Source organism: Ascaphus truei, chromosome 9, assembly GCF_040206685.1.
Source record: "Ascaphus truei isolate aAscTru1 chromosome 9, aAscTru1.hap1, whole genome shotgun sequence".
NCBI classification, from domain to species: domain Eukaryota; kingdom Metazoa; phylum Chordata; class Amphibia; order Anura; family Ascaphidae; genus Ascaphus; species Ascaphus truei.
Genome location: NC_134491.1, coordinates 56,563,384 through 56,635,472, shown reverse-complemented (window position 1 = coordinate 56,635,472; position 72,089 = coordinate 56,563,384). Strand labels below are relative to the sequence as shown.

The 72,089-nt window shown below is 44.0% G+C and overlaps 1 protein-coding gene and 1 long non-coding RNA gene across 2 annotated transcripts; one reads left to right on the top strand and one right to left on the bottom strand.

Moving 5' to 3' along the window:
- Nucleotides 1-23,463: 23,463 nt before the first annotated feature.
- On the bottom strand, nucleotides 23,464-28,764 carry LOC142502298 (uncharacterized). The gene is made up of 3 exons (XR_012803725.1): nucleotides 28,725-28,764; nucleotides 24,198-24,281; nucleotides 23,464-23,740 (listed from the first exon to the last, which is right to left on the bottom strand). It is a non-coding gene; the product is annotated as an uncharacterized LOC142502298 (long non-coding RNA).
- A 6,966-nt stretch (nucleotides 28,765-35,730) lies between these two features.
- On the top strand, nucleotides 35,731-70,284 carry EXOC3L4 (exocyst complex component 3 like 4). The gene is made up of 12 exons (XM_075615013.1): nucleotides 35,731-35,893; nucleotides 37,553-38,111; nucleotides 39,226-39,880; nucleotides 45,172-45,289; nucleotides 46,990-47,118; nucleotides 50,675-50,775; nucleotides 53,284-53,379; nucleotides 60,564-60,660; nucleotides 62,601-62,723; nucleotides 64,847-64,999; nucleotides 66,690-66,811; nucleotides 68,782-70,284. The coding sequence occupies exons 2-12, from the start codon at nucleotides 37,580-37,582 to the stop codon at nucleotides 68,963-68,965; spliced, it is 2,310 nt and encodes a 769-aa protein (XP_075471128.1). The 5' UTR covers nucleotides 35,731-35,893; nucleotides 37,553-37,579; the 3' UTR covers nucleotides 68,966-70,284.
- The last annotated feature ends 1,805 nt before the right edge of the window (nucleotides 70,285-72,089 follow it).

Below are 72,089 nucleotides of genomic sequence, written 5' to 3'. Positions count from 1 at the left end.
ATTTACAGTTGCTTTATGCTTTACTGTGGAGGGTTTTTGTCACTTTTTTTTTACCCACCATAACCTTAATGACAGTATATATATATATATATATATATATATATATATATATATATATATATATATATATATATAAATGTATTTATTTCTAAAATGTTTTACCAGGAAGTAATACATTGAAAGTTACCTCTCGTTTTCAAGTATGTCCTGGGCATAGAGTTATGATGACAAATACATAGTTGCATAAGTGATCATGGCATACATTACTATATATACAAGACATTGCATGCACAGTTAGAGATATTGTAGGTGTATGGAATAGTTACAGACTAGATTAAAACTTGAGACAGCTTTAGTTTTGAAAGAACTTAGACTGGTGATGGCTGTGAGAGTGTCCGGTAGATTGTTCCAGATATAGATATAGACAGTGGTCGACAAATCACCAAAAAATCTACTCGCCGAACAAAAAAATCTACTCGCCACCTAGTACCACACGTGTGCTGCTTGGGCCAATAGGAGCTCGCCCCGATGTTAAATCCACTCGCCCGGGGCGTGCAAATGTATAGGTTTGTCGAACACTGGATATAGATATATTATACATTGTTTGCTTTGTCATATGTACTGTAGGTAAAATATGCAGCTCTACTTTGCACCACATTTGAAGGGCTGTTGTAATGAATGATGAACAATCTCTTCAAAGTGCAGGTCTCCTCTAAGACAGACATACAAAGTAGCGCTCTACTCACAAGTTCATAATGAAGGTCTCCATTTAATGTGGCAGCCAAGAACAGTGGAACAACAATGTTTCAGGTCCCATGTGGACCTTTTATCAGGTCCATATGGGACCTGAAATGTTGTTATTCCACTGTTCTTGGCTGTCACATGAAATGTTTGTCTGTGTTGTGTTGGCTGCACAAGCAGGTTTCTCCTCGCCTGACGCAGTTTCCCCGCATTTTGGTACGGAATGATGGCCTCTTCCGGGTACCATGGAAATACATTGTCGAATGTATACTACTTGGGATGGAACTACGTTTTCTATGTATCAAGGCAAAACTGATGCAAATCTGGAGATAAACTGCAATACTGGTATTAAAAAAATCCCATTGCACTTAGATTGTAAGCTCTTCAGGGCAGGGACTCCTTTTCCTATTGTTTTGTGTCTGAAGCACTTATTCCCATTGGGTATTGTAAAGTGCTATGTACCTGGATGACGCTATATAAATAAAGATATCCATGCATACATAAAAAGTAACCGGCTTGTTTTCTTTCATACCGTACGCACCAAACTTGCACCAGTTTTGCTTTGGAACATGGACACCATTGTGTTAAGAATGGCAGAGAAGGAGTTAATAGAGAGCGGGGATTTTTCACTTTTCTGTTGCTTCAGTGGATGTTTCACAACTAAAAAAAAAGTCAGCATTTCTCAGCACTTCCACAGTATGTAAAAGAACCCCCCCATGCCTCCAGCTGCCCATGAATGACCCTCATACAATTATGCCTGCTAACTGCTGGATTTTTGTTGTGCCTACAACAAAGGAGATGACAAAGCCAATTCTTATCCATGTAAAGACAACAAGCACAGAACACTAATATAGTATGGTTCCTCCAGTAATATCCCTTTATGAATAACGCAGAACAGAGGAACATGTATTAAGTTTGCTATTTTTGACCTATTGGTTGTCTGTTTTATCATTACATAGCAGCAATCCTTCATGGAAAAGTGTAAGATTGATTTCTCCCCATATTAAATTATAATATGATAACTGTGCATAATACATGGTCTGAGCTTGCTAATATATTGGACTCTATTTGTGCATATTGTCTAATAACAGGTGTAAGAGATGTGTGCAGAGGTACACTTAATGGAGACCAATTAGGGTGACATGAAATCCTGGCTTTATTGCGCCTGTTTCTTTAACAAGGCACAACATACAAAAAGAAACAAAATAAAGGCCTACTCCACTTTGGAGAATAACTAAACCTTTACTCCAGCCCTTTCTAACTGGGTGGCTAGCTAGGCTGGTTGCCACCCCAAACATATAGACATATATATACAGCTGAACCCCGTTATGACAAGGTCCTCGGGTCCACAGAATGAGACTGCGTTATAACAGGGATCGCGTTATAAAATGTTGCCGTGGGATGACTTACCGGCATCTGCAGGTCTCTCATCTCTGCAGCTCTCCCTGCTTGGTCAGGCTGCGCAGAGGAAGCGCACACACACTACACAGTTAGCAATAAAGCATTGAATGTTTAAAAAAAAATGGAGATGTTTTTAAATCGGGAGCCACGCTCAGACCGCGTTATAAGTGGATCCGCGTCGTATCGGATCGTGCTATAACGGGGTTGAGATTATATATATATATATATATATATATATATATATATATATATGAAAGACAAAACAGAGAGCGCACGCCCCATAGTGTAACACTGTAACATTTAATGTGGGGAAGGGTGGATGGGGGGATTAAAAACACTCACAATAGAAAGGTAAAATATAAGCAGTATGTGATATATAATCACCACCAAGGCAAGTCCAAACTGCAGCAGAGAGTCCAAAACAGGCTGGAGTAGATCTCACGAACAGCGCAGTCCCTCCGGTTCACTCGGTTCACTCGAAATCATCCAGGTGAGTCTGGCATCAGAGTTGGCCTTCAAATCACTACATGTGCTCCCCGGTCGTAAAGGATGCACACAACGTGATGACGTAGTGTTGTAAAGTACGTCTCTGATGCGTTTCGTCGCAACAAATGCAACTTTATCAAAGGGAATGTCCAGAAAAGGCTCCTGTGTGCTTCCTCCACCACTTTATTTCTTCTTCTTTCCCGGCCGGGGAGCACATGTAGTGATTTGAAGGCCAACTCTGATGCCAGACTCACCTGGATGATTTCGAGTGAACCGAGTGAACCGGAGGGACTGCGCTGTTCGTGAGATCTACTCCAGCCTGTTTTGGACTCTCTGCTGCAATTTGGACATGTCTTGGTGGTGATTATGTATCACATACTGCTTATATTTTACCTTTCTATTGTGAGTGTTTTTAATCCCCCCATCCACCCTTCCCCACATTAAATGTTACAGTGAGCGTGCGCTCTCTGTTTTGTCTTTCTCATAGATTTTGCTGTGGAACTGGTTATTCCATGTGAGAGCTGCCGTGGGCCCCTGGACTCTATACTTTGTTCTGGTGCTACCTGTCAGGACTCATTGTGGGGTTTGGACATTGGACTTTTATTTTGTTATTTTGTGAATTCATATGTTTGCATTTAGTATCTATTGATTTTTGTATATATAATATTAAGGTTTTTTTTACCTTTTAGGCTAATTATTCAACCATTATTAATATCATTTGATATATATTTATTTGCTTGTTGGCGCTACTTTTTGTTCTGTCTCTGTCTCTGTCTCTGTCTCTGTCTCTGTCTCTGTCTCTGTCTCATTTCTTGCTGTCAACACACAGTCCTTTGTGCGTCAAGACTCTCCTCATTGCAGGACCTTGTGTGCTGAGGAAAATCTTTGCAGTCCTCCTTCTCCTTATGTCAGCCCAAATGTGAGCTAAGGAATCTCTCTCCTGTGTCTCACATGAGGCTTTTTACAGAGCTCTCATTAGTCCAGGTGGAGACTAATTGAGTGGTTGCAATTAACTCTCTCTCTCTGCTGGATTATCAGATCTCGGGGGCTGCTTTATTTAAATAGGGATAAATCCCTGTTTCACAGGATATTCTCTTGTTTAAAATGGTTGGATTAGGTTAAACATTTTTTAAAATATATAATTCTCAACATACTGTGAGTGCTCATTTGCATGTCACTACCCAGAATCCCTGGCTGCAGTGGAAGCATTGTATGCTATGAGATAATGGGGAAAGCAGGGTTGTGGACTTGTCTGAGACATGTGAATGTTATTAACTATGTTTAGGGCAAATGGACCTTAAACACATTGGTCTGTATTGAAGGACATAAGGCAGGCCATACAATGTTAGCGTGACCAGACCCAGACATCCCAGTTTAGCCGGGACAGTCCCGCTTTTTGGACTTTGTCCCGTGTCCCATCTTTTTTTTAAAAAAAGTCCCGTTTTTTTTCCTGGTGCTTGACGGCCACTCGTGTGCATGCGCGGCCAGCAAACACAGATCGCGCATGCACACTAGCGACTGGCAAGCGGCCAGTGTGCATGCGTGGCTGGCAAGCTACAATCGCGCATGCGCGGCAGTGAAGTTACCTGCTGCTCGTGTGCGTGAGCGATGGGTGCTCGCCGCCACGCATGTGCGAAATGCGTCCTGGAAATATGGTGACCCTATACAACGTTCTAAATGCAACTTATACACAAAGTTGTATGGCATGGCTATACATTACAATCATTTGTTTCAGTAACTAGCTATATAAATAAATTGTACACTGTATACACGGTTTATTTGCACATGAATAGCATGATTTAGATTAATGTACTGTACATTTGAACTCATCAGCTTTCGGGACTCTGTAGAGCAGCATTCATGTGTCCTGATGGTACAAGTCCCATATCGGTGTCATTTTAACACCGATTTAAGAAGAACAATATCAATCAACAAAGAATCACGTTTTCATTGGCTCACGTCCTTGTGCATCACTACTGTGTGTGTTTTTTTTATCAGAGATTGACAATGTGTTTTCTCTCCACTGCGGATAAAACAAACTTCTTTAAACTAATGTGAAGTGACTGTAATGGCAGAGAGCTCCAGATGGGACCCTGAAACCAAAGGCGGAGACGCTAAAAGCCGCAGTGACCCTGGCCCAGATAATACCTATTTTATAGATTCAAGCTCTACTTTATTATTGGTGATGAACATGTGTGGATGAAAAGCTTTTTGTGCATTTAAATTCTAAATTTCAGACTGAAAAGAAGATCTGCAGTATGAAGGAAACTGCAGTAAAATGTTCATATATACAGAAATATTTTTTATTTATGGAACAAAACACAATGGAGGATATTAGTCTCGGAGGCATGGGAACAAGACACATGAAAGTCTATCAATCCTATCTATGTAATGCTGTTCCCTATTCAATGCTAAGTTTCCAACATTTTCATCTGTATATACTGTAGGGCCGCCGACAGGGGGGAGAGCCGGGACAAGTGGCTGCGGGAGGCTTGGTCGACCGGCGCTGGAAGTCCAACTTCTTTGCCCGGCTACCAGTCCTCGTTGCCGCCGGTCCCGGCTCTCCCCAGCTGCGGGCCTCACTCTCCCTCACTCTCTCTGCCTGCGGGAGACCGGGTCGGCCGGCGTGGGAAGCTGGGCCCGGCTAGAGGTCCTCTTTTTGCTGTGGGGCCCAGGCTCTCCTCTGAATGCGGGTCTCCATCTCCCTCGCTCTCTCTGCCTCCCTCTGATGCTGTTGCACGCCGGGCCTCTCTGATGTCAGCGCGCACCAGGAGCTGGGCCACGCTTCTGGCGTGCACAGACGAGAGAGAGGATCGTCGTGGACAGTGAGAGAGACTCGCAGCTGTGGAGAGCTGGGGTCCGGCGGCAACGACAGGACAGGCAGCCAGGCAAAGAAGTTGGGCCCAACCAGAGGTTGGGCCTAAGGCTGAGGCCCCGCTGCCTCAGTCAGCGCGCCCGCACTGCATGCAGGTGGCATGCTGAGAGGCAATTGACCGCTACCTGCGGTCTGTAGGAAGCGGGAGCTGGAGCGGGGGCGGAGGGCGTGGTTTGAGCAGAGGGCTCTCGTGCTGCCCCTCCCCCCCCCAACCCCCATCAGTCCCTCTCTCACTCCCGGAGCCCCTCGCACTCTCTCACTTCCGGAGCCCCTCGCACTCCCTCACTCCCGGAGCCCCCCCACACCCCATCCCGGAGCAGGGGCAGCCTGCAAAACAGGCACCAGAGGAGGGGGGGGGGGGCTATGCACGGCTGCACAGACTTCCCTCCCGTAGCTCCAGACAGCTCCCCTCCTCATTGGCTCATTGAAAGGCCACGTGGCGCGTCGCCGTTTGGGATCACGATCCTCGTGTATCCCCTGCTGGCTGACGCGTCACAGTGCGCAGCGAGCCTTGAGCGATGAGGGACTGCGGCTGGCTCGGGAGGAACTCGGGTCTGGTGAGTGACGCGCACGCGGCCGAGCGCACCGCCGGATGCAGCGGGACCTAGGCCTAACTGCTTTGTCCAAACAGCGTAGGAGAGGGGGAAGCCCGGCAGGAGGCCTGCAGCAGTGGTGGGAAAGCTGGGGCACCAGAGGCCCGAGACCACCCTGAAGGTGCAGTAAACACTGGGGCCGTGGCCGAATGGTTGATGTGGCTTTCTTGTAAATGTTCTTTATAATATCAATACCCGCTTCTTCAACACTTCATCTTCTTAATGCATCTAGGACCGATGATGTGTAGACACAGATACAAAACCTTTTTCGTAAATAGAAATCTTTTTCGTAAATAGAAATCTTAAACCGATTGGCAGATTGTGCTCATTACTTCGGGAAATCACATGGATGTGGTCCATTGTGTTGTATCCACTGTGAAAACACGCTTGTTCTTTAGGTTGGGCAAAGTCCAGGGCCTGTTGCAGCCAATTAGTGACTATCTTTGTAAAAATCTTGTAAGTGATTGGAAGTCGACTGATTCTTCCTCTCCTCTGTGCCTGCACAGGTCACCACATGATACACGTATCCCAGGCAGCACCCTCCCACACACCCACACCCATGTGTTTGAGCAGGGCTCCCCACATTCTCTGTTTCTGTACAGAATATTCCCCACCATTTTTATTAGAATCACCTTTAATGTAGCTGATAAAACCCAGGGTGTCACATACTTTTGCACATACCGTGACTCTTAATTATTCATTGTTTGTCTAATTCATACATCATTTTGTTTCAAAAGACATGGAATTGGTTAATATAAACCATATTGAATATTTGAGAAAAGACTGGTTTTGATTCAAGAAGGTTATCATGGAAAAACTATGGAATTTTCAAAATTATCATTGGGGCTTACAAAGTTCTCGCCACTGAGTGTGAGTGTGAGTGTGAGTATGTATATATATGTAGCTACCTTGGGGTATGCTATGTTATTTTAGAAGGTTTCTGGTTCCTACAGGGAGTTAAGGAGTTAAATCCTTTTACAGACCCTAGTATTATGTTGCAGGTTTCATTTAACTAAATTCATGTTGCAGTCACATAGGCAGGTGATTGGCCAACCCCTGGTTTCCGGAATGTGCTGGAAGGGTCACCTGATGGAGGGTGGTTCAGCATAGGCTGAGCTTTGCTTTATTCTGCCCAGCTACAGGGTTAGGGAGAAAATCTATAAATATAAGGGACTTGGCTCTCCATCTTCAGATCCCAGAGGGAACCAGAGGAGGGGATCTGACCTGTAAATATGTTTATAGTAAGTAAGTAGGAAAGATACCCTTTGTTATTTTCCAGTGAGAGAAAAGTCCCTGTCAATTACAGAGTCCCTATATGGCCTTTAGCTGCGTCCTACCCACAAGAGGGGATGGCAAGGCACTCCATCATAGGTTCCTGTGTGATAGGTTCCTTAGATGTGCAATCTTTTCTCCCGGTGCCCCCCTGCCTGCTCTCCTTCCCTGCTCCTGAATCCAACCCCCCCCCCCCCCGCACGGCTACGGTGTCAAATGACACCGCAGGGTCATGGGACGTCACTTTGCCATGGCTTTGCTGGAAGCCACGCAAAGTCCCCATGGCATTTAATTTAAATGCCTTGAAGGAGAGCGCTGGACCTCTGTAACAAACCCCCCCCCCCCCAAACAAAAATCTTGTGCCCCCCGGTTTGCACACCCCTGCTTTAGAGTATCACCCCACAGCTGCCAAGGGATGGGTTCTCTGCTGTCCTCAAAAGAGGGGAACAGAAGCTATGTCAGCGGGATAGGGCGTGCATCCTCAAACTTGAGGGCACCCTGCCAACGGGTCCCAGTGGAGGTGGGAGCGGCCACATTCACAAAGGCAAGCGCATTGTTTTAAAGTGACAAGGGAAAGGATTGTGCCTTTTTGGGGAATGCTGCATACGCACCCCTAAAGCAGAAGTTGGATTATTGGACTGTTCAAATAAAGTTTAAGAAAAAGTACTGACGCCCTCTGTCTGTTTGCTGCTCGCCATACCTGTCCCGCATGAAGTCCGGCACCCTGAGAGACAAGGTTAAGGACTGCTGAGCGTCACCTACACATCACCTACTGATTACACATCAGTAATATTACTTTAGGAGACAGTGAGACACTTTGGTGTGGCCCCTCTTCTATTGGCTGGGGGTAGAGGTGTTACATATGTAACATTGCCTCCCAGCAGTTACTTATTTTTCTGGGCTTTTCCTCTGTCAGTCCTGTTAGAACAGGCAATGGAAAGGTAAATTCCTTCAAGAGGTCTGTATGTGCATTTCAGCCTTGAATGTGTAGCAATATTCAAGGGCGGGCCTTGCAACATGAGGTTGTCAAACAAAGGGGTGGATATTGGTTGGAACACCCCCTGCTGTGTGTGGGCCAATCTGTATCCGGCTTTGTCTTGTAATGAGTCAAAGTTAGAGACACTTCCCTGAGATGTACAAATTGGGACATACCTCTAAAGTTAAGAGTCAGTTAGCCAGTTAGTTTGTCAGTTAGTTGGTTGGTGTTGATGAGGAGCTGAGAGAGGAGACAACACAGAAGAAAGCTGTCTCTTCCCTTCCCCCCATGCTGAGGGGAAGGGGGGGGGGGGGAGAAAAGAAGAACATGATGCTAGCCAGGGCTCTGAGCTAGAGAGACAGGAATGATGATGTTACAGACTGTGATGCTGCTGTGCTGATATGCTGCAATAAAACTCCAGAAAGACACTGCTGTGTGGATCCCTGTCTCTGGTATGTGAAGAGTGTCAGTGGGGGTCCCTCCTCTGAAGACCCCAGAGGATCCCTACTGGCTGGAGGCGCTACACCACCCAGAGAAATAGCAGGAAAAACGGCGGTGCATCTGCTGCTGCTGAAGAACAATTGTAACCAACAAAACTGCAAACTGCAAAGAACTAGGTGCAAAAATTTATTAGTGGCATAATAAAAACAGCCAGAAGGACACTCTAACGCGTTTCACGTGGTATCCCACGCTTTATCAAAGACGGATGACCCACCCAGAGATGACCAGAACAAGGTAACCTGCCCCACCCTCTGTCCCTTTCCTGGCTCTCCCCACACCACCGCGGGGCCCTCGGCCCTCCTGTTACCAGCAGGTTGCAGCACCATTACACCTGAGTAACCAGAGAAGCCCCCCACCCCATCTCACTTAGCGGGGGATGGGATAAAAGGGTTACACATATACACACACACGCACACACTCAGAGAACAGGGTAGGCTGTTGCTCCACTTTGCAGTTTCAGGATAGCTGAAACTAATAGGTGAGGAATCCAGGAGATGAGAAATCCAGGCCAGGGGTTGTGCTGCTCTGGTTTCTCTCACCTGCTCTGAACATTAGGCTGAGCTCACTCTGCCTACTTCCCGACGTTGCGTGCGCGCGTACGCGGTTGTGCTTCTCTGTCTGCTGGGCGATGTGTGAACATCCCCAGCAGACTGAATGAACCGACAGCAGGTGGGACGGGGGAAGACGTCATCCTCTATTTAGAAAAAAATGAAGATGGAGCTTTCATTCATTGGCTGGCGAAATACACGTGAGGTAGTCAGTGGGGGACGGGGGGGGGGGTGAGGGGTAGGGAGGGAAGAATCCTGCTCAGCTCAAAATAGACTTTCTAGGGAGGTGCTATCAGGGTGAAACTTAGCGTATAGGAGGAGAGAGAAAGAACCCTATGTGATGCACTCAGCCCTACTAATAAAAATAATAAACTTTTATTTATTGAAAAATGCAAACATAACAAATATATTTAAAACCTAAAAAGTGTACTGTGCAGTTCTGATGTGCGTTCACTCTGAATGACCAGATAGTGTCATAACTCGTGTGATGCACAGTAGATAAGAGAGACTGTAAATTCTCACAATACTAGTGTGTGAATATAGTGGATGCACAATGTATATGACCCTGTGGGGGAAACAACTGATGTGCACTCTACACAGGTGTTATAATACACAGGCACTGGGAGCATTAGTAATGCATTGGTGGTGCAACTCTGTGTTACAAGGCTGCAGGCAGGTGCATAATACTGCTGCATACACAGGGAACCAAATGCAAACCCAGATAGGGAAAAGACCCCCCTGATGACAAATCAATGGGAGCGCTGCTAGGAGGTGGGTGCAGGTAAGTATACCCCGTTATTAACCTCATGAGAGTACTCCAGACTAATAGCCAGGACTCACACTTTTGTCAGCTCCTTCCAGAGGGGGGGGGAGATGTTGTCGCAACCCTGCTGTATATATACTTAGGGCTAGCCAGTGCCAGCAGAGGCTCTCATATGCCTAGTTTCTAGCTAGTGGGATCCACATCTGTGGCCCACATCAAAGTTTAAAGCTAATCTACAGGACATGAACAAACTCCTATGAGTTTGACACTGCAGCAGTACAGCCGGCGTCGCTATGACGTCATCCCGACGCGCGTTTCGTTCCAGCAAGGGAACTTCTTCCGGGGAGGGAGGGCGCCCTGCACAGACCTGCCTTTTATACCCTGCTGTTGCCATGGAGCGCTGGTAACACACTTAGAGGAAAACTCCTCCTTTACCTAATGCTGTCAGCGCGGCCTCTGGTATCAGTTGTGCAAATAAGGTCTGTGACAAGGGTATCCTGTGGTTAAAAATACATGTGGGGGTTAAAAACCTTTAATAAAGCAGATGCACGCAAAATGACTGGTTGCCTTATTGATTGTTATGATACAAATGTACCCTCTTGTAATTGCAGTTTTATTAAGATTAGATACTGATATTGTGATTGTTTTTAACTTTAATGCATACATATGCCCTCTAATAATTATAATGTTATTATTTTATTAAGAGAGCCTGGGCATTTAGATACATGTATACATTAATGTAAGTGTACATAATGGTTCTGAGGTGAGTATTGGTGGTCCTATCCATAGATGTATTAGAGGATGGGGAGGTTAGAATGGGCGCATGGTGAAGAGGATCTCATAGGAATGCACTATAATTAAAATCCTCATTCAAACCATGAGGTGCCTGCGTGCCCAAAATGAAAATCCATCTAGCCTCTTTTCTCAGTAGAGCATTATCAATATCGCCTCCACAGAGGCCGAGTGATACATGTTCGATGCATTGAAAGCCCACTGATGTGGTGTCACCATGATGTAACAGATTGATGTGTCGTGCCAGCGGCGTATCTACTTCATTTCTGATGGTGCTTACATGTTCAAGGATGCGGCGACGTAGTTGGCGTGAAGTTTTGCCCACATACATCAAACCGCATCTACATGTCGCTAGATAAATCACTGCGCTTGTTTTACAGTTGAAGTAGTCCTTGATTGTATATGTGGCTGAACCAGTGGCATTTTTGAATGTTTTTTGTGAGTTAATGTGACCACATGCCTTGCAAGTCCCGCACTTGAAAGTGCCCTATGTGGTGTTGCTGAGCCAAGTTGTTGTGTTTGGTGTTTTATAGTGTCTGTGTACTAGAGTGTCAGACAGGTTTTTGGGTCTCCTGTATGTGATGGATGGAGTATCATTAAGCACTGACTTATATACCTCATCCTCCAAGAGGATGTGCCAGTGTTTATTGAGGACCCTTTTGATCTCTCTCCACTGTCTGCTGTACGTACCAATTATTCTTACTGTACTTGGTTCGTTCACCATTTGCTTTTTACCATACAGTAGCATGTTGCGGTCTGAATATTTGGCTCGTTTATAAGCTCTATTAATGCAGCTCTTACTGTAGCCTCTATCCATAAACTTCTGGCTCATAATTTGACATTGTTTCTCAAAGTCACCACTTGTGGAGCAGTTTCTTTTAGCTCGTAACAACTGTCCCACTGGAATGCCCTCAACCTGCGGTCTGGGATGATGACTGCTGAAAGACAATAGGTTGTTCGTGGCAGTGGCCTTGGTGTGGACTGTGGACTGGAGGACGCCATCCTTGTCCTTGAAAATCACTAGGTCCAAGAATGTAATCTGGTCCTGATTAATTTCACTCGTTAGGCGTAGGTTGTGATTATTACAGTTCAGTGCTGTCACAAAGGCATTAAATTCTGCTACTGTCCCATTCCACAGACACAGCACGTCATCAATGTAGCGTGACCATAATTCGACGTGCTGTGTATGTGTTAGCATCTCCTGAGAGAAGACCGTCATCTCCTCCCACCAGCCCAGGTAGATATTTGCATACGTAGGGGCACACGTGGTGCCCATAGCAGTACCCTGGAGTTGGTGGTAGAAGGTGCCCTTAAACAAGAAATAATTGTGCTTAAGAACATAATCCAAAAGCTCAAGTATGAATTCATTATGATTATCATAATCAGAGCTTCGTGTTTTCAGAAAATGTGACACAGATCTGATTCCCACATCATGTTGGATACTGGTATACAGGGATTCCACATCAAGTGATGCCAAGAATGTATCTTTGGATACCTGTATACCATCTATTCTCCTTAGAATATCTGTGGTGTCAATTGTGTGGGAAGGAAGATTGGTTACATACGGTCTCAAAACCTGATCCAGATAGGTACTGGCAGGTTCATTGAGGGATTCTATGCCGGAGACAATAGGTCTTCCAGGGGGGTTAACGGCATTCTTATGTAACTTAGGAATACTATAGAATGTGGCTATTTTAGGCTTCTCAACCATCATATACTTAAATTCCTGTGGCGAGATTACTTTGTTACCCAGACCCTTCTGTAGAATTTTCCTCAGGCTTTTAGAAAAAGCCAGAGTAGGGTCCTGTTGTAGCGCAGCATAACATTTTTTATCTTTTAGTAGCCTCACATTTTCTAAGACATATTTGTCTTCTTCTAAGATTACAATGTTCCCCCCTTTGTCGGCGGGCTTGATAATAATCCCTTTTAATTCTGAGAGTTCTTTTAATGCACTTTTTTCATCTCTTGTGAGGTTTTCTTGACCCCCTCCTGTGGACATTTTTTGAAGATCTTTGGTGACTAGTTTGAGAAACATATTGATGTTGGTATCAGCACTTAGGGATGGCGAGAACTTGCTTTTGGGTCTGAGTGTGGTAAAGGGGCCGAGACCAGGAGGTCTATTCGTCTCCTCCTCTAAGGATGACAGCATTTTGAGGTATTCACGGTCTTGGTCGTCAGTTAGCTCCATAAACTCCTGGGTTAGAGTCATATTTTCCCGTCTTTTATGGAATTTTTTAAGGGCCAACTTACGTCCAAAAAGATTAATATCTTTCACCCAAGTGAATACATCGAAGTTGCATGCAGGGGTAAATGATAGGCCTTTTCTAAGGACTTGTTCTTGTATTGGGGTAAGGGTGATGTTAGTCAGGTTAATGACTTGTAATTCATTCTGTTTGTTTGTTATTACGGACGATGCCGTCTCCGCCAGTTCCTCCCTCTCCCCCTGTACCCCCATATGTCTCTGTTCCTTAGTTTTTCTCTTGCCTCGTCTTGTTGTTCGCCACTGCCTCTTGGACCCCCACCTCGTCCACCTCTCCCCCGTTGTGATTCTAAAAATGGAACCTGGGGATTGGTGATGTTTGTGTTGTTGGGATTTGTATTGCTCTCCTCCACATCGGAGTTTTCCCATTCCGTGGACGAGTCGTGGTATTCCTTATTTTGGTTTTTATGTGGTTTGTAGATGTTACCAGTTTTGAAGTCATTTGCGTCTCGCAGAAATTTTGTATGTTTGCGTGCCTTTATTTCTTTTGTAAATTTTTCTATATTTTTCTTAAGTTTTAATTCTAATTCCACGTACTCAGGTTCCTCAGACCACTTGCCTGTCTGTGCAAGCTCTAGGTCTAATTCCACTGTGGCTTCTTCAAGTTTAGTGGATTCATACTGTATTAACAGTGTCATTAATTCAGTCGAACAAGTAAAGAGTATACGTTCCCATTTTTTGATGAATGTTTCATCTTGAACTGCAAAAGCAGGGAACGTATTTATTCTGAGACCACGTGGTATAAACCCTTTGGTTATATAGTTTTTTAAACTTGTGGTTTCCCAGAAGAATCTTGTTTCTTTCTTAAATTTCTTTTCTAAATTTTGAAAGTATGTTTTAATGTCATCTGTAACACTCGGTATGTTATCTGCTTGATTAAGAGAAAACAGTTGGTCAGCCTCCAATTGTCTTTCTTTGGAGGTGATTCTGTTTGTGAGAAAACCTGCCATATCATACGTGGTGAGCGGGCTTAGGATAAATTGAAAGAACCTAGGTTCAAATTAATGCAGTCAGTGGGGGACAGGGGGGGGGGGGGGTGAGGGGTAGGGAGGGAAGAATCCTGCTCAGCTCAAAATAGACTTTCTAGGGAGGTGCTATCAGGGTGAAACTTAGCGTATAGGAGGAGAGAGAAAGAACCCTATGTGATGCACTCAGCCCTACTAATAAAAATAATAAACTTTTATTTATTGAAAAATGCAAACATAACAAATATATTTAAAACCTAAAAAGTGTACTGTGCAGTTCTGATGTGCGTTCACTCTGAATGACCAGATAGTGTCATAACTCGTGTGATGCACAGTAGATAAGAGAGACTGTAAATTCTCACAATACTAGTGTGTGAATATAGTGGATGCACAATGTATATGACCCTGTGGGGGAAACAACTGATGTACACTCTACACAGGTGTTATAATACACAGGCACTGGGAGCATTAGTAATGCATTGGTGGTGCAACTCTGTGTTACAAGGCTGCAGGCAGGTGCATAATACTGCTGCATACACAGGGAACCAAATGCAAACCCAGATAGGGAAAAGACCCCCCTGATGACAAATCAATGGGAGCGCTGCTAGGAGGTGGGTGCAGGTAAGTATACCCCGTTATTAACCTCATGAGAGTACTCCAGACTAATAGCCAGGACTCACACTTTTGTCAGCTCCTTCCAGAGGGGGGGGGGAGATGTTGTCGCAACCCTGCTGTATATATACTTAGGGCTAGCCAGTGCCAGCAGAGGCTCTCATATGCCTAGTTTCTAGCTAGTGGGATCCACATCTGTGGCCCACATCAAAGTTTAAAGCTAATCTACAGGACATGAACAAACTCCTATGAGTTTGACACTGCAGCAGTACAGCCGGCGTCGCTATGACGTCATCCCGATGCGCGTTTCGTTCCAGCAAGGGAACTTCTTCCGGGGAGGGAGGGCGCCCTGCACAGACCTGTAAATACAGCAAATACACGTGACGCTGCTGCACGAAATCACAAATTCAGTTGTCTCCCTGAGTTGCAGCAGCGTCAGCGCTGTGCTTCACCGCTGTGAGTAGTTTCAAGTCTGAAAACTCCCATTGCCAAAAATGAAAGCGTGACGAATGTGCGCGCGCGTCGTGTAGCTAGCAGAGTGAGCGGGGCCTTACAGAGGCAGGTATTTAAAGATGCCTGGTGCTGTCTCAGAAGAGCTCTCTCTACCTTAGGCCTCGGCCAGGCTCCCTGCTTGCTCGCTGAGGTGCACTGAGGCCCAGGGAAAGTGGGTGCTTTCCCTGGCCTTGCGGTTGCTTACCGCAAGCGCTGTCAGGGGGCGGGCCGGGGGCGGGCGCGTCACTGGCCGGGGGCGGGCCAGTGACGTCACGGAGCTGGTTCGCCCTCATTGGGCGAACCGCACGCGTGACTGGCCTGTCGCGCCGGCAAGCGGGGGAATTTTAAATTCCCCTAAGACCCACGCTTCCGCGCGCTTGCGGAAGCATAGGTGAGCCCCTACTAAAGCCGCTCTAATTGCGGCTGTAGGGGCTCAGTGCTGAGCGGGAGCGCGCATTAGCGCGCTTCCGCCAGCAAGCAGGGAACATGGCCGAGGCCTTAGGCTGCGTCCCCCGTGCCGCTGATCATGCTCATGCTTGAGTGTGGCTGTCCGGCAACTTTTTTGGTAAGCGCAAGCAAGGGGGGGGAGGGGGCGTGGCCTAACAGTGACTGGCGCTGATTGACTAATGCACGCGACGCGTGAGCATGGCCGGACAGATTTAAATTTATTGTGCTGACCACGCTAAGCGCCAAGCGCTGTCAGCGGCAGCATGGACGCAGCCTAAGTGTGCAGGAAACACTTGATAAAACCAGAAGAAAGCGGTATCATCTTCAGTTGAAAGACATTTCTAAAGGCAACATGCAATCAAATTGATGAGTTGTTTACAAAACTGTATTTGTGCACTATGTCCCAATTAAAATAACAATAGATACCTGGGCTTCACAGCCTCCCTTCCCTCCGACTCATTGTATAGAAATTTAGTGCAGGGCAATCTATTGTGTAGGCTACAGGGTAGCAGCAGAGTCCCACAGAAGGCAAACAAAAGATGGCAGCGTGAAAACCATTGGGGCTTTGGAGGACAACTCTGGAGCGGGCTGAATGGTAATTTATCTATACTCAGTATTATTGTACACTAAAGTGGGTTCATTTTCAGGGAAGAGGACATTTTGTGCTGCCTCTTAATGGGTTATTACAAAAGTGCATAATAACGGAAGGAAACCGATAACCAAAAGGTAAAATCTATTAAGCACCGGGGAGCCAGCTTCCTCCTCCAAAAGCTCTCTCCGAGAAAAGTGCCAGTGAAAAGGCTGATTTTTATTATATCTGATATATTGTATCATGTTGAATAGTATGTGTAATTTACTTTGCAGGGAACTACTTAGGAGGAATCCTGGCTGTGTGGGACAAATGAGTGTGGGGGAAATACTATGACGATGGTTTGCAGAAATCTTTGCAATACTTGTATTATGCATTCAAAGATGCAGGTCTGAGGCAACCTGGGCAGGTAAATGGCAGATGAGGTTTAATACAGAAAATAAATGTAAGATTATGCATTTGAATCAAGAATAAACTGGCGATTTACAACTTAAATGGGGCAAAATGAGGTGAATCCTTAATAGAGAGCGATTTAGGAGAGCTTGCAGACAACAGGCTTAGTAATAGTGCCCTATGTTAGGCAAATACGTTATAATAATAGCATATTCTTGTATAGCGCTGCTAGTTTTTTTACGTACCGCTTTACAGAGACATTTTGCAGGCAATGAAGCATTGAGAGGAGGGAGCTGCATAGAGGAGAGAGCTGCAGAGAGGAGAGAGCTGCAGAGAGGAGAGAGCTGCAGAGAGGAGAGAGCTGCAGAGAGGAGAGAGCTGCAGAGAGAGGAGAGAGCTGCAGAGAGAGGAGAGAGCTGCAGAGAGAGGAGAGAGCTGCAGAGAGAGGAGAGAGCTGCAGAGAGAGGAGAGAGCTGCAGAGAGAGAGCTGCAGAGAGAGGAGAGAGCTGCAGAGAGAGGAGAGAGCTGCAGAGAGAGGAGAGAGCTGCGGAGAGGAGACAGCTTCAGAGAGGAGACAGCTGCAGAGAGGAGAGAGCTGCAGAGAGAGGAGAGAGCTGCAGAGAGAGGAGAGAGCTGCAGAGAGGAGGGAGCTGCAGAGAGGAGAGAGCTGCAGAGAGGAGGGAGCTGCAGAGAGGAGAGAGCTGCAGAGAGGAGAGAGCTGCAGAGAGAGGAGAGAGCTGCAGAGAGAGGAGAGAGCTGCAGAGAGAGCTGCAGAGAGGAGAGAGCTGCAGAGCGAGGAGAGAGCTGCAGAGAGAGGAGAGAGCTGCAGAGAGGAGAGAGCTGCAGAGAGGAGAGAGCTGCAGAGAGGAGGGAGCTGCAGAGAGGAGAGAGCTGCAGAGAGGAGGGAGCTGCAGAGAGGAGAGAGCTGCAGAGAGGAGAGAGCTGCAGAGAGAGGAGGGAGCTGCAGAGAGGAGAGAGCTGCAGAGAGAGGAGGGAGCTGCAGAGAGGAGAGAGCTGCAGAGAGGAGGGAGCTGCAGAGAGGAGGGAGCTGCAGAGAGGAGAGAGCTGCAGAGAGGAGGGAGCTGCAGAGAGGAGGGAGCTGCAGAGAGAGGAGAGAGCTGGCGAGAGGAGAGAGCTGCCGAGAGCAGAGAGCTGCAGAGAGGAGGGAGCTGCAGAGAGGAGGGAGCTGCAGAGAGGAGGGAGCTGCAGAGAGAGGAGAGAGCTGCGGAGATGAGAGAGCTGCAGAGAGGAGAGAGCTGCAGAGAGGAGAGAGCTGCAAAGAGGAGTGAGCTGCAGAGAGAGGAGGGAGCTGCAGAGAGGAGAGAGCTGCAGAGAGGAGGGAGCTGCAGAGAGGAGGGAGCTGCAGAGAGGAGGGAGCTGCAGAGAGAGGAGAGAGCTGCAGAGAGCTGCAGAGAGGAGGGAGCTGCAGAGAGAGGAGAGAGCTGCAGAGAGGCGAGAGCTGCAGAGAGAGGAGAGAGCTGCAGAGAGAGGAGAGAGCTGCAGAGAGGAGAGAGCTGCAGAGAGGAGAGAGCTGCAGAGAGAGGAGAGAGCTGCAGAGAGGAGGGAGCTGCAGAGAAGAGAGAGCTGCAGAGAGGAGGTAGCTGCAGAGAGGAGAGAGCTGCAGAGAGGAGAGAGCTGCAGAGAGAGGAGGGAGCTGCAGAGAGGAGAGAGCTGCAGAGAGAGGAGGGAGCTGCAGAGAGAGGAGGGAGCTGCAGAGAGGAGAGAGCTGCAGAGAGGAGGGAGCTGCAGAGAGGAGGGAGCTGCAGAGAGGAGAGAGCTGCAGAGAGGAGGGAGCTGCAGAGAGGAGGGAGCTGCAGAGAGAGGAGAGAGCTGCGGAGAGGAGAGAGCTGCAGAGAGGAGAGAGCTGCAGAGAGGAGAGAGCTGCAAAGAGGAGTGAGCTGCAGAGAGAGGAGGGAGCTGCAGAGAGGAGAGAGCTGCAGAGAGGAGGGAGCTGCAGAGAGGAGGGAGCTGCAGAGAGAGGAGAGAGCTGCAGAGAGCTGCAGAGAGGAGGGAGCTGCAGAGAGAGGAGAGAGCTGCAGAGAGGAGAGAGCTTCAGATGCCGGCTAAGTCAATAAAGCATTGAATGTTAAAACCCTTGGAGATGTTTACAAATCAGGAGCCAAACTCAGACCGCGTTATAAGCGGATCCGCATTGTAGCGGATCACATTATTACAGGGTTGAGCTGTATTATTAACTACATAACTGAACCAGAAGGGGGTGCAATCATTTGTGAGGTTTATCTGAAGCATTGAAGAGGTAGTGACTTGTCCAGTGATATCCACTCAGCAAACCATTTGAAATCCATGAGTAACACCCTGAGGTAATCCTAGTGTAGGTATTTTATAAAAGTCAGCCATTTGAGCTTTTAGCCTGCAAAGATTTAATTGCCATAGAAACGTGAAAGAAATGCATAATTATTCGCCGGTAAAAGAGTTGATGGAATTTTTCTAACAAATAAAATGTCGTTTATCATTGGAAACAGGGCCGCAAATAGAAATCTTGGGGCCTAGGACAAATGAAACGAGCAGGGCTCCCTCCGTTATCCCCTCCAACCCCATTAACCCCACTAATCCACTGCGCACTGTGGGTCCCGGAGGAGGCCGGAGAAGGTGCAGATGTCGCGCTATGGCTGGTTGCGCAGCTGCAGAGAATGGGCTGGTGCACAGTGCGCAATGCCTCGACAGTCCACGGCGCACCGCATAGCGGTCAGCAATGGCCCACTGGGATTAACAAAGCGGGGGTCCCTGCGTCTGAATGGGACTCACGCTGAGTGAATTCTGCCAGGTTGCACCATAGCCACTTCTGAAGGCAATTTTACTGTCTTCAGAAAAATCTGGTCATGCAACGCGGCGGCCAAGGCAGCTAGTGGGCACGGCCACATTGAGAGGCGGTTCTTGTTCGTGCAGCGCACGCCATAGCGCGCACTGCAGCATGTACCAGAAGTCCTAGCCTAAGGTTGTGCTTATAGTGCCGTCGCCGGCAACAGCGACTCGACAGGGACGGTGACGTCACTCTGCGTTTGCTGGAAAAATCAAGTTGACGACTTCCAGCGATTGCGACCAAGCCGTTGTGTTTCTACTATAAGCGCACGCGATGGTGGCAATACATTTACGTCGCCGGCACTATAAGCGCGGCCTTAGAGACGTGCAGTAAGAGTGAGACTGGATCCTTCTCCCCTCTTAACCTCCAATAACACAAAACTAAAGATAATCACATTGTTTGATTGCACTGGAGTGCTCTTATAACTGGATAAGAACTTCTTTTATTATAACCAACTCAAGAAATAGTAATAGAGGCCATCAGATAAGCTGAAGTACTTTATTATGTACACTTTATCCTCCCTAAGCTCTGTAAACCCTAATTAAGGTGGGAACAGCTGCTCAATACCCAAATTCCTGCTCAGCGAGTAAAAATGCCTGTTTAGCATACTGTATATTCACTTCAATTCTACATGTGCTATACAACTGAATGCTGATATATTGCAGGGGTTCTCAACTGAAGACTGAGCCACTGATTGTGCCACCTGTGCTGAAGCAGGGACTAATTGAGCCACCTGTGTTGAAGCTGGGATACCCTGAAAACCTGACCTGTTGGGTAGTCTTGAGGACTGGAGTTGACAACCCCTAATACACTGTATTTAAGTGTTCGATGTGTTTGTGACATGCTGCGACTCTAGCAATGTTTTTAGTTCAATATTCTGCTATGGGTAATGTAGCATTTATTACATGTTAGGCTGCGTCCAGGGTGCCTTCTCCCCTACTGAGGCGCGCGGAGGATGAGGGAAAGCGGGTGCTTTCCCTGGCCTTGGTCCGCGTGCCGTCCGGGGGCGTGTCGGGGGGCAGGCCAGTGTCGGGGGGCGGGCCAGTGACGTCACGGATCTGGTTCGCCCTCATTGGTATAAGACCTACGTTTCCGCGCGCTTGCGAAGCGTAGGCGAGCCCCTACTAAAGCCGCTCTCATTGCGGCTGTAGGGGCTCACTGGTAACCACCAGCGCGCCTCAGCACGGGTCAGCGCCTAAGCGCTGACCATGCCCGAGGCCTTACTCCTCAGCTACTGACCGGGCCTTATGAATTTTTAGCAGACAGATTGAGAAAACTGCTCCTAATCTTCATCATACCGCAATAATTAAAAGCATATATACAGTATACATATAAAAGGCTACATACTGTAGATCCTTAATATCCCTTTATTACGTTGTATCTGCTGATATATTGATGTGATAATTACCTTCCTTAACATATTGATGAATTCTAATTAGACGGTTTAGTCCAGACATCTACAAGTCCTTTACCCCTTTCCATCACACATCCTGACTTTATCAGCGAGGGGAGTGCAAAGGGGCCTTTAATGAACAGGGAGAGCAGCTAGGCAGACTGCAGCATGCTGCAAAATCAGCTTGCGTCTTGCATTGCACCGTGCTACAAACGGGGGAACATATATTGTTTTGCCTAATCAAACTTAATCGCACATTAAGTTAGTTTGTACAGGCCTTGCCTGTGCTGCTGTGACTGAGCAAAAGTTCATGATATAACCAGAAATGTGGTGTGTGTGTGTTTATCTTGTTAGGGACTACTAAAGGTTAAGGGCCTTAAATGGTTAACACTATCTGCTTAGGGTGACGCCCTTAGTCTGTCACCTGGTATAGGATGACTAAGTATAATCCAAACCACTCCCCCTGTAGGCATGGTGACCAGAGATGTTACTAGCAAGTAAATATAGTGGAAGTGGAAAGTTGTAGATCCAGGATGAGATAGATGGGGGACCTCACTGTATAGAGTGTGTCATGTTTAAGTGTAGAACTATATGTTTAAGGATTCCAGCACCATGACGAAGCTCCGTTCGTGAGCGAAACGCGTAGGGAATCAGGCTTAGGGACATTACCGCTGATACCAGGAAGGGAAAGCTTAGATTTCTAGTTTATTTTAGCGCTCTGCAGTGTTCCTGTAGCGTCTATTGCTTTTTTATAAGGCTGATGGTAATTGTGGCCGCATTAGACAAGGAGCCTCCTCTGTTTTCCTGCACTAATTAGTTACAGAGCACTACCTATCCATCACAATGCTGGATACTGCTAACTGCGCATATATTGCTGACTAGCAGGCATCCTGATACAGAGCCCCACTATATGGAGCTCCAGGTTGATCATTATAGTGCAATAATCCCTGTGTTTCTCTAGAAACCTGCACTGATATGGGGATAAGAGTAACAGGACACCTACCAGTGAGTGGATTATCATTCTCTAATTTCAGAGACGAGTGAAGCATTGGTTCCACATAAACTCCGTATACCACACTAGGCTTATATTGGGCATAGAATAAAATGCAATTAGTGGGCTAGTTGATACTACAACCCATTATACTACTATAACAACCACAGTGGTTACTACTCAAAGTGCTACAACCACTTCCTATGTTCTTAATTCACAACTATTTTTGACCCTCTTTAGTTTGTCACTAATACTGTTAGTTTGTTTTGTTACCCAATATTTTATTTATATTATTAAAAGTTATGCTGTAATAGCCCAGGGTGTGTACCATTAACCCAATTCTTTATTGGGGTAATCTGTGACTTTACTATAGGTTTCCCTTATCCTAGTTGCAGCACCCCGAGGTCAATAGATACACTGAGCACCACTGCAAATAAGATACCTCAATGTAGCGCCCTTTTAGGAGCCGGGTACAGAGGGGTTACACACACACGATAATGCTGTTACCAGCTGCTAGGGAAAACTACAATATTTCACTTCCTCCCATCTCCTTTCCTTCTTTGCTCCCCCCCTCATACAGCCCTCTCCTCACCCCATACAGACCACTTCTCCTCCCACATCGCTGTTGTCATTTATTTCCCCTGAAACCTAATCCTTTTTGGCTTAGCTGCAGGTAGTAAGGGCCCACAGTCATACTGCCTTGTTCCTATGTTTTCAGGGCATCCTACCAGGGAGTTAAACCCTGGGCTCAGCGGCGGATTTGATGCCGCCCTCCTCCTCCTCCTTCTGAATCACCAATGTGACGTCACTCGGTGTCGCATTGCCATGGTAACACAACGTCTACGTCATGACATCACATTGCCATGGCAATGGAATGCCATGTGACATCACATGGGTGATGTCCGCGGTGTCAAATGAGTGGAGGAGTAGGAGTATGAGTAGGAGAGCGGCAGCAAGGAGGAGGCCGCCACATGTAACTGCCTTCCCATCAGGCCCGATAGCGTGGCACCTGTATATAGGGGCGGACATTTTTGTTGCTCCCACATTTTGCAGCCCTGGGCCCAAGCCTATCGGGCCTAATGAGAAATCTGCCACTGCCTGGGATGTCACGAGCTTAATTCTCAATTTTGGTGACTCAAATACAGGGAGAAAAATTGACTTCTCAAGGTCCTAAGAAGCTCAGTCTGGGATTCGAAACAGGTTTTTCTGCTACATTATTTTGAATTCTTCAGTTCAGTGTTTCCCAACTCCAGTCCTCAGGGAGCCCCAACAGGTCAGGTCTTAAGGATATCCCTGCTCTAGCACAGGTGGGTCAGTCACAATGACTGAGCCACTGATTGACCCACCTGTGCTGGAGCAGGGATATCCTTAAGACCTGACGGGGTTCCTTGAGGACTGGAGTTGGGAAACACTGCTTTAGACTGTCATTGAACATTGAGCTTTTTCATTGGATCTGGTACATTTTTGTTCAAATACACACAAAAAGAACTACTGGCGTGTGTTTTTGAAATCCAACAAATATCAATCTGGGGAAAAATGTACCCATTTCTAATAACTTTATTTAATAATTACTTTATTTCATATAGTGCTTTTCTCCCACTGCGACTCAAAGCGCTTCACAATTGCAGTATAGCACATGGTACATGGCATTGTAGACAGGATTTTTGCAGATACAGTCCCTGCCCAGATGAGTTTACAAGCTGACACTGGGAAATGAACCGGGTTCTCCTGATTCAAACTCAGTCTCGTTGTATACAGATCCAGTGTCTTTACTCACGGAGTCGCTCCTTCTCTCTGCATCCATAGTAACATTGCCAAAGATTTGGATCCTAAAAAATAAATAAATGAATATGGCTAATGTTATCCACTGAGTTTGAAGGAGACAGACGGGCTAATTATATTATTAACAGAACGAGGAGTTCTTCATGAAATGGCTGTCTTTTAATTTTGAAAGACGGGGAAAAAAAACATTGTCCGTTTCCTAGTACATTCTAGGAGTTGCAGCTTGTGCAAAGTTTAAATAATTGCTTTTTAAAATAGCTACAGATTGCAAAAGGACTGTCTCTGACTGTTAATTTACAGTGCTCATGTAAACCCTTTGTAATTCCTACAAAACTGTAACCTCAATCTTTGCTTCCTAAGAGGGTATGATTAAGGGATAAAGAGCTCAGTGAACCAGGATCTCGCCATGTGCTAACCCTTTCCTTTTATCAGAAACAAAGGATGAACTGAGCCAGCAGCGATGTGAAGACATTACTGAGACAAATGTGGAATGTAAATACCTACCATGAAAGTTTTCAAAAGGTGACACTCTGTGCTCATTTGCAGGTCATTACCCAGAATCCCTTGCTGCAGTGGATGCAGTGCATGCTAAGAGATAATGGGGAAAAGCAGGGTTGCAGACATGTCAGAGACATGTGAATGCGCTCACACGTGATATTTTTATTTGCTGAGCAACTTATGAATTTGGGATGACTTTTCTATTCTTACCGTGCAGGCGAATGATCCCACCCGTGGCTAACTGGTGCTCACAAATGCCAGCATTCAGGACTTCTCATCAGGCCTGTGCAGATTGAAGCCCTATTTTTAGGAGTGACACTTCCCTAGCTGGAAACCAACAAAGTGATTCTAACACTAACACATGTAGTTACAGACTAACAAGACTTACATTATTTACAATGAGATCCCCCTCACTCTGGATCCACTAAGATCAGAACTAGAATATTCCATCCCCATCTTATATAGCCAGTAGCGGATTTAAAAAAATGGCGACCTTGGGCACTTACCTGATGCTGCAGTCCTGTTCCCATGGCAACATGACGTCACGTGCATGGCGATCGCGCATGCGCAGAAGGGAGCCAGCACCGCTCGCGCCTGCGCAGAAGTGGTAAATGCCAATCACGCATGCGTGGGGCGGCAAGCTGGCATGCCGCTTCCAAATTATGCCGCCCCCCAAATTATGCCGCCTTAGGCTCGGGCCTAATGGGAAATCTGCCACTGTATATACCCCATAGTGGCATCACTATGACTACCAGGGGAAGGGTTTGGATCCTATAAAGCCATTTTACTTAGTGGAATCACTAAGCACCTTCTAGAAGGTGGGTATGGCTAGGTCTCTGCCCAGCAACTCCACACCATGTAACGGATAGAGACGATACAACTGTAACTACACATCCAATAAACCGTCTAGGGCATAAAATAGTATTCCCGCAGGGGTGATATCTATCTATCTATATATATATATATAGCCCCCTTTGAATAGGTCGGAGAGTTCTAAGGACTTCGTCACAAGTTAGATTTTTTTTTTCATTCAAATAGCATTGGCTGGACTGGTGTCCTCTTTAAAAAAAAAATCAAAGAACAGATGAGTAGGTGACACTGTTGATTTTTAAACCGTAATCGGAGGCTCCTATTGGATGTGGCCCACCTTTACTAAGCTGTCTTCTGCCAAAAGAGACCTTCTGGTGCTGCAAGACCCCTTACAGCCCACTGGCTTACATACACTGTAAGGTAAAGCGGGGCACGAGGACCTCTAGAGGTAAGACTCTGAATATAGGCTGTGAAGCTGCTTCACCATCTCAAAGAAACTCTGGAGTTCCATTGGCTAGAGCTCAGCACTTCCTTGACATAGAAAACCGGCTTGAAAGCAAGTAGGATTGAAGCCAATGTGCTGTGAAACCATCTTCTCACCGCTGGAGGGTAGTTCAGCTCCATTCAAGTAAAGGGGACTCAAAATCATCTCTATACAGAGGAGAAAATCCACATAAACTCCCTAGGGATAAGTAAATTACTAAAAAGCAGGTATTGTTTTGTGTTGCACGTCAAATTTAGGTAAATAGACAAAGGACATACATATTAAATCTATTTACTCCTGCAGGGACAGGAAAATATTAAAAGCAAATCCATCAACAAAAGATACCATTTGTCTGACACGAATAACACACATTTCAATTTGTATTTGCAGTTTAATTAAATGGATCAGGTTAACACAAAATATGTTATCCCAGTTATAGTAAATTCTTGCTCTTTTGATGACTGACCTGACACTAATTAAAACTCAAGGAAATTGCCAGTTCTTTGATATTTCACCCACATTATTGAAGTCACGTCCAGTATATAGAATTACTTTTTTTTTATAAGTCAATTCTGTATTTCAAACAGCTTGCAAATCCTGCCGGTACTGCTCTTACTGAAGTCTAGCAGATGGAAGATGAAAGAGATATTTTTGCTTAGAATGTACTGTGTCACATTGGCAAAGAATAACGAATGGCAAAAGAGAGGGTCTCTTGATTTTTTTTTTTTTTTTTAGGTAGCCCAAAAATTAGAATAGATCATTATAAGCAGTGGTCGACAAATCACCAAAAAATCTACTCGCCGACTAAAAAAATCTACTCGCCACCTAGTACCACACGTGTGCTGCTTGGGCCAATAGGAGCTCGCCACGATGTTAAATCCACTCGCCCGGGGCATGCAAATGTATAGGTTTGTCGAACACTGATTATAAGAATAGCAAAATGTAATAAAGTGGTATCTCTTCATTCAGGATATTGTAGCAAATGGAAAATCAAATCATTATAATAGCCTTGAGCATGTTGTTGCTAAGATGCATTTGCAGGGGCACATGTGTATTGCGCTCAGAACAGAGACCTAACCTTTCTAAAGGCCATATCAATATGCATGTCATGAAAATACCATTAACATTTTCGGTATTTTATTAATCTGGTACAGAAAGGGTTAACATATATTTTTAAAAGACCAAATTTTCTTCTATGTAAAGTCAAACTATCCTAGGCATTTATTGATCAATAAAACAAGGATATGTTTAGATTAGAGAAACAGGAAAACAAATACATGTTTGTGTGTAATTGGGGTCAGGTCAGAATGACCCAGTCTGTTTTCTGTGTTTGTCCAGAAGTGGGGTTATCCAAGAGGCACCCTCGTTGACAGTGGAAGTAACCAGAGCATTGTTATGTAGCTTAAACGTTAATACAAAGTTATCTGGATAAAACAAGAGGGTGTGGCCAGGAAGATATTCCCCATGTTTGTACACATATACTAAAAATAAAGATATCTTGGATCTGATATGATTCACAAGAATAAAAAAATATATATTTCTGACAAGGAAGCTCAGCTGATTAGATTGATACCAAATATGACAGGTTACTATGTTACATATCAGATACATATTTGACCTTCAAAGATTAAAGTTACCCTTAACAAGGTGGGTGTCCACATGTGTATTTTAATTATACAAATGCAACGATGAAGGTGGCATCATTCTAGAAGTTACGGGGAAAGGGTTATAGGATACTTTAACTCTTAGCCTTTTGAGTTTTAACAAACCCGTCAGCCATCATAAATATCTAGAGATTGATGAGGGGCAGTTAAGGACACACCCAGAAGGTGGGCTTATTCGGTTCAGAATGCAGGTTTTTTTTTTGTTTAAAACCATGCATTTGTGATATGAGTTAGAATCCAACAAAGGGAGTATTAATGCTATGATGTGAATTCTCATATTTCAAACTCAAGACCGTTTGAGAAGCCTAATATCTGGTAATGTATGTTAGGTATTTCTGTTTGTTTTCTCTCATTATTTTAATTGAACTAACTGCCTATTATACTGCATGTTTTTTCTAAGATTCTTTTCTGTAACTAAGCACTGTACTGCTTTTGTATATTTAATCTAAACTTGTATTATAGTATTGTTTTGGGTTCTAATTGAACTTTGCACATTTTGAAGGCAGTAACTGCATTTTCGGACACAATTTGCTATATTAGATTTTGGTGTTAATCATATTTTTTCCTAGTAAACAGGGGACCGAGGACCCCTAGAGGTAAGACTTGGAAATTATCCTTGGTGGTGGCTGGGAGTTGAGGTATATTGTGATGGATTGAGGGGAGATATTACTCATTTTAGGGACCCTGGGTGAAGATAAATGGGTCAGCTGGATAGCTGTGTGTATTAACCCTTTTCACATACACAAGTCACGTGCTCACAGATGTGCTGTTCATGAAAATGCATATGTAGCAGAAGCCATAACGCTGAACCTATCCAACCGTACTGTAGTGTCTGTGATAAAAGACCATCGCCCAAATGGATCCTGAGAATATTAACTTGTCCACGTATCTTACTGAAGTCATGACAAGCACTCAGAAGACATGCAGCCCAAGAGGAAAGAAAAGAAATGCACATACAATCACACCTCACACCAGAGGCATCACATATGCACAGTCACTTGACATATTCCCGTCTCACCTTCTGCTATAGTTCTCAAAATAGGCCCGTGGGTTTGTGATTGTATGTAAATACCAGATTGGTCTCTCTGAGTACTAAAATTGTATATATTAAAACTGCAGCTCAAGCAATATCCTACATGTGTGTTTATTTTAAATAAATCAGTTCTGTACTACAAGAAAATACATCTAGCATTTTTTTTAAACCCCAATTTTTAAAGAAATTTTAATGTATTCTAATGCAACAAGCATTTTTGTTTCTATAGTAACCATTTACAAAATAACACCCCCTTCCTCTTCTGAGACAGGCTCTAGAACACCCCCTTTGTCCTCTCTCTCTAGCAGTGCACCATTTGTATATAGTGCCTATTCTGAAAGCCAGGGTCATATGTAGATGATTTAGCCCAGATAGTGTCAACTCGGCCCTCTTTTCCAAGCACAACAAGGTCTGTTTCTTTTCTTTACTTTATTTGTGGAAAGCAGGTAAAAAACAGGAACTTGTGTAGAGATGTAGGTGTTGGGAAAATGTCTCTCTGTGGGTGCTTGGTAGTTAACGGCAGGTGAAAAAGATAATCCTACCAGTACAGGAGTTTACAGCGGAGTGCTCACTCATCCAGAGTTATGGTGGAAAGGAAGTGAGGGGCAAGGGTCACATTAAAGGTTCAGTGAGACTGCACTAACTGTCAGCAAAAGACAGGAGAGAACATGGGAAAGTCCATTAACTGGAGGACTGGAGATGTTGCCAGAGCAACCAGGGGTATGACAGACTGGAAGGAAAAAGGGCTACATAATGTATCCATTCCATCTGCACTGGGAGTGAACTGCAAGGAAAGTGACATCCAAGAACAACTAGCAGGGGGAACTGCCAAGGGAAAGGGGGCTGAAACAGAAAAGGCAGACAGGGGTATTTCTGTTCCATGACAGTGCCTGCCTGGTCACATGATCTTCCACACAGAACGTTGGCTCTTGGGTAATCTTCTGCAGCACAAAGTGATTTAGTGAATCCCTGAGCCGAATATTTGCCGATCGATCACAGGAGAATCGATCGGCAACTTAGCTAATCACTTGTCAGTTTATGAAAAAAACATTTTTTAAATCGGCAGCTTGAACTGCTGCTTTAAGATTTGGAAATAGTAAAAGGTATACCATAGCTGTGATCTCTGATCAGTTCACAAGTAAACAATGGCTGGGTATTTCTGATCCTACACGAGTAATTCATTTAGTAAGCACGTTTGTATGCACACCTAGAACATTTCTTTCATACTGTAAGAGACGTGTTCAGAGGTACGCAATGGAGACTGTTTTAAGGTGAAATTAAAATAAGGCTTTATTGCGCCTGTTGCTTTAAACACAGCAAACATGTAAATCAGCAAACAAAACCGCTCTACTCTGGAGTATATATACACTTGTGATCCAGTTCTCTTTAACTGCGTTGTTAGCCCAGCGATTCACCAGCCCAAATCATAGAGACATTTATATAGATAGATAGACATAGATAATAGTCTTATAAGAAAAGTCTTATCTGTTAGCTGGGTTGCTGTAGGGGAAGCTTCTCTGCTCTCTTGGATCCACACCCTTGTGTGCTAAGGCAATGTCAGGCTCCAAGTTTAGAATCTTGTCCCCTTTGTCTTGTTGTCAGCTTGCCGCTGAAGACATCTGTCCTTCCTTGGTTCAGCCCAGTTGTGGACTAAGGAATCTCCCTTCCTGTCTGAGAGGCAGGCTTTTTCTAACACCTGTAATCAGCCAGGTGGTGTTAGTTAATTGCCTACCACCAGTTAACCACCACACTGCTGGATTAGAGACACATTTGTGAACAGGGATAAGTCCCCTGTTACACATACTTTTTATGCATAGAAAATGTGATATACAGTATCACCTAACCACAGCATACAAGTAGCATTCCATACTTTCTAGAGCCTCTTTAATTAGTCTCTCTGTCTCTTTATTCACTCTGTCCCAGTACATTTAAAACAGTGTGATGAAGAATGACAACTTCTCTGTTCTACAAAGCATTCATCACCATGGAAAATGACAGGGCAGTGTACATTTTAGCCATTAAAGTGGTAGAATGTAGTGCAAATGTGTACGTTTTGTAACTACCCTATCACCCCCTCTAGCAGGCAATGGTCTTTGCTTAAAATATTATATACACTACTAGCTGATATACCCGGTGTTGCCCGGAGGCAGTGGGGGGGCGTGAAAGGCAGGGGGGGCGTGAAAGGTAGGGGGGGTGGCGTGAAAGGCAGGGGGGTGGCGTGAAAGGCGGGGGGGGTGAAAGGCGAGGGGGAGGGCGTGAAAGGCAAGGGGGGCGTGAAAGGCAGGGGGGGGCGTGAAAGGCAGGGGGGGCGACACACAGAGTGTCACAAACACACACACACACACAGTGAGACACACACACGGCAGCCAGAGGGTTAGAAGTCATCCGAGGCTCCGCCCCGTGACGTAACCTAATGACGTTCCTCGCCCCGGGGTCCTCCTGACGTAACCGCCTTTCGATGTGTGTGTGAACCGAGCGCGACACCCGGCGAGCGGCGTCGGGAGGGGGAAAGGCCGGAGAGGGGACCGCGCGGGGAGAGCGTGCCTGTACGTGCGTGTACGTGCCGTGCGTCAGGTGGCACGTGCGCACGCAGGGGGTATTAGAGGGAGGGAGGGGGGAGCCGGGCACCGGGAGAGAGTGGAGCTGCGCGCAGGTGAGACCGTGTGTCAGGGAGGCACTCCGGGGGGGAGGCTGTGACACCTACCTCTACTTCCGGGTGCCGCCATTTCTCACTCGGCGCCGCGAGGGAGGAAGGGGGTCCTTCCGGGCGCTGCCATCTTAGGCGCCGCGAGGTAGCCTGCCTGGCCACTGCCGGTTCCCCCGCCGGGGATGGAGATGAGCGGAGCGCCGGGAGGGAGAGGTGAGCGGAGGGAGAGGTGAGCGGAGGGAGAGGTGAGCGGAGGGAGGGAGAGGTGAGCGGAGGGAGGGAGAGGTGAGCGGAGGGAGAGGTGAGCGGAGGGAGAGGTGAGCGGAGGGAGAGGTGAGGGGAGGGAGGGGAGAGGTGAGCGGAGGGAGGGGAGAGGTGAGCAGAGGGAGGGGAGAGATGAGCGGAGGGAGGGGAGAGATGAGCGGTGTGTGTGTGTGTGTGTGTGTGTGTGTGTGTGTGTGTGTGTGTGTGTGTGTGTGTGTGTGTGTGTGTGTGTGTGTGTGTGTGTGTGGTGCGCCGAGGGGGACGAGAGTGGCAGTTGGGTGACGTCAGACCCACCAATCTGATTGGCCAGAGGCTGAGGACCAATCAGATTCACCGCAGCTAGTACCAACCTTTCGATTTTATATATTAAGATATATATATGAAAGCTGCAGACCAAGCAATATTCTACGTGTGTTTTTTTTTTAAATAAATCAGTTATGTACTATGAGAAAATACTTGTAGCATTTTTTTAAACAACTCTGAATAACATTTTAATGTATTATAATGTAACAAGCGTGTTTTGTTTCTATAGCAACCGTTTACAAAGTCACATCCCCTTCCTCTTCTGAAACAGGCTCCGGCACACCCCTTTTTGAACCCTGCCCTCTCTCTAGCTGTGCACCAATTGTATCTAGTGACTGCCTGAACTTTGCATCTTTGGTCCTCTTCTGCTGCACTGACAGCCATTTAGTGATCTCCCGAGCCGAATCTTCACCGATCTATCACAGGACAACGGATCAATCTGCAACTTAGCTAATTACTTATTGTGTGGATTGTATTGATGCACATATTAAAGAGGGGGGAAAAATGTAAAAACAAAACAAAACGGCAGCTTGTACTGCTGCTTGAAATTTGAAGACTCGTTAATAAAGCCATTGAGCAACAACCTTCTACTCCTATCAAACATCTGCCCTCACCCCTACACCCCCATATGTATAAATATTACACCTTAATCATTTCCATGTAATATATATATATGTGTGTCTCCCACTAAACGTCTCTCTGGTCCATGGACTCCCCTGATTATTCCGCTTGTGAAGTTACCTAAGGACAGCTGCTATTTGTGCAAGTAATCTGTATGGCAGACTTCCCATTGCGTGCACAATATTTATACTTGTACACATACAATGAATGCATGTAAATGAAATGAAGTCTATCACGTAAGGATGGCAGGTGGTTGCACTGATGATGATTCTGTAATGTTCCTTCAGTGTTTGTCTGTTAGTCGCCTTTGTATTTGACTGCAATGAAATGCTGCCATCAGGAGCCCAAGCAAAGGGAATGAAGCCACAGATGGAGGATAAGCACATCCAAGTGAAGAGCGCAGCAAATATACATATATTCAGAGCCGCCGAGAGGGGGGGGCAGCTGGGGCTGGTGTCCGGGCCCGCTGGCTGGGGGAAGGGGGGGTCCAAACAGCTCGCGCTGCAAATTTCCCCCGACCTCTGGCCAAGCCCTGCTGCCGGTCGCGGGCGGGCCCCAGCTCTCAGCTGCCTGCAGGACCTTTCCTCTCTCTGTCCCACGCCGCAAGCTTCTACGGCCGGCACGCGACGGGGCTCTGATGTCAGAACGCCGGAAGTAAGCTTGGCCCAGCTTCCGGCGTCCCGCGCGCTGACATCAGAGCCCCGGCACGCGCCAGCAGTGGAAACTCAGCAGCGCCGGCCGGGCACCCCCAGCCAGCGGACCCGGCTTGACCCAAGGTAAGTCTGTATTTTTATATGTATTGCGGAGCTTGAGAGGTATTGTTATATGTATTGGGGGGCTTGGGGGAATTTTTATATGAATTTGGGGGCTTGGGGTATTGTTATATGTATTGGGGGGCTTGGGGGAATTTTTATATGAATTTGGGGGCTTGGGGTATTGTTATATGTATTGGAGGGCTTGGGGGAATTTTTATATGTATTAGGGGGCTTGGGGGAATTTTTATATGTATTGGGTGGCTTGGGGGTATTTGTATATGTATTGGGAGCTTGGGGTATTTTTAAATGTATTTGGGGGCTTAGGGGTATTTTTATATGGGTTGGGGTATTTTTTATATGTATTGGGGAGAGTTGTTTTTTTATATGTATTTTTTTTTTCTTCATGGATTGAGCTCTTTTTTTAGATGTGTTGGAGTCTTTTGTAGATGCGCTGGGGTATTTTTTTTAGATGCATTGGGGTTTTTGGGTGGGTTTTATATGGTTTTTTTTATATGTATTTGGGTGGGTTTTATATGTATTTTTTATATGTATTGTTTTATATATACAGTATATATATAGTGCAGAATAAATGAGTTCTTCAGTATTAGGTGATACCTTTTTTATTTGGACTAACAATTTATGTCATAGGACAAGCTTTCAAGAGTTCTTCTCTCTTCCTCAGGTCGGCAAGTATTGCCGACCTGAGGAAGAGAGGAGAACTCTCGAAAGCTTGTCCTATGACATAAATTGTTAGTCCAAATAAAAAAGGTATCACCTAATACTGAAGAACTCATTTATTCTGCAGTATTGCAACTGGACTAACACGGCTATTTCCATTTTATATATATATATATATATATATATATATATATATATATATATATATATATATATATATATATTATATAAAGGGGACTTTTTGTTACATCCTTTGATGAAATAATGCCAAGCCTGCTAACCAATGTCATGGTAAGTGTCAAGAGACTGACACTGCTGGTCCCAGAGAAGGGGGACAGAGAAGAGAGTGACACAGAGGAGAGTTTCTCTGAGCTCACGTGGGGCCGAGTTCCCCTAGGAAGGAAGGATGAGACCATGCTGAAGTGGAGATGTCCGGTCCTTGGCATTTACAGAGGAGAGTTTCTCTGAGCTCATGTGGGGCTGATTTCCCCAAGGATGGGAGGATGAGAGACTGTGCTGAAGTGGGGACATGTGCTCTAAAGGACTAACAGATAAGCAAACGCTTTATTATTATTTGCAGAGACTGTATACATTGTTGCCTTTGTCAGGGCATGTTTTGGGGGTGGGAACCAGCTTAGCTGGCCATCCAAGTAGTGAGGACGAAAGCTACTGTGTTGTTAGCTTTCCCTAAAGGGAATATGTGTTATTTTTATGTTTTGTTTGGACTTAAAGGGACGGTGGGCCTATTGGTGTATGATTTATTTCCTGTAAATAAACCCCATATAAATAAATACAGTGTTTCCAACCTTAAATTGGGACTAAAAGAGTCTGCAACGTGGTGTGGGCATCACAATATATATGTAAGTATGTGTGTATGTATTCATGGGAGGTTTATATGTATTGTTTCTTTTAATATTTTTTTTGGGTAGATGGGGTTTTGTATGTATTGGGGGGGGGAGGTTGTATATATTTGCAGGGGTGGGGATTTTTTTGGCATGTATTTGGTGGTTGGAAGTTTTTTGCATTGGGGGTGGAAAGTTTTTTTTTTTGAGGGGGGGGGAGCGGTCAGAACTGTATTCCTGGGTCCCGGGAAATCTGTCTGTGGCCCTGCATATGTTCTATGTATTTCTATATCTATATATCAGAAATGCAAGAAAATACACAATCTCACAGTGTACATCTAATCCTGGAGTGGCCAACACCAGTCCTCAAGGGCCACCAACAAGCCAGTCATTAGGGATACCCCTGCTTAAGCCCAAGTGGCTCAATCAGTGGCTCAGTCTTATGCGGAAGCAGGGATATACTTACTGTAAAAAAGAATAACCAAAAAAATACAGTTATAGAAAGTGACAATTTTCAATGCCTTCTAAATAAAATAAAAAAGTAATTGACAATTAAATACAAATCATATCAATGAAATTATAATAATATAACCAATGAAATAATCAATGTAATCAAATCAAAACCCGAAAAGTTTAAGACTAATTGCAGAACCCTCTTGCAGCAAATTAATGAATTAATTGATTTCTGGAAGTAAAGGGGTTAAGACAGGGGTGCTCAACTCCAGTCCTCAAGCTCCCACCAACAGGTCAGGTTTTCAGGATATCCCTGCTTCAGCAGAGGTAGCTCAATTAGTCCCTGCTTCAGCAGAGGTGGCTCAATCAATCCCTGCTTCAGCACAGGTGGGAGAGGCTCAGTCTTTGATAGTGCTCAAAAACGCTTGAAGGCAGCACACCATAGTTGCCGACCAAAAATATTTTGAATATATTACAAATTAATTAAAGAAATAGCAACTATATCCTACACCACTCTCCTTTAGAGGGCAATGCTTTTATGGCTAGAGATAGGTGAGATTTTGGAGTAGATTTGGATCCGCCTTGGATCCGCCGATTCCTTCTGTTCGCGGATTTCCGCAGTTCGCTCGCAAAAAGGCCAATCCGGATTGTTTTGTTTTTTTTAGCATTAACAGTGCACGACGGATTAATAATCCCCGGTCAGATTGTTATTAATCCGCATTTCGGTGAAATCCGAGGGGAGAGTGCAGATTTTAACAATTCACCGTGCGGATGTCGGATTCAATATGGAATCGGAGTGCGGCTTCTAAAAATCCACCCGGATTGTATCCAATGGCGGATTAAGATTAAAACGACGACGGACTTTACCCAGAGGAACAGGTTTTGAAGGGAAGGCCCGGGAAATGGATTTTGACAGTTCATCCCCCTCTCTAATAATCCTCCTATTAGTGAAAGTGAAAGCACCAGCACCTGGCAGCAGGTGTGTCACTGCTGCTTCTACCTTTGTACCTGCTGCTATTTGCGGATCAGGATCTCAGAGACAGGGGAGAGCAGCTTCTCTAAAAGCAGCCTGCTCATTCTCTTTCAAGATTCCTCTCTCCAGCTTCAGCCCGCAGTGTACTGAGCTCCTGGGCACTCTCTTCGTCACAGTAAGTAGTAAGAAAAACATAGTTGCGGTGTATAATAATAATAATAATAATAGCATGTTCTTGTATAGCGCTGCTAGTTTTACATAGTGCTTTACAGAGACATTTTGCAGGCACAGGTCCCTGCCCCATGGAGCTTAGAATCTATGTTTTTGGTGCCTGAGGCACAGGGAGATAAGGTGAGTTGCCCAAGGTCACAAGGAGCCGACACCGGGAATTGAACCTGGTTCCCCTGCTCCAAACCCAGCGCCAGCCAGTGTCTTTACTCACTGAGCCACTGATTCTCCTTGGTATCACACACACCTGATGGCTACCTGTTAGTAGTGTCGTGTTAACCCTTTTTTACCATTCTGTGGCTGCGCTGCTGGCATCAACATAACTTCCAACTGCACCTATATAGCAGGTGCACTGCATGTTTTTGGCTCCTGTAAGACCAGCGGTACATATAACACAGGATGCTTTTAGTGTGTGGTAAGCTGCATAGGTAATGGGACGTCCATAGGGATTGCTTGAAGTACCTCTGTCTCGCAAGAGTAGACGAACAGTGGTACCTATTTTATACTCACAAAATTTTGGCAGGTCTGAATCAAAAGGGTTAACATCTGCTGTGACTCAACTCAGCCGAGCTTCTGTTTGCATCATCAAGCACATATTAAATGTCCTCCAAACTATACGTCGATTTGCTCCAGGCTACCAGTGCGCATATATTTGCAGATTGCCAACTGAATATTTGAGGTGTAACCTCTGAAGATGAATATAGTCACGGGTATTCTGGGGTTGATTTGTCAATCTTGTGTTCTGTTTTACCAGGAAACCGCACTAGGAATACAGGATCAAGGAAATCAAACCTGACTTTGAACAGGGAGTTCCAGGGAATTTCCATAAGTCGTGCTGTGTTGCTTGTGCAAACTGGGGGAGAAAAATAACTTCCTGCAAATAATGTTCATTAAAGGGACAGTCACAAGCTATGGTCCAAAAAACAACATTTTATACAACGTGTCAGTGTAATTGGCTTTTTCAGAAAGAAGTCACTCATCCTACATTTTTTTTTTTTTTACTTATTTTTCTCCTTCGACAAATTCCTTGTAGGTCTAGTATATTGAATCTTAACCCTCAGGTTTAAACAGCTAACTGGCTTGTTGTTTATCACCACGATACTTGTATTCCTCTCCCTGAATAACAACTCGGATCTTTGACTTATTGTTTTACTTATCACTGCTTTAATGACAAATATACATAAGATGGTCCAGCCCTGGTGTGCGCAAATTGAGGGGCGTAACATTTTCGGGGGGAGGAGGGGGCGGCGCTTACAGAAGTCCCTCGCTCTTCCCCAAAGCATGTAAATGAAATGTCGGGGGAGCATGCAAGGCCTCTGTAACTCCCTTACCTGGTCAACATGGTGACAAATGAAGTTGTGACATCAGAAACCGCTTGCGAACAGGGTGGGGGGGCGAGCAGGGGGAGAGAGCAGCCAGGGGGGTGCAGACTAAAAAGTTTGTCCCCTTCTCTAGCCTCTCATTCATCCATTCATACTAATGCGACTTCCACTACTTCTAAGCACTGCACTGGTTTAATTGAAACTGTAATTTCCTCTGGTTTCCTCATTTTTAATTAAGTTACTGTTGTGTGTATTATAGTATTATATTCCTTATTGTTTTGCAGGAAGACATAAGACTGCTGTAATAAGGGATGGAGAAACAAGACTTAAAGAAAACAAAGCCTGCAGCTCATGAGAGATCTAGGGAGAACAGCGCTCAAGGTGACCCAGGTGAGTGCGCCACCCTACAAGGTCATCCATATGACAGCACAACCCTACAAGGTCATCCAGATGACAGCACAACCCTACAAGGTCATCTAGATGACAGCACAACCCTACAAGGTCATCCAGATGACAGCACAACCCTACAAGGTCATCCAGATGAGAGCACCAGCCTGCAAGGTCAGCAAGGAAACGCAGGATATAAAGGCAGTCAAAAAGGAAGCTTTTTAGGAATGAGTTTTAAAAAGGGTAAGAGGAAATCGATGCCAGAAAACCAAACAGAAAGTGATAGTACTCCAGAAAAGAAAGAGCTGGCCAATGCTGGCAGTTCACTTGCCGCCAAAATAAGAAGCAGTTTTAAAGCTAAAAAGAAAACTGAAGTCCTCTCCAACCAGGATTGTGATGTCTTCACAGCAGGAGAAGAAGTGGGGGCATCCTGTGCCGATAATGAGCTACTGTCAGGTAAGAGATCTGATAGAGGATAATTTTTCCAGCTAATCTATATTCAAACAGCATCCAACCCTTAAAATACGTCTTGGGGCATAATAGAGGGAGGGAGACTCATTTTGAAGAGGATCCATTGACTTATATACCTCCCAATAGAGCCGTTTATACTCCACATGGAGCCCATGTCATGGACACGTACCTACAGTATGGATACACAATGGGTCGTCGACAAAACTGGTATCTCACGCTCTCTCTCTCTCAAAGCCCTATTTCTGGGTGGAAAAGCCTTTTACTGTACTTGGTGAACCACTTATGAACTTTGAAAGCTTTGCAAAATGTTTCACACAAAACAGCCAATTTCATATGGTTCGTGAACGTGAGGAAATGTTTGCATATGTTTAATATTTATAACCAAACTCAGTTTCCAAATATAACTCTGCCAGTGGTTTCACATACAATAGGTAAAAAAACGTTACATATTTTGCACTTCATTGATGGCACTGCTTTTATGTTCCTAGAAAAGGGTGAATTATTACAGCATATTTATAAATGTCAGCATATTTCATATCATATACATTTTGGGGGAACTCTGGTTGCGTTTACTTTTTTGATCCCAGCAGCAGATTTCTGCTTAATTGTAGTTTTTCGGATTTACTGTCATAAAGTGTGTGTGTGTGTGTGTGTGTGTGTGTGTGTGTGTGTGTGTGTGTGTGTGTGTGTGTGTGTGTGTGTGTGTGTGTGTGTGTGTGTGTGTGTGTGTGTGTGTGTGTGTTTGTGTGTGTGTGTTCTGAGAAAAAAAAATATATACAGTATATATTTGTAAGAAAGACTACAATTAAGCAAAAACGTGTTGTCCCTGTGGTATGGGCGTGTGATGCATTTTGTCACCTCAAGAATAATATTATATTAATAATTCTTGAATGGTGGTGATTAATGTCATATTTAATGGATTACAAACCAAGTTTTTCTATTTCCAAAGTAACTCCCTTGACTATTACATTAAATCATATAATAATTTGCATTTTTTTTAATATTATAGTGGCATACCATGTAGGAAATAGTGTCCCATGTCCTTTAAAAATAACAATGTTGATTCTCACAAAATTGCTTTCCTATGTTATTCTTTTAGTGCTGCAAATAAGTGACCTGATTATTGACAAACAACTTAAGATGGCATTTAGAAACATTTATTTGATGGAAAAAAAACTCCTGGAAGAACATAACAATAATTATTATAAAGGCAATGGCACAGAGTACGCCAGAAGAGTCAAGGATGTGGATTTGTTGTATGTACGCCTAGTCACAGAGATAACATCGATTGTTAAAGACTCACTAGATCAAGCACCCATAGATGAGAAACTGATGGCCAGTGTGGTGTGTGTAATTAATGAAGAAGCTGCAGCCCCTAGAATTACACAAGTGGCTGGAGCATACTCGGAGTCTCGCCTCCTTGGGAAACCAAGGAACTGGAAACCATTATGGAAGAAAGTCATAGAAGATAGTATGAAGGAAAGAGTTGGTGCAGTGCCCATCCCTCGTACAGAAAATAGGACATGGCTTGCAGAGTATTTAGAATCTCTTAAAACGAATATTACAAGGGATCTATTGAAAGTTAAAAATTCCTTGACGCCTCTCTACCCCGAGGACTACGATGTGTGTAGCACCTATGTCAGATGCTTTCACAGTGCTGTGTCTTCCCACTTGAAGAGTAAGATCTTGCCACTAGGCTTGGAATTCAGTCAACTGTACGGCTTGCTTGACTGGGTTATGAATACGTACAGAAGGTAGGACAGTCGTACTGCAGCTTGATGATTGTACTCAATGTGACTAGCATTGGTTATAACAGCACTAACATGTTAACCTCAGCATTCATGAAGGGACAGGATGTAATTTAAAAAGGAATACACCGGATCCGCACAGATTATACTGTATATTTATTAAACATGGATATGATTTAATTAACATTGCCTTCGTTTTTATCTTAATCCATTTTGGAACCCCTCCATTTTTATATTTCAGTGACGTAGTGATAAAGAAATAATGTTGTTAGTGGCAGTTCCATATATTAACGTTGGGCACGTTCAAGGGCCTAAAGCCCAACACCCTCAAACAATGAGATTGACCATTTTTCCAGAACCCCGATCCCAGGAACTCCTGCTTTTTGGGTTGTCCTAGACCACTTGCATGCTACTATTACGTTCTTCCCCAATTGAACAACACTGTACAGCTCTTGGTGAAGTCCAACCAATGTTTGGCCTCATACATAAGAAACACAGAAGAATCTTAATGCTTTGTAGCATTAAAGAGCCACCTATATGACATCTTACATAGAAGGAAGATGCCACTTTGAGAAGTTGGTGAAGATAAGAACTTTTACCCTGTAGGCCAGTGGTCCTCAAGACCCCCCAACAGGTTAGGCTATTAGGATATCCCAGCTTCAGCACTCAGTCTTCAACTGAGCCTCTGATTGAGCCACCTGTGCTAAAGCAGGGATTGATTGAGCACCCTGTGCTGAAGCTGGAACTGAATGAGCCACCTGCACTGAAGCAGAAATTGTGATGGTGCTCATCTCCGATCAGGAAACGGACCCGCAGTGCTGAGGTAGGGATGCAAGTTAACCGACCAGAGTCCTTTATGAGTATCTGTAGTTGGTAAGCAGGCAGGAGGTCAGGGCTAGCGATAGTGGTGCAAAGTCCAGGCGGCCGGCAGCGAGGTCGGGGTCATGGTCTGGGGTCAGCAACAGGGATTACAAATGAACAGGCTAGCCACAGCAATAGGCAAGCAATGGGGAAGGCTCAGGAACAGGGAAGGCTCCGCAACTAGAACTCAATGTGCCCAGGAACACAGGGAAGGCTCAGCAACTGGAGCCCAGGTGGCCAGGAACAAAGGTATACACATACAATGCTCAGGCAGGGGCTGGAAGTCACTGGCTGCTATATAAGCCCTTGAACAGGTGCAGCCAATATAGCAAGCTACAGTAATCAAAATGTCCACATCAGCCAGGTAAGGGCGGGTTCCAGCCAAAGCTTGGACTGGAACCCTTACAGAAATATCCTCAAAACCTAACCACGTGGGGAGTCTTGAGGACTGGAGTTGAGAACCCCAGCTATAGGCATTTAGAGGGCAGCAAAGCAGCACGGGGTGGTAATAATCTCAGTCACTGCAGCTCATTGATTTGGAACAGCTGCCTAATGGCTCTTTGCCGCCTTGAATCACTTTTCCTGGGTTGATGTTACCAGTGTCAATGGTTTTGAAGCAAAAGGTGACACTGTGTGACCATTTGCATGTCATTTCCCAGAATCCCTTGCTGCAGTGGAAGTGCTGTGTGCTGGGTGATAATGGTGAAAGGCGGGGTTGCAGACCTGCCTAAGACATGCAAATGAGCATACAGGAATATTTCCATTTGCTATATGCTTTGCTGTGGAGGGTTTTTGTCACTTTATTTACCCACCATAAATTAACTAAGTATATATATATCTATACAGATTTAACTGTGCATGCAATGTCTTGTATATAAATGTATACCTTGTTCATTTATGTAACTGTATTTGTAACCATGTATTATTTGTTTTACTCTGTGCCCAGGACATACTTGAAAACGAGAGGTAACTCTCAATGTATTACTTCCTGGTAAAATATTTTATAAATAAATAAATAAATAAAATATATCACCTATTTACTACACATGTACTTAATATATAGAACAATAACTCCTTAGCTAGTATGACTCAGAAAATAACAATGTGCTAAATATTGCCTGGGATGGAACACAGTGCATTAAAATAGTTGTTTATGATCAGGAGAGAAAACTAGATCTCAAATAAAGTGGGAAAGTATGTAGCATGATAACATGTCTTATCTTGGTCCAATGAATGGTAACAGTGCACAAGATTCCAAATATCCCAGGGTTCTTCTTCAGGTAGATTACACTGCATAGCGATATCTCTGTACACTTTATGTAAGACATGCCTTACAATATAATAGGCAGTGTCATTTCATGTAGTTGTAACCCTGCTTCCCCCCTTCCCACAGACTCTACGTTGGTGTCTAGGGTGCATGGGGGCAGATTACATGCGGTGTCGTGCGTACCTGTGAGGAACAGGAGGGCCTGAGCTTCCCGCGATGTTGTGGGGGAGCCAGGACCGGGCTTCTGGGGTGGTAGCCTCCATGATCTCTTAGTGGTGCAGCGCCTCCATCTTCTTTACTCCCAGGAATATGTATAGAAGAACCCCTTGGGTCCCAGGGTAATACTTTCCAAGTCACACACAGTCTTTGATAATAACGAATAGTCTCTTTTATTGACAGAGCAGCAATATCCCAACGATAGTGGCTTCCAGCAGCCGCAACAACAATAGCCAGGACGGGTTATTAGGCCACTCGCCTTCCACCCATATAATTCCTCCTCTTCTTCCCTCCAAGTCGCTCCTCCGGCAAGATGGTCTGGTCTAGGGCTTCAATACCCCGTGGCCCACCCCCGAGGTTAGCCTTGCGGTGGGTCTTGGATTCTCCCCATCACCCCTGGCAGTGGGGTGAGGGCATTGGTCCACCAAGTCTATAATTCTATCAGCTCTACTAAAGGACGCTGAATCTTTCCGCTCCTCTCTCTCTCTCTTCTGCACTCTGCGCAGGGGAGACCGTGGTCTCCTCCAACTCCTCGGACTGATCCGCAGGATTCTTCAACTCACGGCATACTAACTGAACTGCATACTCCCGGCATAACTAACCTGCAACTCCAGCCTCTCGATATCACTATCAACTCTAACTCTACTCACCAGAGTTGGCTGCTAAATATAGAGCTAGCCCCGCCCCTCGTGATGTCAGCCCAGCCTCCCCTCTTGCTCACGCCTGCAGCAGAGTCCAGGCCTGCGTCTACCACTCAGGATAGGGCTATGAAGGGGGAAAAGCCATGATGATTACTGGTGCCTGATCTTAACAGGACTTACCACAGTAGAAGGAAGATAGGTATAGCCTGTGCTGTTTACAGGGGGCTACATAGTCTTAGCCACATATTTTTGCCCCACCTGCCACGGGTCTCACAGTAATTACCTACAGACGTAGCCACCACATTTGCAGACCCCTTCCCCACAGTACTTGTTTCTCTAATGGTGGTCAGAGGTCTTAATGGCAGGAAGTCGTGGTAAGAGGCTGTATTTATTGGCCCAGATCCGTTCTTTGGTTCTCTCCATGGAAGAGGTCTTCTGAGTTTGGAAGTGTGTGAACAATTACACCCGTATCGCTTCATACTCCCATGTTTCTGAGGGGAATAGAAGGGTGCTGAATGTGGAATGCTGCTTTATGTACTTTTTCTATGCCCATAATAAAAAACACTGGGGCGTTTGATATTTATGACGTACCACAGTGAACGAACATTTAGCAGTGCTATACTGTAACTAAGGTACATAAAATAACCTTGGAAGTGTAGTTCCCTCATTGGTGACGTTCCCTTCCATGTGCACCTTTTGTTTCATAGCCTCAGCATTACCCTGAAAAGTCTCCATAGCAACATATCTTGCAACTGCTTCAGCTATCTGATAAAAGGGAATAATGTAGCTGATTTGTTGAAAGCAATATAGTTTCCATTTTGATATTGGGATGTTCTGAGTAAATCTGAAAATGTACTAAAAACATTACACCTCCCTTACAGCCATTGGGGTCTGGAATGCATTGCTTTGAACCTAACCTCCGATTTTGCCCTAATATTTATTCGAGGCAAGTTTCATAGTCACTAATTTATAGTGTTTCCCATTGCTTCCTGATCTGGTCTCAGAACGTCACCAAATCAGCGTTACAGTGCGATATTTCACAACTTTAACTTGTCTCCCACTGAAACCTCTCTATCACGGTCTAGGATGTTTCGCCCCGTGGCCATGTGGCCGCGACTAAAATGCCACCGGCGTTCCGCCCCTGGGACACTTTGCCGCAGATACATTTTGCCACAGGACACTTCGCTGCGATGCCCGCTCCACGCACCCGACAAGCCAGGTCTGCCACGCCCGACTGCCAGCTCTGACAACAGGATGTTTAAATGTTCCACATGGGCCCGCTACACTGCCTAGACAAGCCGCTCTGACGCGCCATCTTTAAATCTCCCGAGTATGTAGCAGACCCATGCGGGACATTTAAATATGCAGTTATTGGAGCGGCAGACCTGGCTTGGCTTGTTGGGTAGGATGCACGGCGGACCAGACATCACGGCGAAGTGTCCCATGGCGAGCTGGCCTGTGGTGAAGTGTCCCGGCGGTGGAACGCCAGTTGAGTTTTTGTCCGGCCGTGGCAAAATGTCCCATTCCGATCAGAAGGGCATGCAACTTTGCTGTGCTTTCACTAAATGGTACTTCGCCTAATACCCACTCAGATCAGTGTTTTCAACAGGGGTTGCAAGGAACCCCTGGGTTCCCCGGGCATCCCTAAAGGGTTTCCTGTCATTTTCAGGTCATTTGAAAATTGTACCAAATACCAAAGAATCTACAATGCATTGGATCTCAGACGCGCTATTAGAGAGGGTTGGGGTTCCGTACAATGCATTGGATCTCAGATGCGCTATTAGAGAGGGTTGGGGTTCCTTACAATGCATCTGATCTCAGACACGCTATTACAGAGGGTTGGGGTTCCTTACAATGCGTCTGATCTCAGACGCACTATAAGAGAGCATCGCGGTTCCGCAGAATTTCACAATATAATTATAGGGTTCCTTAACAAAAAAAGGTTTAAAAAACACTGGCTTAGATGCTATAAGGCTTACCACTTAGTAAATGTGGGTACACGTGTTGCTTTTTAACTTACAAATTCCCTTTTAACAGTCATCTCCCATAAATGTCAACCTTCTGCATTAAGCAGCCTGAACATTGAAGTACTGATTACCAAGTCTTTTAATGACCCACACAGAACAGGGCAAGATTTAAACCAATAACCTTGTAAGTTACTCCGTAGCCACATCGCCACAGTATATGTTTGAATACAATCAATAAATCTGTTTGTTAATTTATAGCTCACCTGTTAGTTTTCTAGCCTGGACTGTATTTTAAACACAGTTACTGTTTTGTGCATTGGAATAAATTGCTCATTTCTGTTTCAGTGATACTTTTATGGATAACCCCGATCTCAAACCCGAAGTTAACATTGCCAGCCTTCCTCCTTTGTTAGACGACGAAGATCTCAGGAAACTAAAAAGTGATTACAGCACTGCTTTGCAGGTAAGAACTTCTGCACGACTCCTACAGGTAAATATGCGGGACTGATTAATGGCACTGCCTGGAATGTATAACAACAATGACCTTACATTTCCTCGCAATGTCAGAAAAACACATTTATATTAGTCTGTAAACTATAAGGGGGGAGGTATCAAGGCAATTTTGGATCAAAATCAACACAAATATAATTTTTATCTTGCAAATCTTTGCACCGATGTATCAAAGCTGAGACCCTAAGCTAGGATAAAGATGAGGCCCCTATATATATATATAGGTATCAGTACCGTGTTAGCCGAGCTTCAATAATCAAAAAATAAATAGATGATACTGTTCTGTGGCTAACGAAATGCTTTTATTTGTGCGAGCTTTCGAGATACACTGATCTCTTCTTCCGGCGATGTTACAATGAATGAAGCAAAAGGTATACTTAAAAACAGTGTCTCTTGGAATGTTATCTGTGCTGTTCCTTCCCCCGGTGTGGATGTGTTTTATGGCTAGAGGTGTCAAAAGGTTACTGAAAGCAAGTGAAGAAAGGGTGTGTATGTGTATCAGTGTGAACAAAAATGAATGGAGAGCCCACAGTATATATATATATATATATATATATATATATATATATAAAAGATTAATTCAAATGAGATTTTTATTTGAATAGCTACTTAGGCAGACTTTTCATGACAGAAAATAATTTGATCATAAACTTACTAAAAAAAACTGATTTATCGATGATATCATCAAAGGTCATGCTAAGGGCAGGAAACGTTTATTGCCGCGTGGTCGTTCTTAGCTAATTTATTATCCTTTTTAGCCTCGAAAAGGACTTTTCTCCTGAGCATTTGGTTATCATCAAACTTCTAAATGGACCCAATCTTGCTTCAGCATAGGGGAAAGCGACGCAAATCTTATCCTGGACGATGAGACTTGACAAAAAAAATCTTTATCTGGATACTTTTCCATGATATAGAGATGGAACGGAGTTATTTCTCCAATAAGGTTATGATCAGCATCAGCATCTGGATTTACGGGGGGGGGGGGGGCCTCAAATATATTCTAGGTATTTGAAAAAAAAGGTTTTAGTATTTGGAGGCCTCTTAAATTGCAACGTCTTAAGCCAGGGGTGGCCAACTCCAGTATTCAAGGGCCACCACAAGGTCAGTTTTTCAGGATATCCCTGCTTCAGCACAGGTGGCTCAATCAGTGGCTCCGTCATTAAGACCTGACATCGTTGTGGCCCTTGAGAACTGGAGTTGGCCACCTCTGCCCTAAACTGGGGTTTATTTAGCTTATACAGGAGTGCGCTGGGTTCCGTTCTAAGGGCCCGCCACAAAGCGAAAATCGCCGGAAAGCGGAACCACCGATTTTCAGTGTGTGCACATGCGCAAACCGGCAATTCCCCCCTTCTGCGCATGCGCAACTTCCGTTGGTCACGCGCAACCCTTGTTCTGCGCATGCCCTTGGCAACCGATGTACAGGACATTTTTCACCTCATTCCACGCCACTTTTTTACCTTCTCATATTATATTTTTCTTGCATATTTCTTATCTCAGCAAACACGAGCAAAAAGTGGCGCCGCACCTCAAGTCGCTGTTCACTTCTTGTGACCATTGATCACCCGTACGTTTTCTCAGCCTAATTTACATCATTGTTTTGTGCAATATGCTTTATTCCGTTCTGACATTTATTTTTTTAAAACTTGAATTAAGGAGACAATTAAGAAATATTTGACCAATATACTACAAATAGAGAAACAAAAATGGGAAGGAGAAGAGGAGCCTGAAAAAGAGATATTGCAGGACTGCTGTCAGCCATCCATCTATATTGACATTGTGGAGGCGAGTACAATGACACTTTGTATTTATCTATTCCAGTGGGTTTACGGTAGAACTGCTAAACACTTTACAAATGTATTGCAAATTCACTGAATCCTTAAAAATATATATTGGGACTCCGTCCCGCTTGTCCTGTGTGTATACAAATAGAATTGCTGTGGTAGGTCATACATGTTTAAATAAACAACTTTTGATATTTCTATATATAATCTGAATTTAACATAGCTTGAACTTGATGATCATGTGTCCTTTTTTTTCCAACCTCAGCTACTATGTAACTCTCTAATCTGGTTTATCATAACTTTATATAGAAGTTTATCATTTAATGGAGCAAACCAAGCCATTGATGTTTTTTATGCAAAGTTTTTTTTATACAGATGTTTGAAGCAGGGGATTTCCAGAGGTGTAACCCGTCAAATTCAGCTCCGGGGACCCCCTGCTTCCAGAAATACTAACCTCCGAAGGGGGTGCCGGTATCCCTCTGCTTTTTAAAGCTCCTGTGTCACGAGCCAATAGGAAGCTGCAGCAATGATGTCACGGCTTCCTATTGGCCCGCAGGGCGCGGGAGCTTTGAAAGGCGCCATTACGTGATCCCTGCTAGCCGAGCAGCTTCCGGCACCCTCTACGGAGGTAAGTATCTCTGGAAGCAGAGGGTCCCCAGGGATGAAATTAACAGGGTGCAGCTCTGCTGACTCCCTGCTTCAATCCTAAGTATTTATAATAAAAAATAAATAAAACAATGGTCGGCTTGTATTGCAGCTTTAAGAACGTGGTTGGATCATTTCATTTAAAAATGGTATGTTTTTCTTTGAAGAGTAGAATTGTCACTATAACAATATTTGGTAACTTCCTGCCTAGCGTATCACAAAACACAGGTTCATTCATTTGATGTCCTCTTTGGCAGTACACGGCGTAAAAAAATGTGGATTAACAGCAGTGATACAAAATGTATACAGTAGCTTGGATCAGGAGTAGCCAACGCCAGTCCTCAAGGGCCACCAACAGGTCAGGTTTAAAGGATATCCCTGCTTCAGCACAGGCGGCTCAATCAGTGGCTCCGTCGAAGACTGTGCTGAAGCTGTTGGTGGCCCTTGAGGACTGGTGTTGGCCACTCCTGATCCAAGCTACTGTATTCATTTTGTATCGCTGCCCTTAATCTACATTATTAAGGTGATCTAGAAATATTATTTGAGCTGGTGCTCTGTCAAACAAGACTCCAAATGGAGATGTTGTTGCGTTCTTGCAGAATCGTGAGTCACGAGCCTTACTGTAGGTTGTGTTTTGCAGTCACCATGAGCAGCGTGTGCCTGGTGATAAATGTGGGCATTACGAAAGAGCAATTTCAGATCAATTTGCATTTCAATGAATGTTACAATAAAATGACAATAGCTGATTGATATACCACCCCACAAAGTGCTGCTAATTAGTGGAGACAAAAGAAAATCTCGGATTTTAAAAATGCCACTTCAAATATGGTTGACTCACGCAGTCCTGCGGTTTAATGAACGCAGATCCCTCCTGTAATAACAAGAGACAAAAAGGCCCCAATGCACATCCAACATCAAAAAATTATTTAGTACATTAATACGGTATGTATTTTGGTCAAAGTATTTGAAGCCTACAACAGTATTGTATTGTATTGTATGTCTTTATTTATATAGCGCCATTAATGTACATAGCGCTTCACAGTAGTAATGCATGTGGTAATCGAATAAATAACAGATAATATAAATAACAGATCATGGGAATAAGTGCTTTAGACATAAACATAACATTAAGGAAGAGGAGTCCCTGCCCCGAGGAGCTTACAATCTAATTGGTAGGTAGGGAGAACGTACAGAGACAGTAGGAGGGAGTTCTGGTAAGTGCGTCTGCAGGGGGCCAAGCTTTATGTATCATGTTCAGAATGTTCACAGTGCTATTCGTATGCTTCTTTAAGAAAGTGTGTCTTAAGGTGGGTCTTAAAGGTGGATAGAGAGGGTGCTAGTCGGGTATTGAGGGGAAGGGCATTCCAGAGGTGAGGGGCAGTCAGTGAAAAAGGTTTAAGGCAGGAGAGGGCTTTAGATAAAAAGGGGGTAGAAAGAAGACATCCTTGAGCAGAACGCAAGAGTCGGGGTGGTGCATAGCGAGAAATTAGGGCTGAGATGTAAGGAGGGGCAGAAGAGTGTAAAGCTTTAAAAGTGAGGAGAAGAATGGAGTGTGAGATGTGGGGTTTGATTGGAAGCCAGGAGAGGGATTTCAGGAGGGGAGATGCTGAGACAGATCTAGGAAAGAGTAGAGTGATTCTGGCAGCAGCATTTAGGATAGATTGTAGGGGAGACAGGTGAGAGGCAGGAAGGCCGGACAGCAGGAGGTTACAGTAATCAAGACGGGAGAGAATGAGGGCCTGAGTCAGAGTTTTAGCAGTCGAGCAACAGAGGAAAGGGCGTATCTTTGTTATATTGCGGAGGAAAAAGCGACAGTAAATCCATTTTAGTAGGTCCTACACTACCAATATTATACTGTCTTACAGTATGTATTTCTTCCGCTAGACTGGTTAAAACCATGTGGCATGGAAGGTTTATGTGTGTATATATATATATATATATATATATATATATATATATATATAATGTGGGTTGGGGGTTTTTTTGCACTCTTTTTGTAGATTTTTTTTCACTATAATTATTAGGGCACTTCTGGTTTTTCGCCACTTAGCTCATACATAGCACATATAGTGCTTCTTAAATAGACCCTGCATAAATCATATATGTTCTGTTATGAAGAAATGCATAAAACAGTATAATATTAGTAGTATAGGAGCTACTAAAAATGGGTTTACCGTGACGTGGTTGTAGGCTTAAATATTCTGGCCAAAGTATTGAATTAAATGACCCATATTGATGAAGAATATAGATAAAATACATATTAATGTACTAAATAATCTGTTAAATTGGATGTAGTATTGGAGGCTTTTTGTCTCTTGTTGTACACATTTTGGTCACAAACCCAGTAGCACTCCAAATAATACAAATATATATATATATATATATACACACACACACACACACACACACACACACACACACACACACACACACACACACACACACACACACACACACACACACACACACACACAAAATGTGGTGAGTTTGGGTTTTGAGTTTACCAAGACTGTGTATGTCTCTCCTACAATGAACATGTAATTTTGTGCAAAGGGTCCTGGAACACATTTAATGAACGGGACATACAGATGTAGCCAGCCTCCTTGCCCCTGGAGCGGCGTGAACAAAAGCAAAGCGTGGCGGCTCCAATGACCATACACGCCGTGGCTGCCTGCGTGGGGTCCATTCTGAATGGGACCCCCCGCACGAGAGATCTCCAGCTGGGGTCAGGATACCCCAACTTCCGCCGGCAGTGCGAACAGTTAGTCTAGCTACATCTGTATACGTGAACTCCTTGACTGCAAGAAAAAATAGACGCGTTAACAGGGCGCTAGCTTCTACAAAAATGTATGTTTTCCCTTTTTCTGCACACATTTTGTATAAATGCTAACTGTAGTTATCCTATTTTTAAGATGATTGGACAACACGTAAGACAGTCAGCAAAACTTTCCGAAGATTTAGAAACCTGCTCGTTCCAGGCTTGCATTGTGGAACTGGGCATCTTCGCTTCAAAGTTTGTGATTTATAAACTCTTTTGAGAAGTTACAAATAACGTCCGAATTATTGAGGTTCCTGAACCGTGAATTCACTTATCTTAACACAGCTCACGAGAAAATAAAATATATTTATTCTCTCAATTACCTTCATGTAACTGGCATGTTACATTATGGCTCCATTGCTACTTAAAATAGCAATCCCCCCATACAAACTACAGGGTCGTAACTGGGGGGGGGGGGGGTCCTCCAGGGCGGAACATGGCTATTTTCAGCCTCAGGGGCTCCCTAGTTGCCAAGATGGTTATTGATGAACTTACTGGAATGACTTCCAGGTTTTTAAAAGAAAATTGGAATGGCCGTGTAACAGGGAGCTGCGACTCATTGTCCAGAGATTTGACAGCCATTATTTTTCTCCAGGAGGGAGATTTAAACTTAGTAACTTCACTGGCTAGTATCTTCTGTAAAAAAATTAAAATGGAGGTATGCTTGTCTTAACCCTGGGCAAGGCTACAGTACACCTTCTCTCAATTACCTGAACCCCTTTTGTAATTGGGATGTTAAAGTCTGGCTCCACTCTGGTGCTTTAAAAAGGCAGTCCGCGCTGCACTTACATTTTTTATTTTATTTTTAAATGTTTTGTTTTAATATATGCAGCCTTTGATTACCTTTATTGAAAACTAATTACCTGAGCTGACAATTGATTTTGTTTTCCCGTGATCGATCAGCAAAGTTCCTGCTTTCCAGGGTTCACTAAATGGCTGCCTTTTAGTTTCAAATCAATCCTTTAGTTAGTGTAACTCAGCAGCCACAATGTATCTTTATATTACTAAGGTAATATTATCTATTGTTGCAGTTTGCAGCTCAAACTTCTGGGAATATTGGCAACGAATTATCACAAACTGAGAAATGTTGCAAATATCTTGCACAGCTGGGGAAGTGTACTAAAGCCTGCTATAGAAATCCAAGGATGCTCAGTATAATAAAACTCCATTAAAAATGGTATTAAATAAAAATGCAGTAAGTATTATCTAATACTACAGAACTGGTGTATATTTAGAAAAAACACCCATGGAGGATATTGCATGGATTGCTCCATTAATCAGGTGTGTGTTTAGCTTCCTATGGATGGGATCAAACCAGGTCTAAGCCTGTATATTGAGGATACATACCTCCGGGAACAGTAATGGTCCTATTCTATTTCGAAGTGACCGGGAGTTATATTTAGTGCAACAAAACAACATCTGCTCAATCAATGTTTAAGAACACTATCATTTTCTTGCTACTCCCATTAGCCCTTCACGTCTTGCTGTTTGCCACTACCTTATCCTCTGCCAAACCCCTTACCTTACGTCAACACGCTTTGCACTACACGCAATACTCTGCTATTCTTTCTGTTTGCTCTCACACCACTTCTGTCCAAACTGTACTTCTACCCTCCTCTGCACTGCTACTTCCATGTATATATTTCCATCTCTGCTTTCTTCTCCATATCTCTGTGTTCTTCATCTCACTTCCTACAGGAACACTCCTTTACCATGCAGCAATACACCCTGAAGTGAGAGACACACTTACAAATCCTCCTTACACCGCCCATTTCATTGCATGCTTGTCCTTCTTGGCTCTGGGGATATCTCTCCCAAACCTGGACTGTCTAACCTCGACCTGATCTGCCCTCGTACTTCCCTTTCTTCTTGCCCTCCTTGTGGTACTAACCACTCGAATCTCATATCCATCTCCTACCTACCTCCCCTTTCTGTTCTGCCCTTGGGAATGCTCAGTTCCTCTGCACCTGAAACTGGTCTCTCTCGTCCTGACTCTGCACTGGAAGCTGCTTTGCCCAGAGGTGGAGTTTAGGCTTTCTCCTCTCTGCTGCTACCGGTCCCTTTCTATGTCTCTCTTTATTTTTCTTTCTTTGAAGCTCATACTGCCCAGCTCTTCTCTCCTCTCTCAGTCCAGGTGGCTGTCATATATCACCCACTAATATCGCCCACTCATCCCCCTTCTACCTTTCTCTGTGACTTTGAATCTGAAAATTGGAATTGATGATGCCATTCTTCTGCTGCTGAAAGATACCTTACTGCTATAAAATACTAAATATACTTTGCTGGCGTCCAGGTCATCTATCTTTGTTTATTTAGACCAGCGGCATGCAAACTGGGGGGTTATGGCATTTTCTGGAGGGGGGGCGAGGTGCTTTCAGAGTCCCCATGCTCTTCCCCACAACATTTAAATAAAATGCCGGGGGAGCGTGTGAGGCCTCTGTATGCCTCTGTATGCCATTACCTGCTCTCCGGCGGCTTCTGTCGATGTGTCGCCATGACAACGCAGAGTCAAATGACGCTGCAGGGTCAAAAGGCACGCGAAGTCACATGACGTCGTGATGTCAAATTATGCTGCTGATGCCGGAGAAAAGGTAGGGGGGGGGGGGGGCGAGCAAAACCAAAAATATTGCGCACCCCTGATTTAGAATGCGGTAAATCAGTGATTAGTGTATTGTAATTAATAGTTATCTGTCTTCTTCCTAGCCTAGAAAGTGCAGTAAAGGACTGGTCCAATAGAAGATTCACTGCCTTATTTGTTCAATATTTCGTCATCTACGTGAATAGCTTCATTAAATTAAGGTAAGAGAATTAAAGACCAGTTTTGTGAGTAAATGTGGAAGACAAAAGACTTTTAAATCTCGATTAAACCGATTGATTTGTACTCTGTATGCCGGCCCACTGACAGCTTTCACGGGGCCCAGGACTAGAGTTTCCATCGGGGGCCCCCCCAGTTTCTCGCTGGCCTTGCAAGCTCCTCCCCCCCCCCATATTTTGCACCTTCTTGCTCATACCCACCTCTATTCATATCGCTCTCCTCATGTATTTCTGACTCCCCCTCTCTCTCACCCCTCTGCTATCACTCAATCCCGCTCCCTCAAACGCACTCATCACAATCATTTCACCTACCCCCTGGCCACACACACACTTCCCACCCTTCAAAATACAATAAATCCCCACACACACACACAATTATTATTATGTCATTACCCAGAATCCCTGGCTGCAGGGGAATCACTGTTAGCTAACCGATATTGGGGAAAGACAGGGTTGCAGACTTGTCTGAGACATGCAACTGCACCACCAGTGGTAATTTTATTTACTGTACACTAATGGGACCAAAATTACTACCCTGTTTCTACTGTGTATCAAAGAATGCCCACCAGATGGCACAACCAAACAACTGAAAATGCTCGTGACTAATCTCTGGCTTCTATGACAGCTAAATAGGTGACGATGTGTAAATACAATATGAATATGTTATAACCTCAAGATTGCAGACGGAAATAATGACAAGGAGATTTATCCAAGCCTTAAGTGCTGCTGGGCTTTCTGCTGCTGCTGTTTCTATAATACAGCCTGTGTTATAAGGGAGGTGGATAACTATAATAAAATGTTCAACTTTTATTTTACACGAGCGAGAAGATATTGTAGCTCATTTTAGCTAAGACCTCATTTTAATTTATTTGTGCCACACAATTTTAGTGCCAACAAGTAGAACAAGCCTACATCAAATGTACATCATATGTATTAAGGCTTAATAGTTATCGCGCATAGTTTGTTGTGTGAAATTAATTTGGACGCATTGTGTCATGTTGAATAGCTGATTGATACAATTTAAATGAAAAAGAATGATGTGTATTTGTATTTATAAGTAGTTAGTGTAGTATTATTTATAAAAGCCCTACGGTGGCAATGCATTTGGTTAACCTTTCTAATAGAACATTGTGCTGCATCAAGTACCTTTTTGGTTGATACACAGCAAAATAATTCTGCGTAGACCTGTTAGGGTTTACGCCAGGTTAAAATTCATGGATGATTTGTATGCACTTTCTCTTTTTTGGGAACACAGAAACACGCTTTTGTACATACCATTTACATCTGAACGCCGAGCGCAATACATTTCTGTGTGGCAAAAAAAAACAATTCTTGGCGCAGATTGAGAAATTTCCAGTTAGTTCATACAGTAGGTGCTTACACGCGCAATGCATAATGAGATTTTCGGGCGCCAAAAAAACCCGCTAGCGGCACTTAGAACACAAGGCGCCATAATGTAATTATCAAATATTGACTTCATTGCTAACCAGTGTGCAAAGCTGCAGAGTTAATACAACAATTAATTCACTTGCAGCTCCCGTCAAATGAATGATAATACAATATTCTCCAGTGATGTAGCATCATAGCCTATGGAATAAATTCCATAGACTCCGAAACATCACTAACTCGCATAATGATTCTCATAGGTAAGTGGTGGGACCATCAATCATCTTAGTTGAAAATTACCAAATGAACCTTCTTTGTGTTCCCCATTTACCTTCAATGATTCAAATACATTTCATAGACCAAAAGGTTTCAGAATATAGATGAATATATGAAAATGGCAAAGAGAGCAGACGATTATTATTTTCCTTATGAAATGTTGCATAGGTAATATACACCAATGTGTGTGTGTGTGTGTGTGTGTGTGTGTGTGTGTGTGTGTGTGTGTGTGTGTGTGTGTGTGTGTGTGTGTGTGTGTATATATATATATATATATATATATATATATATATATCTGAGCTGCCCAATTTATACATATATAGAGGAGATGGTCAGACATGCCCTACACATACATTAAGGATAGAATGTCCCAGATTATTTTCTTGTTGCCTGTAAGTGTATCTAGGTCAAGAACCACCAGAGGATATATCAGAATGTCAGGCATCTGCAGTACTGTACTGTATGCACTGCAGGTCTTTGAATATTGATAGGTCAGAAGGAGAACTTTCTCTCTTCTTACCCAAGGGATGCACAAGAACAGTCTTGGGAAAATATGGGGTGAATGTTTTATGGTAATTACAGAAGCCTTCTGCTGCAAATGAGTTGGCTGTAGTTTGGCTTGTGGCTTAGCACTGCTTCGAAACATATTCCTACGTTTTTAGACTATTATTAGTCTCTGCACAATCTTCGTATAATAAGGTGGCTGGTATTATTAGTGTGGTATACTTTTGTCCTGCCTGCTATTTCCAGCACTATTTTTGGGGTAATTCTGTAATGCCAGAAGTGTGTTTTCCTGGCTCACCTACAAGCTGTTTTGCATGAAGGCTTCTATAGAGGCTGGCATTGCAGTGTATTTCTTTCAAATACAAATGGTGCTAGAAGGAGTTGCAGGTAGATTTTGTAAACACCAGTGACCAACCATGTTTAATCTACAGAATCAAACTGTACAGTCAGAATAATAAAAAAAAATATTCCCAAATAAACAGAGGGACAGTTCAAGGGGATTTTTACAATTTGCTGATCTTCAATTTGGTAAAGACGGCTTCTGTTCAAGGACATTCTGTACCATCCCCAAGCGATGCAACTCAATGTACTAAGTTTCAGGTGGAGCTTCCATCTAAAGAGACAGAGAGCTCTCGAAAGCCTGTCTTATAATATCAATTGTTAGTCCAAATAAAAAAAGGTATTACCTAATATTGAAGTACTCATTTACTCTGCAATATCGCAACTGGATAACACGGCTATTTGTACTTAAAGCAGCAGTCCAAGCTGCCGTTTAAATTATTTCTTTCCTTTACTATGTGCATTAATACAATCCACACAATGATAAGTAATTAGCTAAGTTGCTGATCGATCTGTTCTCCTGTGATCAATCGGCAAAGATTCGGCTCGGGGATTCACTAAATGGCTGTCAGTGCAGCAGAAGAGGACCAAAGATGCAAAGTGCTGTGGGGAAGATCATGTGACTAGGCAGTACCTAGATACTATTGGTGCACTGCTAGAGAGAGGGCAGGGCTCAAAAAGGGGTGTGCCAGAGCCTGTTTCAGAAAAGGAAGGGGATGTGACTTTGTAAATGTTTGCTATAGAAACAAAAAAGGCTTGTTACATTATAATATATTAAAAATGTAATTCAGAGTTGTTTAAAAAAATGCTACACATATTTTCTCATAGTACATAACTGATTTATTTAAAAACAAATCACACATGTAGGATATTGCTTGGTCTGCAGCTTTAAATCTTAAGCAGATTCTCCTAAATTGCAGTTTCTGCATTTACCACTAGGCTTCCCCGTCATTATAATGCATTCATTATTCCAGCGACTTTTCTTACACGGGGCCAATGAGAGCAAGGTTCCAAATTGGCACTTGCAATGTCTATTGTTGAGCAGAAGATGTGGGTGCTACTTGTTGTGGACTTGATAAGCATTAAGGGTGCAACTAATTGAGGGAAGGGGTATGGTGCGAATTTTCGAGTAAAGAAAGGGGGGTGGGCAGTAGATTTTAAGGAGAAAGTATTATTATAGGAGAAGGGGAACCTGGTTCAATTCCCGGTGTCTGCTCATGTGACCAAGGTCAAGTTACTTTATTACCCTGTGCCTCAGGCATCAAAAAAATAGATTGTAAGCTCCACGGGGCAGGGACCTGTGCCTGCAAAATATTGATAATGTATAATAATGTAACTAATAATATGATCATATTTGAATATATCATATATTATAATAATCATAGAATCCATTGAATATGGTCTTAAAAACAAAACTGAATACACCTTTAAATGAAAGGACTGTGTACATTTCCTGCATGCATATACTTTTTGGCATCCTGTCATTCTGTTACTTGAAATAAACCACAGGTGACTTACTTCCTATAATGTATGCAAAGGGACTTTCTCTGTCTCTAAGGGGATTATTCAAAGAGAATATCAAGAAAAGCATGCAACTTCAAATTACACATGTCCATCTATACACTATTTAAAATAAATAGGAAGTAATGCAATTTCTGGTCAACCTGCCACAGTCCCCTTTGGGTCAACGTTGCTCCAGTGTTGTAGCTGGGAGACTTTTATCGCATTGGTGTAAGATTGAAATGGTCCACAATCCGCATATCTGTGCACAGAATAAAACAGACAGATACAGCATAGGAGGCGATTTTAATAAAGTGTCCCAGGTGCAAAGCTGTATCAGTCATTTCTGGGGCAAAGCAACATCATTTAATCAGATGTGTCCAAGAAAAATATTCCCATTGCTTCCCATGCGGCGTTCTTTTGGTTTGATAAATCTCTTGCTATTTTTGCTCCAATTTTGCAGCTAAGAGACTGATAAAGTGATCTCCCTGTGTTAGCCAGTTTGAGATCCAAAGGAGGAATTAAGTCCCTGGGTGCAACCTTCACCCTCCTATTAAAACATCTCAATGGGTGTCAAAAGCTCCATCTGAAATAGTCAAATGCTAACGTTGATTTAATTGAATAAATGGATACCCCCTTTAACTTCTTAAAGCTGCTGTTTAAAAAGAAATAATAATAATTCCCTCTAATATGTGCATCAATACAATCCACACAATTATAAGTAATTAGCTAAGTTGCCGATCGATCCGTTCTCCTGTGATCGGTCAGCGAAGATTTGGCTTGTGGGTTCACTAAATGGCTGTCAGTGCAGCAGAAGAGGAACAAAGAAGCAAGGTTCTGTGGGAAAGATCATGTGACCAGGCAGTCACTAGATACAATTGGTGCACTGCTAGAGAGAGGGCAGGGCTCAAAAAGGGATGTGCCAGAGCCTGTTTCAGAACATTTTTTTAAACATTTATTTTCTTTTTACACTGGATTGAAACAGAGGGTCCGGACCTGAACCCATTCATTTTAGCTCTGGGGACCCCAGCTTCTGGAGATACTTATATATATAGGGAGTGCCATCAGCTGAACTAGCTGGGGTTTAAAGCTTTCACATCACACGGGCCAATAGGAAGCCGAACCTGATGATGTCACGGCTTCCTATTGGTCCGCAGCATGCGGGAGCTTTGAAATGCCACCATGTGAGCCCGGCAAGTATCTCCGGAAGCAGAGGGTACCCGGAGCTGAAATGAATGGGGTTCAGGTCCGGAGACCCCCTGCTTTAATTCTGTGTAAAAATAAATAAAATAAACGTTAAAAAAAAAGCACTTGAATTGCCGCTTTAAAGGGATCAAAGCGAACTAATGCCAGTGGTGTGTTTAAGGGGTTACATATAGGTATTTGTTTGATACATTTTTCCCAAATCTGACACCTATAAGTATTTTTAATTAACTTTTTTAAAGTCCGTTTGTAAACTTAGGCCCCGATCCACAATCTCCGTTGTTGACTTAATGATGCATTAACTTAAGTCAACGGCTCATTAAGTGCTAATGTGTATCTTCAAAGTTCACTAACGCAGTGTTAAGTGATGGTTCCAGCCATAACGGGCTAGTCAAAGTGCCATTTACTTAAGTCGGGGTTCTCCCAATGGGAAGCTCTCGGGATGTTCCACACTCCGCTTATTACTTGGCTTACTGGCTATTTTCTCTTCCATACACGATGCTGGCAGAAACCAAGGCAAATATCTTTCATCTTTACCAATGCTGTTCATGGAGAAATGTTTGGCTCTGCATGTATTGGATTCGGTGCTATAGTCCAAGTTGAGCTTAACAGAGTGAACTTGTGTATGACTCAGATAGTGGGGACAGCAGTGGATAAGCTATCAATGCTATGTGCTGTGTTGGGAATCTTTGTTACTGTAAATAATCTGCTTCATTACGCTTGGAAAAGTACCAGTAGCTAAAACGCCCCCTTTTCTAACAGTGGAGCCATCAACCTCTTCTGATATCTAAACAATGAAGTATATTTTGGTCGTGTTATCTGAATGAATACTTATTAAAATGCATTTCCTCTATTCTGCAAACATGCCAAGTCTGTCAGGGCCCACAGCTCAGTGATTGTGCAAGTTTCAATGTTTTTATAGACCGGAGAGTCCTGTGGAATTTGTTCATCCTTTGCTTCAGACCAGGGGTGCGCAAACTGGGCAGCACCCCCCTCGGGGGCATGGGATTTTCTAGGGGGGGCACGGCGTTTACAGAGGTCCCGCGCTTCCCCGAAGGCATTTCAATTAAATGCCGGGGGGACCCCGTGAGGCCTCTCTAAATTCCCATACCTTGGCATCCAGCGATGCGTCTCCATGGCAACCCGGCATCAAATGACACCGTGGGGTCCCGTGACTTTGTGTTGCCATGGCAACGTGACCGCACATGATCCGGCAGCGTAATTTTACGCCGGAGCTGAGCGGGGGGGGGGGAGGAGAAGGGGGGCAGGCAGGGTGACGCAGACTGAAAAGTTTGCGCACACCTGCTTTAGACTGCCCTGTGTAGCTTTTATAATCTGGGTGGCTCAATTTGAAAGTTGTGAGGATCACAGTTCTGTCAGTTTTAATCCATGAAAGTTATATTGGCATTAATGTGTCAGATATAATGATGCATCAAGCCCAATATATCTTGTTTGGCAGTCAATAACCACTGGGGTCATCTATAACCTTCTCTTTCTCGCAAGCTGCTGTGAAGCCTCAGACTCCATTTAATCCTTATCCTATTTAGGATACCCTTGTGTCAATCCTAAACAGTTTTGAATGATTTAATTCATATGTAGCAATCTTCACCACCTCTGCTAGAGAACTATTCCATGATCTACTATCTACTACTCATTCAGTGAAGAAGTTCATCCACACATTTCCACCTCAGCCTCCCACCCTACAGTGTCGGACTGTGGCTCCTCTTCTAGGAAAATGCTAACACACACAATAGTAAATCAATGGCACACTAAAATACCCTTAATAAATGGTGTCCCAAAGGAAAGTACTGGTCAAGTGAGCTTCCATTATATAGCTTGCCAGAGCACATCCATGTTCTCACAAATATGTCAAGACGGCTCGATTTTGTGTTGTTGGGAAGACATCCACAGAGTGCTTCTTCTTGTTGCTTGACACATACATGTATATGTCTCTTTCTTAGAAACAACCCAGTCCAATCTGATGCAGAAGCCAGCCTCACTACTGCCATTGACAGCCTAAAACAACATTTTTTCCATCTATTCAAAATGGAAACTCAGGTGAGAACTGAATGCATTATTTCCTTTAATGAAGTGGCTGCTTATAATACGTACTGTGCTTCACTAGAAACAAAAATGTTTGATTTAAATCACGTTAACATGGGGGAGGGGGGGGGGAACCAGAAAAAGTGATCTGGGTCCAACGGCCCCAGAGGGCAGAGCAGGACAATGCCGGAAGTTTGACCCACTGAGAAGTTGGGCTTGACTTCTGCGTCTGGCCGCCGGGGGTTTCTCACACCTTGGGACCCAGCTCCCCTCCACTACTATAACCTCCCATGTGTCTCCTAATACCCCATATTACAGCCCCATTTAACGCCTAACTCCTCCTGTCGCTCCCTACGCCGCCTCCCCCTGTCGCTATCTGGGAGTGGAGCTCAGTGTGGGGAAGATCGGACCTCACAGTGGAGCTTGGAGTTATGGGTGGGGGAGGTCAAGCCCCACAGGGGGGAAGAGCTGTGCATTGGGGATGGTGATATTCAGATCCCCACAGCGGAGGGCCGCTCAAAGTAGTGGGTTGGAGGGAGCTTGGGCCCACAGAGGAGTAGAGCTTTGCGTTGAGGGAGGTGGAGCTTGGGCTCCAACCACCCACACCGAATATCCTTCAGTACTCCATGAATGCAATAAGAGGTAGGTGCGCCTCTCTGTACAATGGAATCGAGAGGCGAAACAGTAAGGCAGAAAATGGTAGGTAATGTGGGTATTTCTGTGAGATAAGAGAGGAAACTGGCACACAGTCCAATGAAGTGGGTCCCAGAATAACAAAAATAAATATTTATTGATGTGAAAACATCCAACAAACGGAGGAGAGCAACAATAAATATGTATTTTTGTTATCCTGGGACCCACTTCTTTGGACTGTGTGCCAGTTTCCCTCTTTTCTCTACAGCTATCCATATCTACTTGGCTGCACGTCTACCAGGAATCCAAAGGACCAGTGCAATGTGTAAGTACTTTTAACACTTTGAGGGGGACCATCCCCATTGGAGGTATTATGGGGGTTTATTGCTTGCCCCTACCTCAGGGATCTTTTGGCCCCACAGAGGATGTTATGTCTTATTAGCCTGAGTTCTTTTCTCCATCATTTGTGTGACCAAACAGTGGAGCGCAGTTGTCACTACAAATTTTACATGTTTCTGTGAGATAGAAGGTGAGGCATGAATTGTTTCCTACTATTATTTGATTTTATTTGTTGCAGTCATTGTATTATACTTCCTGTACTGTATTGTCTCTCTTGTAAAGCGCTAAGTACAGTTGTAGGCGCTATATAAATAAAAATATACATACATACCCCACAAGTTATTGGGGCTATGCCTTGTGGAATGGTTACCGGAGGTGGGATATGGTACAGATAATGAGAAAAGGGGGGGGGGGGTGTATGATAAAGGGAAAGTGAAAGAGTATGGGGAGATGTAAGAGAGAGGAGGCGAGAAGGTGATAGAGAGGGCAGAGGGTGAGAGAGGAGGGAAAGTGTGAGAGAGAGCGAGAAGGGGAGTGTGTGAAAGAGAGGGGAAGAGTGAAAGAGAGAGTGGGGTGAAAGACAGAAAGGGGTGATACAGGCGCGAGAGTGTGAGAGAGCATTAGAACAGCCCCTGTGAAAAACTTGCCATCCCCACTCAATAACACAGGGCCCAGGTGGAGACTTTAAGGAAAGGTGACCCTGTGTTGCTATCCAAGTGATTAGAGACAGATACTAACAGTATTTTGGGGATTGTATTAATGGCCCATTGTGGAAATAACAATAATTATGTTAGAACCTACTGTAGTTTTAATGAAACATGTATTATATGATTTCTAAGGTGAAAAAAAATCCTGATTATTTGTATTGAGTTATTTTGCTTTCTTTTGCTTTTCTCAAAAATGTGTTGTTTTCCCTTTAATTTAGAAGTTAAATGTAACTTCTGCATTCTCTCTGCACTAAACAACTCATGGTTACTTTGCAGCCAAACTTTCAGAAGCTCATAACTCGAAAATGGCTTGTGCGCGATACAGCCTTCAAGGCAATAATGAAACCCACTGTAGAGTTAAGCCAATGGCTAAAATATTTAATTGGGCCTCTTGACAAGGTATGTTAACATTTAAAACCATTGACCTTAAACTTAGCAAAGCCGCCACCAGTTTAAGTTATTTCAAGACTTCAGCTGTGTCACGTGTAAAACTTGTCTGTAACGGTTACATACGCCCATAATCATATATTATCTCTAACTGTCCATGAAATGTCTGTAAACATAATGTATAACCGTTGTTCATTTAATGTAACCATGTATTTGTCATCATAACTCTGTGCCCAGGACATACTTGAAAATGAGAGGTGACTCTCAATGTATTACTTCCTGGTAAAACATATTACAGTATAAATCAATAAATTATCTGCAACAAAAGCAGCTAGTAACTACAGTACTGTATAGGACAATGTTAGTTTCTAGTACATTTTTATACATTTAGGGTGGTTACAGTGGCATTTGACTCGAGCTGTGGTTAGGTTGCTCTAGAAACACCTGGAATGTTTCAGATTGCTTTAAAAACAGATACTGTATCGTTAACTGTGGTTTCTGGGAGGAAACAGGTGAGAGACATTGTAGACGTGTGAGAAACAAATAAGCAAAGTATTAGTTCTTCATCTTAATTGTCCCCTCTCGGTATTTCTTTCTCATCTAACCACTTATTCTTGAACCTTTAAATTACTGTAAATATCTTAAGAATATCTTGCATTTAGAAAAGGCCCGTGCACACATTGGAAAGTTTCTGTAGCTGCAACATCTGTCACTCTTACTTTGATGCTTCCTTAGCATTCACTACATGTGCCAAAACGGACCATTTTCAGCCGAAATTCTCTTTTGAAGTTTATATACAGTAGAATCAGCCCCTTAGTGTCTCATGCAATAAGATGGTGTTGTCATGTTTGTAATGCTTAAACTGTGTATGAGATCATTTCCAGTAATACCCTGGGCTTTTTATTTCTGGTGCATTTCCCATCACAAGAATGTCTTTGCTTTCTTTCCCTCTCCTCTATCTGCATTTGTTAATGGTTTTTTTCTCTCTAATCTTTTGTTAACGATCTAGTCATGTATGTATGTATGTATGTATGTATATTGTTATTTATGAATGCAGATTTTTCATTTGTATAGCGCCATTTATGTACATAGCGCTTCATGGCCGTAATACACGTGACATAATAATAACACATAATGGGAATAAACGCTTCAGACATTACAGTCACAATAGGAAGGGGGGTTCCTTCCCCAAAGAGCTTACAATCGAAGTGGTAATTAGGAAGAACGTACAGACACATTAGGAGGGTGTTCTGGTAAGTGTGTCTGCAAGGAGTCAAGGTCAGTGCATCTGAGATGTATAGTATCAGCCACGGAGCTACCCATGTGCTTCATTACAGAGATGCGTTTTTAGATAGGACTTTAAGGTGGAGAGAGACGGTGCGAGTCGGATATGAAGGGGAAGGACATTCCAGAGGTGTGGGGCAGTGAGTGAGAAAGGCTTTAGGTGGGAGAGGGCTTTAGATACAAAAGGAGTAGACAGAGGAACCTGAGCGAAGAAACATTGCCTCTTGGCTGTAGAGTTGGTGCCAATAATAATAATAAAGTCAATAATGAACACAACAATACAGTCTTCCGCCCGCTTGCAAGATTTTAGCTCTATTCCAATGAATGAAATTGAAATCTTCCTGAGCAAGCGTATTGAATGGGGACCCAGTGCTGTAACTATAATTTTTGGCCTCCCCTCTGGCGGCCCAACTTCCAGCGCCAGGTGTCCGGGCACTCCCCGCCTTGGGGGGTTTAACATTAATGTGGGGACCCCTATTCTGTGAGACATATTTAACAGTAACATGCTTCTCTTCATTTCAATGTATAGAGCGTCTTTGTAGAAGATACATTGCATCTATTTTTCTGTGTGTGCGTGTCACCTTGTGACTGGGGAGGTTATGGATGAGTTTATAAAAGAGATGAATATTTGATAAAAGGATGTGTCAGATTCTCCCAGTATTTTCCTAATTTTCACCTAAAAAAAAACTCCAAGCCTGAGTTTGAATAAACCCTTCTTACTACAGATCTGCATCCAACGACAGACACTTGAGTAACAAGGTATTTTCCATTTGCCACTGACGCAAAACCCCTGTAACAAATGTACATTTCAAGATTGAGTGCATATATATAACCTTACTTTTATTCAATAGGAGATGCAGAATGGAGTTCACAAGTACCTGGTAATAGAATACATCACACAGATTATGAAGAGAAAAATTAGTCTAAAAAGCATGAATCGTAAGAAAGCAGCTCTAAAAATGTATCGCGAGGCCAGTGAGATAAACAATGCAGCCATAGATCTGGTGAGTCCATAATGTTCCTTCCCCTGCCCACCAACCAAACGAGTTTTACTAACTAATGTACAGCACCCTGGATAAGGGCGCTATATACATGTTGTTATAAATAAATGTTGAAGACACATACATTGATATTATAAAGAACATTTACAAGAATTCCACATCAACCTTTTGATTACATGACGACACACACAAGATAAGAATAGACAAGGGTGTGCAACAGGGAGAAGATGTCACCAAAGCTTCTCATAGCAACACTTGAAGAATTGTTCAAAACATTGAACTAGGAAGAGTAAGGAATCTAAATGAAAGGTGGATACGGTGTATGAGCCACCTACGATTTGTAGATGACCTCCAGCAACAAATCCGAGAACATGCTGAAGCAAGTTAAAAGGTTGGCCTCCATATGAATCTCAGCAGCACCAAAGGGATGTTCAATAAATGTGATAACGCAACAAAAAGCGAAATGAATGGAATAGAACTAGAAGTTAAAAACTACCCTGGAGGAAGTCCTGCCTCTTTATAGGCCTGATGCCAGTGACCAAGATGACCCCTGCAGCTTTGGTGTCGGCGAAAGTGAGTAATGGACTGTCAGGAAACAAGTGAACAAAAGAGGAATAAACCTCAAATACTGGTGCTCTATCAATAGCAATAATAGAATAAATGTATCATATGGTAAACGTCCTCTTGATTCCCTCGGTTATATCACCGTATAGGGGTAAATAAACTAGATTGGCTTATAAAGGTCCTTTGTGTGTTTATAATGGACTCATCCAGGGTGGGGGGCTAATAAGTAGTATAACAGTCCAAAGTGTCCGTGAGAACGTTGCTGCAGTACGTCCCACAAGATACTCACGGAGTCCTCAACAGCTTCCCTCTCCGCACCCTGTGTCCCACATCCTGACGGTCAGCTGGCCGGTACTCACAAGAAACTGTCTGTGTCCGCCTGGTGTTGCTGATTTGTGCCAGGACGCCCCCGTAGAACGCCGATGCTGCGTGCTCCAGCCGATAGATAATGTAGAAAAAATGGTAAGAATGGCGGTCACTGCTCTCCGAAGTCAGGAATCAACCAAGCGCAGTTAAAGGTAAAAAAAAAAATATTTATTCATACAAAGAAAAATAGACATACACAGAGTGTAATACTCTGACGCGTTTCGTCTCTGTAAAGAGCCTTTATCAGGAAACAAGATGGATGTTTTGGCTTCGGTGTGGGCGCTGATGGCGCCCGAAGCCTTATACTTGGCCAGCAAGTATCAATGGAAAATGAAAATTGGAATAGAGCGCATTTAGAATAAACAAGACAATATTTCAAGTGACCCATCCACTGTGCTGTAAGAGGAAAGTGTTCATACAGATTATTCTGCCTGTGCTCATGTATGGATGTGAAACTTGGACCCTAAAAGCTATAATAATTCAGGAGTTTCAGGCAACTCAACGAGGTATGGACAGATGTATTCTGGGAATTGACAAAAGAACGAATGAAGCAATGAATAGTCTGTGACATCATCACATAGTTGAAGAAATTAAAATGGCAGTGGGACGGACATATCGCAAGATTACACTACAAAGCACGTCTTTCCAAAGTGTGTCAATGTGCGAAGCCAGCCTCCCTGCACTAACACAAATAAAATCTTCATTATTGGCTTTCATTATTTGTATGTTTTTAACAATTCTATCCGAATGTCATCTTTTTCAGGGTTCTGAATTGGAACGGCTTTTCCCTACAATTCTTTATATATCTGAAATAATTGGTTTGAGAAACAAAGAGGAAATTCAGTTGAAGCTTGAAACATTATTTAATGCATATCCAGATATTGGGTAAGTTAATAATGGAATAAAAGGCCTAGGGTAATTTATCCTCAAGTATTTTTTCCCAGGTCATCGGAGTCCAAAACTGTATTAGATAATGACACAAAGAAAAAAACATGTGTATGGAGCACTCAAACTACTACTAATATCTAAACATAACATATTTTATAGGGAAAATAGAAAAAAGTGATGAATTAACATTACATCAATATACATATAAAAATAATGCACATTTGACCTACCATATATCCACACAGTTGATGTATATATTACATACATGTTATATTTTGTATATGCTACTATGTGAAGTGCAGGTGATCCATGTACATTTTGACTCTCTGTAACATATACATGAACTGTGTGGACATAAGGATGGTCAGGTGTGTGTTTATTTTTCCCCATGTATAGTGATGTAATGTTCTTCCACCCTGTTCCTGTAAGGTTTATCATTTGGCGGCCTGTAAGAGACATGCATACAACCAGATTTGGGGAAATGAAACCATGGCTTTTATTCAGCCCGTCACTTTAAACAATACAGTGTAAGGGCTAACTCACTTTCCCAGTCCTTATCTGCAGGGCTGGGAGGATAAGCCACTTTCCAACCTATGACCCCAAAGTCCAAAGTGGTACCTGTAAGCAGTGGGCCCTTTATGTCAGTCTCTGGGTTGGTGTCTGTTGAGGGGCCACCCACTGACATGTTCTAAGGTCCGCTGTGTCCTGGAATAGAGGGGTGGTTCCTGTTGTGTTGCGGGCAGCACAGTCCTTCTGTGCTCAAGATAACTGCTCCTGTGAGTCTCTTTCTGGCAACACAGTCTCTCTGTGCTCCAGAGATCTCCCCTGCAGTTCCAGCAGGAGGCTTTTCTACCTGTCTGATGAGCCAGGTGGAGACTGGTTAATAGTCTCTAACTGCAATTAACCAGCTCGCTGCTGAATTCCTCACACCAATACAGGCTTTCTATTGAAGCCATTTTAGATAGGGGTTAAGGCCCTGTTCCACCGCCCCACTTTATTGAGGTTATATTATCGCCCTAATATTGATGGATAGGCTAATTTAAAATCTTACAGTGGGTAATGCTCACCAAACATTAATACTAAGTTGTATGCTCCAGCTGAGGAAGGAAAGCTAGGGTGGGGAAGCCCGGACTTCCTCAGGGAACTTCCCAAGCTATAGTTACATCATTGAGAAAAAGTATGCACCAGAGTGGAACATCCACAGTGCACTGGAATAAGGGGATGGGATCCGCTTCCACCTGTCCTCACCGGCCGGGTTGCTTGCGGCTTCCCCATGCCTCCCCCATGGCTACAGACCCACATATACTGTAGGAGGTACTTATTCACTGCATTATGGAATCTCCGGCCACTGGAGTGTGCAAATAATAATATTCTCAAGAAGATGTTGCATTACAGAGTGCTTTTTTACATTGAAAATAACACTAACACTAACACTAACACTGCTCTTCACGGGGAAGGAGCGGCTCAGTGAGTAAAGACACTGGCACTCTGAATTTGAAGCCGTGGGAGCCTGGTTCAATTCCCAGTGTCGGGCAAGTCACTTTATCTCCTTGTGCCCCAGGCACTAAAACATAGATTGTAAGCTCCATGGGGCAGGGACCTGTGCCTGCAAAATGTCTCTGTAAAGCGCTACGTAAAACTATCAGCGCTATAAAAGAACATGCTATTATTATTATCTTCACAGGCTCTGTAGCACTGTATTGGACATTGTTGTTCTTGTTCCATAGTTACATCCTTATTTATCTGAAGATGAGTACAAATGATTGGGGGGGGGTGAGAAGAAAAACAACCAAGGTTGGAAATCTCAGTTTGCCAGTAGTTAAAAATAAAATAAAACCTTTACTGCTTAATTCGTACTAGTTTAATTTAACCCCTTAACTGCCAGAAGGGGATTGGAAGGCTGTGGTCGTAAAAGGATTTCTTATTTCTTTGATCTCTCACCAATTTTCTTTTTTTCTCTCTCGCAGCGAGGAACATATTTTGGCTATTTTACATCTTCAAGGGATGAGAAGGAGAAAAAAACTCTCGTTGCTGAGCTATTTCAGGGAACTCCAGGAGAAAGCTCAGCAGGCAGAATATGGACCGTCTGAGACCCTTTTTGCAGAGATTCCGTATTCTAAACAAGTGACCTGCTTTTCGTCTGTGCTCTAAACCAATGGGGCTCAACTCCAGTCCTAAAGGGACCACCAACAGGTCAGGTTTTAAGGATATCTCCGCTCCGGAACTGGTGGGTCTGTCGACGAGCCACTGATTGAGCCACATGTGCTGAAGCAGGGTTATCCTGAAACCCTGACCTGTTGGGGTGTTTTGAGGACTTTAGTGTTTAGTTCTTCGGTATGAGACAGTGCAGGAGTTTGGTCATGAGCATAAAACTGTGAAGGACATAGGCAGGATCCCAGATAGCTTTCCCGGGGCCAAGGACTAAAATTTCCACCCCTCCCCACCCCCCCCACCCCCCCCGGTTGGTGGCTCTGCAGACAGGCACCTCCAAGTTCAGCCTCCACCAGACCCCCTCTGCAACAACTTCTGCAGGCCCCCTCTGCAAGGTTTGCCGGCAGGGGTCCCAGGCCCTTTTACTCATCGGGCCCGAGACAGGAGTACCAGCTGTCCACCCTCCCCCTCCCCCCCCCCCCCGTGTTGGCGGCCATGGAAGTAGGTAATCATGTCTTAGATATAATGACTTATTTTACATACTGTATGTAGATTGTAAGGTCTTCTGGAAGGGACTCCTTTTAATAATGTCTACTTTTAAGTTGAAGCGCTTGTTCCTATTATGTTACATATATTACTGCTGTAAAGTGCTGTGTACAGGGATGGTGCTATATAAGATGTACATACATACTGTGACAAACGGCTTACTCCGGGGCTCCGCCGTCTGTCCGGGACTGTTAGAACACGGTCTTTCAGGGTAGGTTAAATGATGAGACGTCACGTACTGTTCCTTTAAACAGGCTATACCTGGTTTATTCAGTCCCAGGCACTGAGACTGCCACAGTTTAAACAGAAAACAAAGCCAAACAAAAAGCTGCTCGTCTGAGCGATAACTTAAACTTAGATGTCCCTGACTCAGAGTTGGAAGTGGCTTGTCCACTTCCACCAACAAAATAAGTACCTTTGCAGTCTTTAGACAAACTAACAGAATGAATGAAGCGATTTGGGAAAGAGGCTTTCTCACCCCTCTGCAGTTCAGCAGCCTTCCAGGCTCTTGGGCGGGGCCCAGAGGAAACAGGAAACAGGTCTTATATACCTGAACTCTAATCAGCATGACAGGTGACAGAAAACAGGCAGCAGACAAACTGTGGAATGGAGTGCCTGTACCACGAGGCTGCCCTGTTCAGCTTAGACAGGACAGAAACTGTTCAGTATCCTGGGAGCCCTGTATATGGAGTTTATTACCAACCCCTGGTTTCTGTCACATATCCTCCCCCCCAGCTCAGACCTCGAGGGGTGAGCGACCATGGATATTAGGGAGTGCATCCTTGACAACCCGTCGGCATTGCCATGTTTGTGCCCCGACCTGTGTTCCACAGAAAATTTAAAGGGCTGTAGGCTTAGGAACCACCTGGTCACCCTAGCGTTCTTCTCCCTATTTTGACACATCCAGGTAAGGGGTGCATGATCTGTGACCAATCGGAACTTTCTCCCCAACAGATAATACTTGAGTGTCTCTACAGCCCACTTTATTGCGAGACACTCTTTCTCGACTATGGAGTAATTTTTCTCCTGGGGATTTAGTTTCCTACTTAAATAAAGGATGGGGTGCTCCTCCCCTTGAGACTCCTGGGAGAGTACCGCCCCCAGCCCTACCTCAGATGCGTCGGTTTGGACTACGAACTCTTTGGAGAAGTCAGGTGTGACCAACACTGGTTGGGCACAGAGAGCTTCTTTCAGGCTTCTAAAGGCCTGTTCGGCTTCGGGGGACCATTTTACCATTAGCGGTCCTCTTGCTTTTGTGAGGTTGGTTAGTGGGGTTGCCTTAGTTGCAAAATTGGGAATAAACCTCCTATAGTAGCCAATTAACCCCAAAAAGGTCCTTACTTGTTTTTTTGTGACTGGCCTTGGCCAATTTTGTATCGCCTCTACTTTGAGTGTTTGTGGTTTGAGTAACCCTCTACCAATAGAATACCCCAGATACTTGGCCTCCTCCAGACCAATAGTGCATTTAGCGGGGTTAGCAGTTAGTCCAGCAGACCGAACTGCGTCGAGCACAGCTTGGACCTTTGGAAGGTGGGACTGCCAATCTTCACTATGGATTACCACATCATCCAGGTAGGCGGCAGCGTACCGAACATGTGGTTTTAAAATTTTATCCATCATTCTTTGGAATGTGGCGGGAGCTCCATGTAAGCCAAAAGGCAGCACCTTATATTGAAAGAGGCCGTCTGGGGTTGAGAAGGCTGTTTTTTCTTTTGCCCTTTCTGTGAGGGGAACCTGCCAGTACCCTTTTGTTAGGTCTAGGGTTGTGAGATATCGGGCTTTGCCCAGTCTCTCTACAAGTTCATCCACCCTGGGCATAGGATAAGTATCAAATTTTGACACCGCGTTTAGTTTCCGGTAGTCATTACAAAACCTTGTTGTACCGTCTGGCTTTGGGACTAAAACTATAGGGCTGTTCCACCCACTTTGGGATTCCTCAATTACGCCTAGTTTTAGCATTTTTTTAACCTCTAAACTTATAGCCTCTCTCTTGGCCTCTGGGATTCGGTACGGTTTAAGGTTAACTCGGACCCCCGGTTCAGAGACTATGTCATGTTTAATTACGTTAGTTTTACCTGGCTGTGTAGAGAAGATTTCTTTGTTCCTTCTCACTAAACTCTGGACCTCTCGTTTTTGATGCACGGACAGTGTTTCAGCTATGCTAACCTCTGGGTCAGTTTCTTGATTCTCTGACGGACCTGGGGGTACTAGGGTTAACAAGACCTCTCTATCTTTCCAGGGCTTGAGTAGGTTTATATGGTAAATTTGCTCAGGTTTCCTCCTACCTGGCTGCCTTACCCTATAATTTACTTCTCCCACTCTTTCCAAGACCTCATATGGCCCATGCCATTTAGCAAGGAATTTACTCTCCACGGTGGGAACCAGAACTAGTACCCTATCACCTGGAAAAAAAATTCTGACCCTAGAACCCTTATTATACGTATTCCTTTGTGCTTCTTGAGCTTTCTCCATGTGTTCCCTCACTATGGGTAGGACTGCAGCAATGCGGTCCTGCATTTGGGCAACATGCTCTATTACACTTCTGTAAGGGGTAACCTCGTGTTCCCAAGTTTCTTTG

Bases quoted from the DNA above. Each gene is read 5' to 3' on its own strand.
- EXOC3L4 (XM_075615013.1), top strand. From the start codon at position 37,580: ATGGAGAAACAAGACTTAAAGAAAACAAAGCCTGCAGCTCATGAGAGA. The intron at 62,724-64,846 runs GTATGTTAACAT...TTTATTCAATAG, and splicing joins TAATTGGGCCTCTTGACAAG to GAGATGCAGAATGGAGTTCA. The intron at 66,812-68,781 runs GTAAGTTAATAA...TCTCTCTCGCAG, and splicing joins AATGCATATCCAGATATTGG to CGAGGAACATATTTTGGCTA.